Here is a 70,000-nt window from a genome sequence, read left to right as displayed (position 1 = left end):
CTTTACAGCAACCGTCATATAGGATGTTGTGTTCCATTCAAGGTAAAGGGAACCAGAAAAAGCTTTTTCACATGTATTCAGTTATGTTCCTTTTGGTTTTTACTTTTATTTTTCAAGGCATTTATGAGTCATCCATTTCCCAGTATAAATGCAAAGCAATTTACAGTTGAAGATGGGTGTAATATAATTGAACCACTTACTGTAAAAAATGACCTAATCATGGAGGGTAGGAAGTAAGTCTTCAAACAAAACAGCATTAACTACTGTCTCAGACGTCTGCACATACAATAAACAAATCCTCAAAAAACCTCTCTCTGAACAGAGCAGCACAAAAAAAATCTCCTTCTGTACAGAAGAGACCTTGACCAGCAGCCTGACCAATAGAAAACGTCTGTTGGCAGGATGAAAGATGGATGGATAAGAGAGGAGATGTGAAAGAAGTGAAAATAATGGATAGCATAGAGAAAGAGCAAGAGAAAAGCAGGAGGCATGGCACTGAGGCTGTGTATCAGATGAAAGGCACCACTGGTCTGTAAGGTCCTCTCTCTGAGGATCTTTGGTGTTGCCCTGACCCATCCGTCACCATCTGGGGCAGCTCCCGGCGGAGGAATCGGAGGAAGCATCAATATGTTAATTACGCATAAAGTGGCCATCATTAACCAGCACACTAGCTTAACCTTGGGAGTTACAGAAAACACCTTAGAATGGCACTGATTGATTACAGAAGGTTACTATAGAAGCTAGTCAGAAATACTTTAAATGTATCAAAATAAACTAGAAAATATTGTACCCATATTATGTATCAAAATAAAATACTGTATTTTTGTATTTTGAAAATGCTCAAAATACTTTTTTTCAAGGGGACATGGAATCACTTTGTATATATTTAGGCTTTTAAAACTCGATTAAGGCTTCATATGGAATATCACACACCAGAAATTCCAAAATGGTTCAAAAGTTCTAAATAGGCAAACTTATGAGCAGGGATGGATTACTGAGTGGGCCTAACGGTTTATTGCCTTAGAGCACAACCAACTTTTTGAAAAGTACATCGTCCATGAAGCCTGTTGATCCTCAAACTACACAACAAATCGGACAGACCTTATTCAAAACTTTGTCGGATCCAACTGATTTTGGGTACCCTGGAAAATCCAGAGTTCTCGCAAGAGCACAATTTGAATTGTCTCTGCGAGACTCTCTGGCAATGAGTACCGTAATGATGCACATTACTTTTGCCACTTGTATCACGGGGAGCCAATCACATTCGGTGTATCTAATATAGGCGGGCCAAAGGCGAGCTAAACAGATGAGAGTCGTTGTGTTATCCAATTGCGTCAAAGTCCAGAATCAACATTGGTTGTATAGTCTTATCCAATTTGCGTGCAGTGAGATTTTCAAATGCACGCTTGGTGCCGCCCCTCGAGTTGGGCCATTATGTTATTCGTCGCCAGACTCTTAATCTTTCTAGATTACCAGGGTCTGGAATCTCCAGGCTAGATTTTGGGCTAAAATCAGGTCAAAATCACAGTGTCTGCCATCAAGGCCATATTGCACCCCAACACACAATCGCAAACAGGGACGTGCACAGACATTTTGAGGGGTCATTGCTCTTACCTGAAAAAGGCACCCCTCTCCCATTTTTTTATGGGGGGGGGGGGATTAATACTAGAAATTAAAAAATATAAAATAATATTCTATAAATTACATATGGCTAGTTTCTTTACAGTAAGATCATTTGGGTGTTTACAATCTATTTTATTTTATTTTTTTCTTTTGACATTTTGTTTTGGACATTGTTCAGAGCTTAAAGCAAAGAAAAAATCTCTACCTTAAGGTTATCAAACCTTTTTGAAGATGGCTGGCCTATACCCAGCCCATTTTCAGAACTTAAACAGTCCGGGCCCATGCCTGAGCCCTACTACATTACTCATTTTGTGTGGATTGATAGCTTACTCTTAATAGCTGAAAACAAATGTAGGCTATCTTCTATCATAATAGCCTACTCATACAATGGTTTTCATATTCATATCCACTGCTAGTAATAGCAGCCTAATGGACATTTTTAGCACAGCCCAACCCAGGAGCCTTTTAGCTATGAGCTATGTTACAATTATCTTTGTTGGACCAAACCATAAATAAACTTGTTTTAGCAGTGGAAGCCGGGAATTAAACCCCCAAGGCTACTGCATGCTAACCCAGCTCTTTATCCACTACACTACCTCCACCTGGATAAAAACACCTAAAACCATGCAAAGGTTTCTGTATTATTCAACTACATCACTGTTAAGCATTTATTAAGCATTTGTAAACTGTTATTAAATGTTTGTAACATTACATTTTTTGTAAAGCATTATTACTAAATTAATTCTCATCTTTAAAGCATGTGTACACACAGTTATACATGGTTTGTTTGTAGTAAATACGCCTATCTACATTATATTTATGAAATTATCATACTGGGCAGAAGTAGTGTAGCGGATAAGGAGCTGGGCTAGCATGCAGTAGCCTGAAAAGTCGAGGGTTGAACTCCTGGCTTTCACCATTGCGCCCTTGCAGCCTTTAATTTAATTGACATGACTTGTGTAAGTCGCTTTGGATAAAAGTGTCTGCTAAATGCAAATGTGCAAGGCATAAAAAGTCCACTTTGGATAAACTCTCAAAATATCATTAACTATCATGAATTATAGAATTGGAAAGTGGTTTATAAAAAATGCATCCACACCGTAACTAATCATTTGTGCATGTGAATGTTACAACTGTAATATAAATATTACTTAATCAACAAATTATTATTGAATTTATTAAGTATTACAAATAATGTATAAACATATTTTAGATAAAGGCTGATTTACTATGAACAAACCATTTATAACTGTGTGCACACTTGCTTTACTGATGATAATTAATGTAGGAACAATACTTTACACATGATGAACAAACCATTTACTAATTTTTTACAAATGCTTAAAAAATGATTGGTTGTGTGTAGTTATTATAAAGTGTTACCAAATATAGGTTTGCATGTGCAAAGTTAATTTCAAATATTTTAATCTGCACCCTAGGCAATGCAGATTGTGCTGTTTAGTTTGTCTAAACCAACAGGCTAATGTTGTGGAAAGAGACTATGCGTGATTCGCACTCTGAAAAAGAGCAAGAGCAGACGTTTCAGCCATCCGCCTATTCTCAATGCTCGAGAGAGAGAGAGAGAGAGAGAGAGAAAGAGAGAGAGAGAGAGAGCGAGAGAGAGAGAGAGAGAGAGAGAGAGTGTGTTCAGTCATAGTGACATGAGTGCATCTTGGGACATGGTGATGGTGGCTGGGAGGACTTGATAAAAGAGCCCAAAGAGAATAGAATAGTGTGTGTGTTGGAGGAGGAGGGGGGGTTGTGCTGTTGTGCTTGTAGTGTGTGTGTAGTGTATGGTTTGGTCTTTCTTTGAGTGTGTTGTACACCTGTGTGTGTGTGTGTGTGTGTGTGTGTGTGTGTGTGTGTGTGTGTGTGTGTGTATGTGTGTGTTTGTGTGTGTATGTCTGTGTGTTTGTCTGTGTGTGTGTGTGTGTGTGTGAGAGAGAAATAGGGGGGGGGGGGGTCTGTTGGATTAGTGCTCCCTCAGGGTACCACCTTCATGACACACTGTCAATGTAATGGATGGGCCTACTTGGGAAACTACATGCTGGAAGAGGAGCTTCTCTCTCTCTCTCTCTCTCTCTCTCTATCTCTCTCTCTGTGCATGTGTGTGTGCTTGTGCACTTTTGTAGGTGATTGTGTTTGTTTGTGCATGCCTGTGCACGAGTAAAGTATGTGTGTGTGGCTTAGATCTATATCATGTGTGTAAATGTTTGTTACCTGGGGATGAATGGGCACTGGGGTGATTCCACTTTGATGTGGGTTCTCTCTTTCTTTCTCTCTCTCTCTCTCTCTCTCTCTCTCTCTCTGTGTGTGTGTTTGCACCTCCAAATGAGTCATTGTATAGAGGCGAATGCAGAGGTCACGGGCAGAGACACATAAATCCTCTCTGTCTTATAATCTTATTGCAGGGGTGGGGAGTGAGGAGCTGTGTGTATGTGTGTGTGTGGTGGGTGGGGGACTAAGTGGGCAGTCCATCACGAAGGTGAGGCTGTGGGGGACACAGAAATGGCTACACATGTTTTAGCGACATTCACAATTACCTCACAGTCCCTACATCTCACCTGTTTCAGATATCACAGAACAGCTCCATCTGACACACCACACACTTCAAAATACACCCTTTTCATAAGTATAAATCTATACATTGTAGTCCTCACAATCTAAAAGTAATTTGCACGCAAAAATATTTGCACGTCTTATGTGGACTCCTGGTCCAAACACCCTGCCCCAGGAATCCAATTTCCATCTATTAGAGCCGCCCCTATCCAACAGGAAGTGGGTCTGCCTAAGATCCACAGGACCTGCCCGAGAGACAGAGCCTCTTTCTCTGAAGTGTTCCGCAGATGGGACGGCCAAATGTTTGTCATAATAGACCCTTTCATGGAATTTTCATTATCAGCATCATAGTTGGCCCCACAAGACTTCCTTTTTAACATTCCATATGTTATCTTAATGCAGAGGAAGTAGATTGGGGCCCAAATAGAATGTTCAAGCATTGTTTTTGTTTACCTTGTTGAAAGGGTCCATATGACCATCCGTCACCGCTGTGACTGGCCCTTGGCAGAGGCTGACACTTCATCTGTAAGTCTGGCAGACCTCGGCGAACGGAGAGCGGCAGCGACAAGGGTGTCGGCGTCGAGCCCCACATCAATGCGTCTCCGTAATGTGTACAGCGTACAGCAGCTCCATTTGTGGCTGTCTGTGAAACAGAGACAGCGGCCGGTATGCCACCTTGCTTGATTCATTCACTCGTGGCTACTGCGGCCACTGCTGATGCTGCTGCTGTCACTGTGCCACTTTGCTATGTCTGGAGTTGCTGACAGTGGTAGAAGGACGCTCAAAGAAATATTAGTCTACAAACATACTACCCAACATTGCCCTTCAAAATGGCCTCTAAGATAGAAACGCTTGAGATCACACTTAATTAATTATCCCTTAATTTAAATACTGTGTGTGTGTGTGTGTGTGTTTGTGTGTGTTTGTGTGTGTGTCTCAATGTGTGCTTACATAGTTTCTTGTTAACAATAGCACTTAACATTAAATCTTAATAATGCTAAGTCAATGTATTTTTCATTGCAACTGTTTCCTGTAGCTCAACAACAACAGGGTGATAAAATGAATACAGTCACTGCAATATGTCACTCTGAATAGAGATTTTATTATGATCACTAATTGTAAAGTAAACACATTGATAAGTGAGCTGGTTGTCTGGTAGCCTGGAAATATCCAAACTAATTCACAAAGTAAATAGACTCTGGTGACTCATGATTGGAATCGCTTTCCAACACTTGCATCGCGACGGGCACTAACTCTGTTTATCACAGTACCACAGACCACAGACCCTCCCACCCATTCACTCACCCACCCAGTATTTTTAACAAGTGGCTGTAAAGAATGCAATGTGCACTTAATCAATAGTGAAGCCATCAGAAGTAAACTGTAATGTGTTACTGTAAAATGACCAAACATGGTCAAACCTGGGTGGGCTGATTTTCTGTTTCACGCTCTGGCTCAAAGCATGTTTTCTGAACAAACTCTCCTTATTGGCATTCTGAGCAGACGTGATGCCATGCTTTTGCATTTTTTATTGGAGACCCCATCTATAGTCTTTTTTTATTTCATTTAATGGCTTAGATAAAAACAGGAATAAGTTCAGGTCCAGATTGAGTCTTTAAAGGCACACTATGCAATATTGTCACCTTAATGAAGCCAGTTTGATGGTAAACGAACTTGTAATAGGCGAATTGTTCACCTAGCATAGCTATACAGCATAGCGAGTCCCTACCGAGAAAACATGCCATGCAACTTCGAAGAGTGGCGCCCCGCCAAATCTCGTGAGAATCGTGAAACATTAACTTGTAACAGTAGATGTAGCTCTTTGGAGATAGTTTTTGCCTGTTGTTAATCCTTCACCTCCACAACAAAAGCATTTGCATTGTGTACAGGGGGGCTAAGTCGCTAGAAGTTTGCTATTTAAAATAGCAGAGTAGGCTAACATATAAATACATCGCGATCTAGAGGGAGCTCTACACTCGCCAAAAATACCTAAACCTACATAGTATACCTTGAATAATTGTTTATCCAGAGAACTCCATGTGAGAAGATGTACAGCTGATCTCACATGAACTGTGCAAAATCTGAGCTTGTGCCAAGAGTTAGCTGCTATATGCGACCCACATCAATTCACTTGATGACTACAAAAAATATCTAAACTGAAGTATGTGGCTCCTTAGAGTTATGCCCCAGATATATCTGAATTTGGTGCTCAGCTCCAGAGTATACAGTAGCGAGCCTCGTTGACACCAGACCTTTCTCGATTGAGAGTGTGTCTGGAAAGGGTTCATTGACTCGCGACTTCCAGCAAGGGCGTAACTAACAGTGAAATTAAACTGAAATTGGTCCATTAATTCAATTCCAAAGAAATACACGTCCATGCCGGATTAGTGATTGTATTTGTGTACCCATGTTCAAGGGACATTGGAAATGGGCTTCAGTGGCCTCTTGGCCAGACAGACCTGCGGAGCAAATTCCAAATTTGCCAAAGGTTCGTATGGGTATTCCTATGGGTATAGCCAGATACTCCAAAGAGAAGTCAGAATGATATGTAAGGGATAATGTATTGTCCGCCAGTAATTATCAGAGTCCCGACAGGGAGAACAGAACCCCGACGCGCAGCGGATAATTTCCGGCAGACAATACATTATCCCGCTTATTACACGGTTACTTGCCAAAACGAGAAAAGAAACCTAACACAATGGGTCTTTAAATTTATTTTGCTACCGTTTCGTGTCTTCTGCTGACAAAATAAATAGTTCGCCACACAGATAGAACTTGACAGTTTCAGGTGTTGCGTGGCAACGTCTTACTAGCTTACTTTCCCTTTCAATGAAATTCCATTGCAATAAGCGAACAGACGTCTTGCGGAGGGATATAAAAGACGTTAATCAACCCGTTGCCATTGACAGCGGTGATTATATACTTTGCCGGTGATTGATGTAGATTTAACATAGGCCCGAACGTTGGGAAGGCCCATTCATGTGAATGGAACTTTCTGCAGCACTCTGAAGAGCCATGTAATAAGTAGTTATAAAGCCAGTGGATCAGGAGACACAAAACAGCAGACAGCCATGTGGTCTTGTGTGCCTCTATGTTCGCTGGCGGAAGCAGAGACTGACACAGATGGAGTCCTCTGAGAAAGACATGTGGACTCCTTTACATGCAAGCCCTGCAGCCCAGGCAGCACATGTGAGGTGCCTTTCTCCATATCAGGGACCCTGGCAGCAGATTTCATTAACACTGGATGGGGACTGCTAGTGTGTGTGTTTGTGTGTGTGTGAGAGTGTGTGTGTGTGTGTATGTGTGTGTGGCTGGGTGGGGACCTGTGTGTGATGCGAAGGCAGTTATGGTGTATAATTCAATCACAGTCCTGGGAAGAAGAACATATGGCCAGGAAAGACACACTCTCTTCTCCTGTCCTGTTCATGCCTGGCTGTAACTATCCCAAACGCCTACGCATACACACACACACACACACACACACACACACATACACACACACACACACACACACACACACACACACACACACACACACACACACACTCACATGCACAAATAAATGCACACACAGAGACAACATTCACACAGGCTCACATAGACATGTACACACATTCACACACACCCAAAACACACACACATGCAGGAGGGATGTCCTCAGGTGATGGATTAAGAAAAAGAGGGGGAGAAAGGAGAGGGGAGGAGAGGAGAGAGAAGGTGCATGGGTAATATGAGGGTAGGGACTGGGAATAGAAATGAAGGAGTGGTGTGTGTGTGTGTGTGTGTGTGTGTGTGTGTGTGTTTGTGTGTGTGTATATATGTGTGTGAGTGTGTGTGTGCACGCAGTAAAGCACAGAGGGGCAGTTAAGCAGATATACTGTCTCCCTCCCTCCCTCTCCCCCGTTCAGGGGAATCCTTGTGCATGCGTGGGTGATGGGCTCTTCCCTCTCTCCTCTCCTCTTCTCCTCCCCCTCTCCTTCCTCTCTCCTCCTCCCTCTCTCCTCTCCTGTCCAATCCAAATAGATTCCTCTCTCTCCTCTTCTCCTCCCCCTCTCCTTCCTCTCTCCTCTCCTGTCCTCCCTCTCTCCTCTCCCATCCAAATAGATTCCTTTCTCCTGTCCTCATTCACTCATTCATTATGCATCCCAGCATGCTCCACTGCTCCTCATTTGGCCACCACCCAGTGTTTCCCCATCTCTACCAAACCAGCCATCTGAACAGGAGCAAATATACAGAACAATGTAGCCTTATTTTGTCTGCTGAGATCGCATAAATGTTACAGTAAAATGGATATTTTTTCAAATGATTTCAACATGCGTGATGTATATAATATAGTTTTGTATTGTATAATGAATTGCCACTTGAAGAGGAATTGGTGAATACTGTTACTCTATTCACACTCTCTTAGTCATGATGTTGTTCATGATGATTATAGCTGATCATAATAAATGTTGTCTCTCAGTGCTGAAGATTACTGTTTTCCTTAAAAGCTCATTGTACAGTAAAAGGCTGCACCCCCCTGCCTCGTCGCTGAAAAGATAAATTACATCATCCCACCTGAGTGTAATTGGACACGATGAGACCATGTTGGATGGGCACCAAACGGGTCAGTCTGAGGCATGAAACTCATTAAGACAGGCATAGAGATTCCTGCGGTGGTCTGAATTAGAGGTGGCAGTTTAAATCGTCCAATGCCATCTGTGGTCACACATCCGTTGAGCAGGTGGAGACACACACACACACACACACACACACACACACACACGTCACCGGGTAAACAAACGGGGAACATCTGGTTATGCATCACGCTTGGTAAACACTCTGCTATTTAACGATTACGATCACGCCGCATCATCCTGAACACACACACACACACACACATACAAATACACGCGGACATGTTATTTGGTGATACAATATACAACATGCTAAGCTCTTTAAATACAATCTTAATTGATGATAAACAAGACTTATATAAGATTTGGATTTTGGATAGTTTACCAACCAACCAGTAAGGTGCTAAATACATGTCAAAGGCATTAGACAATCTCAAGTCAGTTACACATGTATATAAATGCTTAGACAAAATAAATGTAAAAGGTGTTTACTGCACATAAATTAAAGGATACAAGATTGCTGTCTAAATCTGTACTAATAATAAAAATATATGGTATAAAAATAACACCTCACATTTAGGAAATGTATGTAACAACAGTTAAAGAAAATACAATTTCTGTTGTGATAATTGTGCTAAAGGTTACCCAGTGACATTTTTTAGACCTCTTGAAATAACTTTGCTTAGGGGTTCCCTAGAGATATTTTGAGTTCAGATGCTGGGTAACTGGCTCTCCCCACAGACCCTTCAACGTCCAGGGTCAGATTGGCTCCAGCCAGCTCTATCATCACAGTGGTCCTCTTTGATGGCTGCACCGAAGCTGAGGGAGACCCAGTACATAGCCCTCCCCAGTGACACACACACACACACACACACACACACACACACACACACACACACACACACATCAGGAGCATGTAAAGCATCGAGCGTAAGCCAAATGGGAGCAATTAGAGGGAAAGCCTATCAGCTGATTGTGTTAGCTGCCACTTATGGGGCTTCCCTGCCTGGTACTGTAAGTGGTTCTGCATGAGAAGTCACTGTTTCCTCAGCCCCCCACAGGACGGCCACCCTCAGGCAACCCCTCCATGGCTGATTTTCATGCGTGGCTCTGCATGAGGGCTGCCTGTGATTCTTGTGTCGTTGTCATGGAATTTTCATGGACTATCCTTCATGTACCCTGATCTCTGAGTGGCCCCAGTGAGGTCACATGAATATTTAAACTATTAAATATTTCAGCCTACACACACACACACACACACACACACACACACCAAATGATCTCTTTTCTCCACTCGTCCCCAGCAGCTCCTGCCTATTTTTGCTCGGCAGGTGGTCCAACGCTAGAAGTTAAACGTGAAGGTCGTCTCTCTCTCTCTCTTCCCCTCTCCCTCTCCTTCTCTCTCTCACACTCTGTCTCTATTTCAAAGAACTACTCCTTGTATTCTCTCTCACTCATTCTCTTCCTCTCTATACACATCCTATACATCTCTTTCACTGTGTTTCCTAATGGAAGATTATCCATTCGCTACCATAATCACAGTTTGTGTGACGTGTTTACATTTGGGTTCAGATAGAAAATCCTCTAAATCCGTCTGACCACTTTTCTTTTTTAATGAGCATTCTTGACCAGGCTCCTATAGGTTTTTTACTACAAATCAACATTCCAGACCAGGAAGAGAGTGGTATTTGGTGAGTTTTGAAGCTAAATTATTTGATTAACGTATACTATGTGTGAGTATTCACTCACAATCGTTATCTCATTTTTTATGGAGGTGGCGTCTAGAGGCTTTTGCATCTGAACTCTTCATTTGTGCTTTTCACATCATGGGTTTTGAGGAGTCACAGCACACACATGCCAAGTTGCCATAAATCCCTCTGCCTTGCTGAATTCATCTCCTCTGTTTGATCAGTCTCTCAGTCAACAGCGCACAGCTTCCATGTGCCTGGGAGGAAAACATGGCTGTGTGGGAAACCACTCTAGCCACATGACAGTGTGCCTCTGATTTACAGCCTCTCAGTCTACAGGACTGATGGAAGTCCTATTGCGAGAGAGTCGAGAGAATCCAATATAGAGAAGAAAACCTAGACTGTGGTCAAACACACAGAGCCAGGAAATATGACAGAGGGGCACCATGCACCACTATGGTATAGGTTGTGTGTCTATAGAATAAGATGATCAGTCTGAAACCTAATAGGAATTACCTATGCCTGTGTTATGCGCTTTCTTCGCCGTAAGGGAAAGACTGACACCTCTGTGCTGTATAGCTTTCGTATAGGCTGTGAATCTGAAGCAAAGACGGATGCTTCTCTTGTGTAGATTTTGCATCTGCTGCAGTGAGTGATATATATGTTGTTCAGAACCCTAATCTACAGGGATGACATATGTCTCTGTTGTGTAGGTTGTTCATCTAAAGGAAAGACTAAGACCTTTGTGGTGGAGGCTCTGGCTGTATTGATTGAACTGAAATATGGGTCAATGCTGTGACGCAGATTTCAGCAAGGCAGTGGCAGGAATCCCCTTTTCCTGCCCTCTCCTCTCCTCTTATCTCCTCTCCTTTCCTTCCCTCCCCTCTACTCTCCTCTCCTCCTCTCTCCTCCCCTCTACACTCCTCTCCTCCTGCTGACCAGCTGAGGCCTTAAAAACGTGCCACCTCCAGGGATTGATGACTGCAGCCTCACTGAGGCTATAGAATCCATCCGCTCAGCTGTGACGGAATTGCGTGCTTGTGTTCTGAAAGACCCATTGCCCTATGAGCAGGGATGTAGTAGGAGTAAAATAAGAGGTGAGTAAACTATGAATTTTGTGATCATGGTGAAGTGTACTGCGCCATGCAGTATCGGATTTTTTTAAATGGCTTTTAGAACATGTTTGATGATGGTGGAGGTTGTTGTTCAATGTTTATAACAATACCAATGGTATCAAATGGTTCCTAGAGTGTTGGTGAGTGTACATATTGTGAATGTGGATAATACAGTATAATTTCTGAATGTAAAAAGTTGCAATTGGTGAATAAACTATTTTGACTGGTGGACAAACTCTAATAAGAGGTGGATCAACTCCACTACATCCCTGCCTACAGTATGAGTGAATCACACACTGGTTTTCTGATTCATCTTTCTCAAGCTGCCCTCCGAAACTCCACAGAGGGAAAGGAAAGCCCTGTTGTATTAGCTTACCTGTATTTCCCAATACCTCACAGTGCTCATTCAACAGAAGCTGCTTCTGTGCTCCTAATAATAGAGGGGGCGGCAATATTGAATTTGTTTTCTCCAATGTCTCACAATGCTAGCTAACCAGGGGCAGAGGGCCAATCCGCTGTCACTGAATCCTTTCCTTGTTTGTTTGTTTTTTTTCCATTTATAATTCTAGAGCTGCATACCTAGGAGAAGGAAAAGGCACAATTAGATTAGATTATTCCCTAATTCTTCATAACAGTAGGCCTACTTTACTAGACATCGAGGCCCTGTGCTCTGTGACAGGTATTTCCTTGTTTTCTCAAATATAATTTTAAAGACAGAAAGAGAACGTCAGATAATCTTACCCGTGTTCCTTAATGCCTCACAGAGCCCCTTTACTAGAGATACTAGGGTCCTCTTTGATTTAAGCATTCAGAAGATTTCTGATTTATTCTTCTAAGCTAAGGGTAATGCTCCTACAAGCAGGAGGAAAGGCACAATCCGATTAGTTCACCTGTATCCCCCAGTGCCTCATAGCCGGTCGGTACGCTACAGTTCTTTCTCGCTGCGCACTCGAGACCAAAGTGAATTTGGGTTTGAAAGTGAGTCATTCATCTTCTATCCAGACATTAGAGAGAGAGAGAAAGTACCTCTCTCTGCACGCGGCTGTCCATCAGGGACTCATTACATGGCCCCTGTGGGGCAGAGGCAGACTGGAGATGGCCACGACTCCTTCCTCCTGGACAGAGGACAGGACCTGGAGCAGTGAGAAGATGAGAGACAGCATTAACATGGGAGTACCCATGACAGGGAGAGAGCCTGATATTACATTAACTCATTTAGCAGATGCTATTACCCAAAGCAATTGACTGCACTTCATAAAGTAGATGTACATTTGGAATGATATGTACGTTGCTGGGGGACTGAACCCATGGTCTTGGTATTGTTGTATTTCATTCTAGCACTTGGATGCTCTTCTCATCAAGCTGCAGACGATGCATTCAATCCCAAAACAAATGCATACCTCATTACACAAAATCAGTACGCAGGTAAATAGGGAACATATTGTGCAGAGATGAAAAATGTACAAGTAGTAGCATTAAAGGGGAGAAAAACTGAGATGGGTGGACCCCGTCATGTGCTCTGTTTGTGTTCTTTGATCTTCAGATAGGGGCCCAAGGGCTGGATTGATCGCCGTGCCCAGCAGATGCAGTCCTCCGGGATAATACAGTATTGATCCTTTGCTCTCTCCCTCTGCATCACAGATGGCAACCTATTTGGGTGAAAAGGAAGTCTGTAAATCAGTCTCTTATTATCAATGCTTTTAATGTTGCTGTCAGAGCCGAAACGTTGTGTCATTGTTTGGGTATTTATCTCTGTAGGTCTGTTGTGTGTGTCTGACTTAAAAGGAAGAGTTTAGAATGGTGAAATAGGCATCCTGAAATGCATGCAAATGCCTTTTAAACGGTAAGAATGTGGCATGCAATTATAACTGATGAAGATAAAATGCACTTGCACCAAAATAAAGGACAGTTTTTTATTCTAAACTATAGACTGCCCTTTTTAAACATGCAGGCTTCAGAAACTAAAGAACTAGGCTTTCTGGAGTTGTTGAGAGGTGGTTGCTGCAGGAACTCTGAGAAAGGCCAGTTCTGCCTGAAATGTCACAATGATTTAAATTCAGTAAATGAATAAAGATCACGTTTCCACAAGAGCAAAGTTCTCATGAAATTGAAAAGCTGAACATGACTCAAGGTTTTTTTTTTTTACACACACACACACACACACACACGCACACACACACAGACACACACACACACACACAGACACACATACACACACACACACCAATGTCCCCAAAACACACACACACACATACACATACACACACACACACACACACACACACACACACACACATGTGTGTGTGGCACTTGACCTGGGTATCCCTCCTGTGATAATCCCCCCCCACACACACACAAACATACACACTCTCACACACACACAGGCATGCGCGCACACACACACACACACACTTCTTCGTTGTGCGAGTGTAGGGGGTGGAAATGGAGCATTGATCAATAATTCAGTGATGACATTAAGGCGTGCTCTGATATCCAGGCTGCCTAAATGCTACTTATGGTCTGACTTCTGCATGCTAAAATGACCACCGCTGGTCGTATAGTGCTAGTTCCATCTTCTAATGATTATTCAATTATATCTGAAGTTTATAATTGTGGTTATTAAAAATGAGAAATGTTGTGACTGGTGCTGATCATCATTATGTGACTTATTAGACATCCTTGTAATAAACTGTGCATGCCAAACTACAGTAACTCCTTGCTGATTTGTCACCCATGAGCTCATGCACCCAGGACTAAAGAAAAATATTTTGGAACAAAACTGATGGCAACCTTAGTTATGCATCTTACAGTAACTTTAAGCATCCTAACTATGTAATTCTCAATTGGTCTGGACCCTCTCAGTTCCCCTACGATATCCAAAGGCATCAAGTGGTGAATTTAAACTTAAACTGGTAAATTAGACTCATAAATTAGACCTTTCGAAAGCACAGCAAACACATCTTTCTTGTAAACATAGACATAAAACACAAATCCATAACTGGACACTAATCTCACAAAACTTCACACTCTCACCAGGTAAACTTGCTGAAAAATCACACACATATCACACACGTCCTCAAACACACACATACCACAGACTCTTACAGACTTACACTCCAGTGAGATCAATTACCATTATTGCAATGAGTACATGGACAGTTTTCGCAAACAACAACCTCGTTTACAAATGTCATAATTCATGTTCAACAAATTTAAATGATGTGTTAAAACAGGAGAAAAGTGTTAAATGGGTCTGTCTTTTTGTTAGTTGGCATTGTGGGTTGGAAATATCTAGCTCATAAGCCTGGTAGTAGTGTTTAAGCAATTGAGAAAAACGGTAAATGTTGGGCCTCAGATTCAGGTCAAATCTAATTCTTTCTGAGGAACAGTTCTTACTAGGACCTCATCATCTCAACACTTGAAACAGTTAACACATGTTGTTTTTGTTGTCGTGTTGCTGTTTCGGGGTGGTGGGAGTCAGACGGGAAGGGGTCTCTGTTTGAAGCTTTGCCGGCAGGGCGCCTCTTCCTGCCGCGAGCGAAAGAACAGACAAAGCTGGGAGATAATTATCACAATCAGCTCTCTCTCTTTCTCTCTCTCTCTCTCTCTCTCTTCCAGACACTGCTGAGGGTTGATCCCTCCTGCCCAGTGATCTCACAGAGCAGGCTGCCCAAAGGGTGCACACAAGCAGGAAATATAATAATACTCCGACAAGGATTATTATATTATTATTTGGTTTATTTTAATGTTAATCTCTTGCTGATGGCAGTAAGATATCACTATCATCTGTTTGTGATAATTGTCAAACACAATTAGCTTGGATACTGAAAAACAATAAAATATTCCCTCAGAGGATCCATCCTGTGTTCCTGTAGTTTGGCTTGTAGTACAACTCTGAATGGCACCATGGCCATTGGTACTGTATATCCCCCAGGGACCACACAGGGGCCACAATATTGTTTATCAAAATGGGTGTATGTGTAAATGTAAATATATCCCAACTGTACTGTATAGATTAAGAAAAGGAGGACAGTTACTGTAGAATATGCTAACAATTTCACTAAATTCTACAATAATGCAATGTAATACGTGCACAAAAGGTTTTTCCTGTACACTCATGTATTTCCGGTGGTGCATTAACTGTGTTGTAACTACATCTTCTGTTATATTTTGCTCCTTACATCTTCACTCCGACACTGAATATCCTGTTTGCCCAATAATAAAAAATTTAACACATGCAGAAATTCTTTATCGTGTAACGTGCTGATTCTCTAGTGCAACACCCAACTGACTCTGTGAGACACTAATTACATTAACAATAGCGACAGGTTCAAACACACCTGGCTCCATCAGAAACAAACCAGAGCACAGAGAGCCTTTCGTGCACGCACGGACGGTTCCTTTGAAGAACAAAGTCCAAGGCACCACTGCAGCCTGTTGAGAGGGGCCTGGATGAGATGGGTTTTGTTTGCTTGAATTCCCAGTGACCTCCTCCTCCAGGATCTGCATAGCCTGCAAAGACCTGTCCTTGTTAATGATAAATGTCAGACTGCAGCAGCCCAACGCTCTCCAGCAGCCATCATGCATGAAAATGTCTTTTCCTTCCTGGCTAAATGTCATGTAAATGCCAATCATAGCATAATGAGCTTCCTTTGAGTGCACGTGTGAATTGATGATTCCCAATGACAGCACTCCATCCTCTTCTCCTCCAGTAGGATCAGAGGCAAGCCATATTGATTTGTGTATCAGAAGAGAGACACAATATGTGAAACGGTGTATTTTATCATAAGTAAAGGTTCATGACACACAGAAGGTGGGTGTTTGTGTGCTCCCTACATGCCGCATCTTGAATATTCTTGGAGCCTCTCTTACAAAAACACGCACACACACCCCACACACTGACACACACACACACACACACACACCACACTTTCTCTCTCCCCTCAATCTCTTCTCGTCCACTCTGCAAATAGGACACGCTGACCAGGGTCGCCGCTCCAGTGACCAGGACATAAGCTCGTCCGCAGCCCTGACCTGGTTCTTTTGGCAGCCAAGGGACCGCTGCCAAGCAGCGAGGCAGATGTTTGTGGCGGTCTGGACGGCTTGCAGTGTTGTCAAACTAAGATGCTTAACGCGGTGGCGATTTGGAGCTAGGATAAGCAGCCCGGAGCTGGGCACGGACAAGCCCTGGTCAGCTGGAGGCTGGGGTCAGGTGGAAGGGAAGGAGATTGGGGTGGGGTGGGGTGGGGTGGAAGGACACTGGGGCGTACGAATATCACCGCACACTGGTCTAATATCACTATCTCAAGTAAATTTGAGGAAGCCAACGGCGAAACGCGTTGGTCGCTCCTAAGAAACATTTAATATTAGACCAGTGTGCAATGACATCCTCTACTTTTTAATGTCTATTATTACTGCACGTCACCACCACCTGGGATCTACAAGTGGCTAGTGTACAGGGATTTTTCACAAGGATAAAAAAAGTATTTTGATGCTTTTGATGAATGTCTTGGGTAGATCATGGTCCAGCAACGCTTCACCTGAACCTCTCAGGGTTCCTCTCTTCACTATGCTACAACCTTGAGAGGAGTTGGGTTAGGGCAGTGGTTCTCAAACTTTTTTTGTCATTCCCCACTTGGGAGGTGGGTAATTTTCAAGCCCCACTTGACCCCATCAACCCGGCAAAATTGTAACGTTTTGCATTTTGATTCCAAGTTCCCGTCTCGGTACGCTGGATTGGATGTTATGACCGCCGTGCAGCGAAGCGCATGTCCAAATTTCCGTCAAGGATTCCCGGGACACTGTAAGACCGGGGTACACGAAACTTGGTGGGCATGTAACCCCACATGGATAGCATGGAACCTCCTGTTTTCGTTTTGATCTGTAGCCCCCCCGCTGGACTGGACCCCCCAAAAAGAGGGTAGGGCAGACACAGTTTTCTGTGAATATCTCGAGAACCGTAGGGTTTAGGAGGACCTTTTTTTTTTGTATGTTGATCTCAAAGGGCCATGTCAACCCATTCCATAACCACTCATTTCATGTATAGCGCCACCTAGTTAAACACAAAAAAGTAAAAATGAGGTGTTGTAATTGCAGGTATCTGTGACCTAACATAGTCAAAACTGCACGAAATTGGAAGTGTAGGATCATTATGACACCCTCTGAATGCACGCCAAGTTTCGTGGAATTCCGTTCATGGGGGGCCACACAATAAATTAATTTATGTTACTATACACCAACTGGCCTGTAGGTGGCCGGAGACAGTTTTCTGTGAATATCTCGAGAACCGTAGGGCCTAGGAGGTCCACCTTTTTTTTGTATGTTGGTCTTAAGGGGGCATGTCAACCTATCCCATTACCACTTATTTCATGTATAGCGCCACCTAGTTAAAAATTAAAAAGCAAAACATTAGGTGTTTTCATCACAATATCTCTGGCTGACATGGTCAAAACTGCATGAAATTGAAAGTGTAGGATCATTATGACACCCTCCGAATGCATGCCAAGTTTCGTGGACTTTCGTTCATGGGGGGCCTTACAATAAAAGAATTTATGTGTACATTTAGTGACCGTACACCAACAAGGATTCCCGGGACACTGAAAGACCGAGGTACACGAAACTTGGTGGGCATGTAACCCCACATGGATAGCATGGAACCATCACTTTTCGTTTTGATCTGTAGCCCCCCCGCTGGACTGGACCCCCCGAAAGGAGGGTAGGGCAGACACAGTTTTCTGTGAATATCTTGAGAACCGTAGGGCCTAGGATGACCAATTTTTTGCGTATGTTTGCCTCCAGGGGTCATGTAAACCCATTCCATATGCACACATGTGCATAAACAGATACACACGCACACACATACATTCACAGTAATCCTACGTATGACACATACTCACACAGTAGACATATATATGCATGCATGCACATGCACACACACATGCACATAAACAGGCAAACACACACATGCACGCACACATACCCACCTACACACACATAAACATGTACACGCACACATGCACACAATTCAAGAATTTCTCAGAATTATGAACAGGCAAGATGGGGGTGGGGTTGTATAAAATGTATATTACATGTGAAATCTATGAACTAATCATGTTTTGGTACTTGTTGTCTAGCAGATACCAGTGAGAATTGAGTGTGCATAATGCAATTCAGTGAGACAGTTAGAATCATATATGCCTTTCAGCGTAACTTATTTTTGTGGAAAACATGTGCTGGGCTGGGCGGCGGTCATATTTTGTACCGCTCTGCGGTACATCTAGTTTTACTTCATATCTTGGTCTGTTTATGACTCTTATGTTTGTGGGTGGCTGTTTTGTTTTGAATCCATGATCTTCCTTGTCAAAAAAGAAAGGCATAATTAAAGATAGACACAATTTGTTTTTAATGATTATTTCCTCCTGTTCCTCGCGCCCCACCTGTCATGTCTCTATTCCCTACTAGTGGGGCCCGCCCAACACTTTGAGAACCACTGGGTTAGAGGGGTGTGGGTGGGGTCAGGATATGTCTGAAGCACAGTCAGAGTCAGTGTGGTGGCATTAGCAGACCCAGTAATGCATTAATAGGGGGGGGGGGGGGCTAAGACGTGTGATGACACCCTCCCCTCCCCACTCCACCCATCTCCTTTCCCCATAGATGCTTGGTGGTTTAGCAGACCCCTCTCAAGCCTGTGCTGCTGGAGATGGGAACATTTGACAGATATGCAGATTCACAGATTAGTGGATGCCTTGTCCTGATTTGTTGAGATGTCAAGGATAATCTGGATCCAGACCGAACTGTAAAGCATGGAGACTAACCTCCCTCATATGGTAGCTGGTAATCATGTGAGGGACATTAGTGTATCTTGTACAGTTGGTTTTGTGTCTGTAGCACCCCTGTAAATGGTTTTGCTCTTTTATTTACAGTGTTAATAATTAGACAAATGTGTATCGTCGGGAAGAGAAACTACTGAAATATCTTCGCAAGCTTCAAATAGTGAATAAGTAGGCCTAGGGAATGAATTTGTCTATTTGTGTGTATGAATCGTGCGTGCCTAACTAGTTTGAGTTTGAGTGAGAAACAGGCTGCAGTACAAGGCTACACTATAGTGTATCATTCAATTATAATCCTAAAAAATCTCACGACTGTCTGCTACCCTAATGTAGCCTACTGTAGCCAACACCTCATGTAATCTGTTATTCTTAATATCTGTCAACAACACTACTGCACAGTGTCGGTTAGGTCTACATTTGCAATGTTCTTACTGTATTAGGCTATAATCATGCAGTTAGGCTATCCTTCTCTTTCTTTTGACCTTAACAAATTAGCACTTGTTCATTCTTATCCACATTGGCGTATTTCTTTCAGTCAATTATTGGAGAGAAACAGCTGAGAGTTCAAATTTAGTTCATAAACTCCTATTGCACTTGCAGCTTATTATGAACCCGTTTTTGATCTCTCCCATTTACACAGCAGGTCCACATTGTGGATGCCATTAAGGGCTCCGTTCCCTGCCTGAGCACCTGAGCTGAGCCCCCAGCCAGGTCCCAGGACATGGGGAACACAGAGAGAGTTGTTGTTGCCGTGCAAATCCTCGGGACCGCCATGAGGGACAGTGGTTACGAAATGAGGACATTCAGAGCCAGCAGACCTCTAATAAAATAGCGGAGGGTGGTTCAGTGACTCCAGGCACAACTAGTGCAGATAGGTAAGATAGAGAACAATTCTATGCTTATGCTTTTCTAGATGTATGGTCATCTGCGAGCACAGTGTACTATTTAAAAGACTTGGATGAGGAAAAAATCAAGGATCACCTGTTATACCTGCATTTGCATCCTAATCCTGATTCTCTTTATTCATCACACTATATCCTACTTTGCAGCTCTGACTCACCATCGTTCACTAATGACGAGGGCACTGGCCAGTCAAAACCAGGCCTGCCACTGGAGATCTCACAACAGGTGAAGCCTACTGCATCCGCAGTTATCACCAACGTCCATGTGAATGCAGCTTCTGATGTGGACAAGAGTATACTCCTATATCAACAGGAGGTAGCGGCTGCAGGACTGGTCAGAAGTATTGGCAAATGCCACTGAGATTGTGAGACAGGCGATACACACTGATGAGAGAGTGTACTGACACTGTCACTGATAGCAAGGTGGCAGACACTGTGCTTGAGAGCCAGTCTGCACCCTCCCCTCGGCAGTGGTGGGTAGAGTACTGAAAATCTATACTCAAGTACAAGTACATTTACTTCCTTCAAAATCTACTTGAGTAAAAGTAAATTTTCCAATTGGACAAACCTACTCGAGTAAAAGTAAAAAAGTACTTTGTTATGAAACTACTCAAATTACAAGTTACTTTTCATTTTTGTATTGATGTGCTTGGATCAGTGAAAAAGACATAACAGGCCCTATTTTGGTGATCTAAAACACATGGTCACTTGCGGATAGCTTAAATACATTTAGGGGTTTGTCCAGTCCACACTCAGGGGGGTTTTGTTATCAAACGTCAGGCGCCTGGTGCTTAAACCAATCAGAATGACACCTGTCATTCCCTTTAGAAGCAAGCACTGCAACTTCAAACAGCGCATCTGTATTTTGATAGTCAGTGGCGCATTTCAAGGAATCAAATTGAAACACAACTACCAAAGGAGGGACAGAGAGAGAGAGAGAGAGAGAATGGTAGAGGGAGATGATAGCTGGAACAAGTTACCAACTATTACATTTTGGTTAAGCAATCTACAAAATCCCATACAATAATTGCTGCATATAATCAGCAAGTTACATTGTGTTGTCAACCCTTCCTGAAGCATACATTCTACTAGTTATACCAGGGTCTCCAACCTTTTTGGGATTGAGGGCTACCTGAAGAATCCAAAATCATAGGGCTACTCATTTGAAACAAACAGACCCTCACTCCTTTTTTGCGAGGGTGATCCTCCTAAATAATAGACCTATGTGATTTTTACATTTAAGTTATCAATATTATGTAGGCCTATGAGCCTTTATATATTAAGCAACTGTATTTTCATCTGATTCTTCAATACATCAATATCAATATGCAACACTGACCGTTTTTGTTCAGTTAGTTCAATTCAAAGTTTCCATGAGGAATCTGATCTAATTTTTTAAACGAAAAAAGCAATCTTTAATGCAATTTAACTTATGAAGACGCCTATTGCACATCTGAAATCTCTCCATGATCTGACAGTCCTACTGGTATGCATGCCACAAGATTTTCAACGCTATTGCTACACTAGTAGGCTACGGAGGAGAAAGGGCCCGTGACCTAAAGCACGGGTTTTTCAGTCCTTGAACAATCATGCACGAACCGTACGGACACGGAATAGCAACAGAACTTTTTGCAGAAATAGGCTATGCTTGCATTGGCTACACCAGATGAGCAAGCTAATATAGCCAATATTACAGATGTATGGTCTACAATTAAATATCTTAAAAATCCACAATGGAGGATGTTTTAGAGCGTGATCTGCAGGCGACTTGTTGGCTATTTTTAGAAAGTGCGCTGCGGGCACCGTTTTTGGAGACCCCTGAGTTATGTCAAGAAATAGCCTTTGTTTCAGTCGAATAGCTGCTACAGCTAGGACTAGCTCGCTAAGTAGCACTAGGTACGATAGAAAACTAGATGTACCGCAGAGCGGTACAAAATATGACCGCCGCCCAGTCCAGCACATTTTTTCCACAAAAAGAAATCACGCTGAAAGGCCTATATGATTCTAACTGTCTCACTAAATTGCATTATCCACACTCAATTCTTACTGGTATCTGCTAGACAACAAGTACCAAAACATGATTAGTTCATAGATTTCACATGTAAAATTCATTTTATACAACCCCACCATCTTGCCTGTTCATAATTATGAGAAATTCTTGATTGTTTGTGTTATGTTTATGTTATGTGTGTGGGTGTGTGTGTGTGTGTGTGTGTGTGTGTGTGTGTGTGTGTGTGTGTGTGTGTGTGTGTGTGTGTGTGCGTGCCTGCGTATGTGCCTGTGCATGGAAGCGTACATATGTCTACTGTGTGAGTATGTGTCATACGCAGTGCCGGCCCAAGCCTTTTGGGGGCCCTAAGCAGAATTTGATTTGGGGGCCCCCTCCCACAACGCAGTCACCTGTGCTTGGCGATAATTGACAACTTCACACTATAATGTCATATTATAAATTAATTCAGTGAGGTTATGTGTTAATACAGCGACTGATTATGAACTACTGTCCCCCTGGACACAGATGCATAAGGACCCTCTCCCCCTACCCTGTTTGTGCAAATGTGGGTACAAACGTGTGTGTGTGTGTGTGTGTGTGGGGGGGGGGGGTTAGATGTGATTTCCTGTATTCTGGTGCATTTTTGGGATGGTCAGCTGGAGAAGGGCAGTACCTAAATTTGTTCAGATTCATAGCCTTTTGCTTTTTGACTTATTGGTAGTGAATTCACACAACTACTTGGGGTTCAGGGTCCCTTGACCTCTTGGGCTCGGTAGGCTCATTCAGTAATCCATCCTTGCTCACATGCCAAAAATGTTTTGGGGCTCCAATCTAGACTTCTGGCCCCATGTGCTTGGTAAACCAATGTATTAATATAGTTGTTATTTACACCAACCCTGTCACCTTTTAATCTTAGAGGGTACTAAAATCACAGATTTATTTGAAACATTCATATTCAAAGTGAAGCACTAAGGGTGGTTTACTGAAGTTGAATTGACAAATAACAAAATACAACAGCATTTGTATTTGTTGTAAACAAGTACATCAGTTTAATGACTTGTTTTTCAACAGATTTGCTGAACAAATCCGCAAATGTGCATTAAATGAGCAATTTTCAACTATAAAAATAAAAACAAAATAGACAAACATTAATAATCAAAAATAAAATGTCCCAAAAAATAGATAATTATTCCTACTTCGTTCCTGGTTTTTAGGCATCTGCAACTCTGCAGTGGACGAACCTGCAATGATTAAATAAATACATAAATAAAAAATAAAAAAAACGATGTTAAATGTGTCGTGTCATATTAACAGGCTATGTAACCATTTGCCATCAAGAAAACCTCACCTTCTGGTAGGTAGAGTTAGGTAGAGGTAGAGATGTGCTCCAAAGGACTTCAACAGTGTCTCTGAAAAAAAAAAAATATTGCATAAGTGCATAGTTGATCGAGCAGAATGAGTTTATTTTGCTATCATTACTTACACTCAAATAACAAGCAATTCCACATGTAACAATTCATATTCTATTTGCAAATGAGGCATAATCAAAAGAGTATACTTAATTGCAGTATGGTGAACGCTTAACATGGTGATCTACTGCAGCCTAAATATTAGGGTAGCACCGCTACATCACTTGCCACTATCTTAATCAAATGTAAGTTTATTTTCATCACAGAAGTCTCCCCACCCAACATGGTATATTTTTCAAACACTACCATCTCTCTCCAAAGATCTTAGAGCAGAGCGCACTGCTGTTCCATCTTTGCCTATGAAGCTGGAACGTTACCGATGCCCAGAGTCGCGCTAGTCAGTGGGTTGGGTTGGGACTGGGAGCCTGGGCTTAGTCTGTTGTTGCTATCAGACTTACCACTATGTCACATATTATAGAGCAGTAATAAACTATCAACACTTTCAGGTACGAAATCAGAAACAATCCCTCTGTGGTAAATTTGCCTTCAGCTACGTTTTCATGTAGCTACTGTAGTGCTAATGTCCACTTCAGTCAGCTAGCTAACTTTAATTTACGACATAATAAGCCCACCTAGAGCAAGGGTACATGCATGATTGAACATCCAAAACAATCCCAATATCCTTGACATCTGAAATACATCTAGATAAATATATATTAATGGGAGACATTTCTCTGTTGATGGCGGAGATTTAGCTCTGGTGATGGCTTATATTAGATCATGACAGCTAGCTAGCTACCTCAAGCACAAAACATACTGTAAATAATCATGCAAAACATACCTGTATCTTGCTCGTTTTTCTCCTCCTCTGTCATTTTCTTCGTTCTGTTTTCGGCACCAGAGAGATACGTCCTTTTTTGTGACTTGTCTTAACATTACCGTCTCTTCCGATTGTTGAACTTGATGCAGTGTCTGCACGAATTGTATATGCACCCGAGGTGTCTACTTTATGCGCGTGACTCAAAGGCTGGCAGACACAGTAGCAGTAGGCAGGCATATTGATCATGAAATCATAATTTTCTTGATTTGAATGATAATTGTTTCATTTATTCATTCATTGATGTCACTTGTTTACGTTATTTATTATGTAAAAAAAAAAAAAAAAACTCGATTGGGGGCCCCCTGGTGGCCAGGAGGCCCCAAGCAGCCGCTTAGTTCGCTTATGCCTCGGGCCGGCCCTGGTCATACGTATGATTACTGTGAATGTGTGTGTGTGTGTGTATCTGTTTGTGCACATGTGTGCACATGAACTGGGTTAACATGACCCCTGGAGGCAAATATACGGAAAAAATGGTCATCCTAGGCCCTACAGTTCTCAAGATATTCACAGAGAACTGTGTCTGGCCTACCCTCCTTTCGGGGGGTCCAGTCCAGCGGGGGGGCTACAGATCAAAACGAAAAATGACAGTTCCATGCTATCCATGTGGGGGTACATGCCCACCAAGTTTTGTGTACCCCGGTCTTTCAGTGTCCCGGGAATCCTTGTTGGTGTACGTCACTAAATGTACACATAAATTGTTTTATTGTAAGGCCCCCCATGAACGAAAGTACACAAAACTTGGCATGCATTCGGAGGGTGTCATAATGATCCTACAATTTCAATTTCGTGCAGTTTTGACCATGTCAGCCAGAGATATTGTGATGAAAACACCTAATTTTTTGCTTTTTAATTTTTAACTAGGTGGCGCTATACATGAAATAAGTGGTAATGGGATGGGTTGACATGGCCCCTTGAGATCAACATACAAAAAAAAGGTGGACCTCCTAGGCCCTACGGTTCTCGAGATATTCACAGAAAACTGTCTCCGGCCACCTACAGGCCAGTTGGTGTATAGTAACATAAATTAATTTATTGTGTGGCCCCCCATGAACGGAATTCCACGAAACTTGGCGTGCATTCAGAGGGTGTCATAATGATCCTACACTTCCAATTTCGTGCAGTTTTGACTATGTTAGGTCACAGATACCTGCGATTACAACACCTCATTTTTACTTTTTTGTGTTTAACTAGGTGGCGCTATACATGAAATGAGTGGTTATGGAATGGGTTGACATGGCCCCTTGAGATCAACATACAAAAAAAAAATGGTCCTCCTAAACCTTACGGTTCTCGAGATATTCACAGAAAACTACCCTCCTTTCGGGGGGTGCAGTCCAGCGGGGGGGCTACAGATCAAAACGAAAAACGATGGTTCCATGCTATCCATATGGGGTTACATGCCCACCAAGTTTCGTCTACCCCGGTCTCTCAGTGTCCCGGGAATCATTGACAGAAATTTGGACATGCGAAAAAGAAAAAAAAAAAAAAAAAAAAAAAAAAAAAAATCTGACTAAACCTATATGACCGCCGCTTCGCTGCGCGGCGGTCATAATAATGATGATTTACCTCAACATTTTGAAGGCTGATATTGTTATGCTTAGGCTGACACATTCCTTTCATTATACGGTTGTCTCCCTTCCTTAGCATGGGACTGAACAGTGTTGCAGATGTGGCCAGACGTTGACCATGGGAGTGGGGGCTGCTTTTGGTAGTAGGCTACTAACTTTCATCTCTGCATCCATGGCATTTCTAGTCCTCAGTACCAACGTAACGGCTGACTCGTCTCCTCTGCTGTGTAATCGCAACAATGTTGCAACCTAGGGAGGGCGCGTCGCTAACGTGTGCTTGTATTCCAGTCAACGAAGATATGTGTAGCATGCTTGTATTCCAGTCAACGAAGATATGTGTAGCCTACTTCTATCGAAATACTCATTTTAATGAAGGCCCAATGGGAAATGTAATTGAGTAAAGAGTACAATTCTAGTTCAAATATTTACTCGAGTAAGAGTAAAATTACAGCCTTAAAAAAGGAACGTGGAAAGTATTCGTTACCCGAAAAAAGTACTTTTTTACTCATTTGCGTTACTTGTAACGCGTTACTACCCACCACTGCCCCTCGGTTACAACTGAAAAAGTTGTACGTAAGGGATAATGTATAGAACGCCGGTCATATTTGTTACCGTTCATCGTGGCATTTGCTGAGAAACATAGTTCGCAACACACGCTGCTGAACTTGAATCAAACATTCTTTAGAACACAGCTGATCAACCGTCTGCTTTCACGTTTGAATGAAGTTCCAGTCCTTGCGTAGTGATATGAAAGACGTATCAGAAGCACAAAACCCGTTGCCATTGACAGTGGTAATTATATGTTTGCAGTGGTAATTACATGATATATCTTACCGCTAGAACTTTGGGAAATCCCATTCAAGTCAATGGAGTGTTCTACTAGCATTGTGAAGAGCCGTATAATAAAGGCTGATATTAGGTAAGTGGCACCTGTTGACTGCTGAAGGCATCAAAACACTGGTGGAATTTTGTGATGTTTTTTAAAATTCCACATATTCTATTTATTCTCAAACATGCAGATTGTTAAAAGAGCATTCGTCTTTTTTCTCAGTGTCTTTTTTTTAATGAATTGACATTTTAACAAGTTCTATATGCCTTGACTCAATAAGGATGTTCATTATCTGACTTACGACTTGTTTCATCATTGCAGACAATATCAGTTTACTTTGGTAAGATAGAACACCCTATCACATTCAGAGCACTTATTGTCTCTCTGTTTGTGTACAGAGACTCTTCTGCAAACTCTGCCCCACATGTGGTTTATGGCCTGAACACTGCATCTTCCCTGGGTGACCTGTAAGAGACCTCAGAGAGATCCCAGATTCCCAAGCAGGATAAGTTAGACTTGGAGACAAAGAGTGTTCTGGCAGGTGGAGCCCGGTGTCAGTTGGGAGTGAGGCCTTTACTTGGTATGTCAGTTGCACAACCATTTACCATATAGCAGATGAATGAGATAGTTTTAGATCTAGTCAGTCTTTAAAACATTTAACCAAAAGCATTCAACATCTCCTTACAGTGAAGAAGATCTCTATTATAGTGAGGAGGAGATTGGGAATGTGTTGGAGAGGCAAGGTCTCATGGAAATGACCAGTAAATGATCTTGAATGATTGCTGTATTGATAATCTTTCTTTGCATTGACATTTCCAGTACAAGTCTCTTGTCGCTCTTCTCAATACAGTTCCAGAACAGGACCAATACAGCTTTGGGCCGCCCATTCAATGTACAGTTAGAGGGAATGGAAAGGGCAGACCTCCAAGAGCATCATCATTAGAAAGGTCTGTTTTACATGTAACGTTTGCATTTTCACTGTTCACAAGTTTAATGACAGAAGCTGTCCGGCCTGCCACTAATTACCACGGTCTCATACAGAACGGACTGCGGTGTCTCCCAAGAAATTCAACAACGCATTTTTTTTTTTAAAGCTGTTGGATCTATTCATTTGAAGGAAATTATGAGAAAATGTGATTCACTGTTAACCACAGTGATTTGTTTGTCAAAGTAGAAGGTTTAATCAGGACAACCAGTTGGTCAGTTGCTCAACCAGCTATTTTGCTGCTGCTTGATTGTTGACTCAAGTATCCAAGGAGCAACCATGGGCAACTCAGGATACTATTTCACACATTTTAAGCTTAGCCTACTTAAATATAATATTTTCTCAGCAACATATTTATGACTGTATTGTGAATCCTTTGTCAGGAAGATTTCCTTTGGAAGATATAGACAAGGTATAGATAGATAAATGGATAGATAGATAGATAGATAGATAGATAGATAGATGTTAAGGTGGCGGGTTCGAGGGCCGTGAGCGGCGGACAAATTACGACCTCTGTTACGTGTGTGTGTGTGTGTGTGTGTGTGTGTGTGTGTGTGTGTGTGTAATTGGGTCTGTGTGTGTGTGCGTGTGTATGTGTGTGTGTGTGTGTATGTGTGTTCATTCACATAACTAAGACCTGGTCCAATTTATATCAAATTATCATACATTGTCATATATGTCCCATATATACGTAACAGAGAATACTGGTTATTGGTGGCTTAAATTAAGTGAACAAGTACTGTAGACAGGTAGAAAGACACAGAAACAGTCACACACACACACATTCCTTTTTCGTCACTTGGTATAAAAGTATCTCCTGCAAATGTAATATGAGGATGTGAAATATAGTCTCTTTGTGCAGTGTGATTATATCTGGAGGCGATAGCTGACGTCACTGCATGACAGCTTGTGTCGTCGTTATTAACAAATTGCCTCATGTAGCCACCATGTGTCACACATTCAGACACTAAAAGCTGTTTCTGTCTAGTTACAGGAAATCTGCAGCATTGTCTTATCCACAGTACAGGAATTAGATAGATAAATCAATGGACAACAAACGTGTGTGTGTGTGTGTGAAGGGCTGGGGTAAATGGTGTGTGTATGTGTGTGTGTGTGTGTGTGTGTGTGTGTGTGTGTGTGTGTGTGTGTGTGTGTGTGTGTGTGTGTGTTTGAGTGTGTGTCCCACCCCTTTTTTTGCCTGTGTGTAATTGTCTCAGCTCAGTGATTTATGAAAAGCAGAACAATCTCGCTGCAGATGGGGCAGGGGGTATAAATACACAGGAAACTGTTCAACCGCTCCTAGGCCTCTGGTCCACCATTGTGATGTATAGCCCCCTCGGTGACATGGGCACACACACACACACACACACAACTCTGATATGAATTTGCACATACATCTGAAATGCACACTGACAAATAGGGAACCACAGAAATTCACACTCATACACACACACACACACACACACATTCACACACACACACATACAACAGACACACAACGCTGATTTGTATTTTCACATACCTCTGAAATGCACTGACAAATAGGGGACCACAGAAATTCACACACAGATACACACATGCGCATACACAAACACACACCCGCACGCACGCACACACACACACACACACACACACACACACACACACACACACACACACACACACACACACACACACACACACACACACACATACACAAACACATACACAAACACCTCAGATATGAATATGCACATACCTTTGAAATGCACACTGACACAGATACACTGATTGTTATAGTCATGCATATCTCAGTGGAAATTACACCCCTGCCACATAAGATCAAACACACACACATGAGTCGCACACATAGTTTTGTGATACAGACACCTCTACCACATGAATACATACAAACACATGCACATGTGCACGTTCACACACACACACACACACACACACAAGGGGTGAGGGTGGTAGAATTAAAGCGATCTGATTTTATTGAGTTAACCATGCTTGTCTATCTTCTCTAGAAGCTATTGTGTTGTGGAGAGACACCTGAGCTTTTAGTTTCCTCTCAGGATTCATTCATTCCCATCAAATACCTCAGATTTATGAATGGACAGTTCTCTCTATCTGTCAATCTATCTCTATCTTTCTCTCTCTCCGTCTCTCACTTTTTCCCCTCCTCTTGCCATTGCCATTCCCTCGCAGCATCCATCTCTGATCCCCTGTCCCTTCCTTCTCAATCTCTCTGCCTATCTTCCTTCCTCTCTCATTTCCTCTTGTTCTCTCGTTCCTCTTCCTTTTCATCACTTTCCCTCTCTATCATTCTCTCTCCCTCTGTCATCCTCTTCCTCCTCTGCCCCCTCTAATTTTCTCTCTCCTGTCATTTCTCATCCACCCCCGTCTCTCTCTCTGTTATGTGAACTCAGCTGATTGCTCATTTCCCTGCTTCACCTGAAGAGCTCTTGGATTATTTGTTATACTAGACACACATACACACACACACACACACATATGCACACACACACACACACACACACACACACATATGCACACACACACACACACACACACACACACACACAGTACTGTATATACTATATGTACACGCACACAAAGACTGTAGCTTACGTACATATGGTATATGTCCCTGCATTTACACCTTTCCAGATGCATATTTTCCCCCATCAAAAACAGCACCTGGAGCCTTGAGTCATTTGTGTGACATGACGTGACAAGACACTGATAAACACAGCTCAGCAGCACACATGAGACCGCCTTCACTCTCATGATGCAACACTCCGCTCCGCAACGTTTGTGTTGTGGAAGATTGCAAGGCAGGTGAGAGACGTTCATGTGTGACAAATATGCTTGTGTTGCAGCCGTTTGAACATTCACTGCTATGGCAGACAGCCGATTGACTAGACTATCACAGGAGTGACATGTTTAGGGTGAGTGAAGCCTCATCACACACAGGGAGTAGGGAGTGATACTATAACAGTGTGGACTAGCCACTGCCAGGGATGGATTACTGCACGGGCCTACCGGGCCCAGGCCCAGGGGCCCAAGGGGTCAGGGGGCCCTGAAGCCCAAGCCTTTGCATGGAATCATTGCCTCAATATCAACAAATCAGAATGTAGGCTATGAATCTGATTGAATTTAGTATTGGCCATCCCCAAAATGCACCAGAATACAGGAAATCACATCAAACAAATTAAAACATTTCTGGGGGAGGATCCCTAAACCCCCCCTCCCACATATACGACAATAAGTGGGGGGCCCTTAATACATCTGGGCCCAGGAGCCCGAAAGTTCATAATCTGCCCATGGCCACTGCAATCGCCATCATGCAATCGCCAAACATGATAATGCTAATGATATTACTTCTGTATAGCACCCTCTGTATGTATACATCTGTCTGTATAGCATCTTTCTCAAACCCAAGGAAGCGGAACATACAAATATGACACACAAGTTACAATGAATACAGAACACAATTGACAAGAGACAGAGATGACAGTATATATAGTGTATATATACTCTTTTGATCCTGTGAGGGAAATTTGGTCTCTGCATTTATCCCAATCCGTGAATTAGTGAAACACACTCAGCACACAGTGAGGTGAAGCACACACTAATCCCGGCGCAGTGAGCTGCCTGCAACAACAGCGGCGCTCGGGGAGCAGTGAGGGGTTAGGTGCCTTGCTCAAGGGCACTTCAGCCGTGCCTACTGGTCGGGGTTCGAACCGGCAACCCTCCAGTTACAAGTCTGAAGCGCTAACCAGTAGGCCACGGCTGCCCGACAGATTCAGCGACAGGAAATTCAGCGGCTGGAAATGGCTTTGGACAGGGATTGTGTGTGTGGGGAATCATACATCATGAACCATGAAAATGTATATGTAATGCTGACATCATTCATGTCAGTATCCTTTATGGAAACCTGAATGTAGGCTAACACAATTCCCACAGCTGCATGGGATGCTGTATGACATGCGATCATAAAATGGAAGAAGTCCCATCATGCACAGAGTTCATTCATTTTAAAACACCCCTGCTATTGTAGCATCTACCCATCATGCATTGCATTCACATATATTTGTAAGCATGGCTGCTTGTGTGGTTTAATCCCATCATTTATTGGGTTGATATTCATTTCTAACCATGGCTGCTTGTGCTGCTTCCTGTAGTCTGTATCACAACACGACACGACTCCTGCTGTCCCCCAATCTGCTTGGTGTGTGTACACGAGTGTGTTGGGGGGGGGGGGGGATCCTCAACCTCACACACAAACACGCACACTCACCACACGCACACACACACACACATATACACACACATACACACACATACAAACAGAGAGAACTGGGGCATCCTCAGCCTGGAAGATGGCCTTAATTAACTAATCGAGAGAAGTCTCCAGTGACAGCGGGCGGGGTGAGCGTCTGCATCTGGCTCCATCTGCAGAGGGGCTCTCCTGTGGAGATCCATTTACGCTCACTCTTAACAAGCATGGGCCAGGTCCAACGTGCCAATCCCAAACCCACAGGGAATTTACATCAGAAACAGTGTGTGTGTGTCTCCACTATGGGTGGAAATCCCCAGACGGTGGGAGTGTCAGCACGATCGCTTATGTTGAAACGAAGATGGGTGCAGTAAAGGTTTCCAAATAGCTCCATGCTGCCATGAAATGCAAGGAATCAACAAAGTTAAAAGGGAAATACTGACTGATGATTGAACATTGGATTAACACAGATAAATGTGTTGGTCTTATCAATCAGACAGTGGAAATTACTGGTCTTTTTGTCATGGATGAGCCAAGGGAATTCAGCATTCAGAAGGTTATGTCTGCCCTCTAGTGGACCAATAGGGTGTAGACAATCTAGAGACCATTACAGTAACATCATTGCAGTCATTTCAGATATAGGAGAGGTGGCAAATTCCTCCTGCTATAGCTAGGGCATTTCCCACAGCGGCCAATCAACAAGCAAGCCTTTTTATCATCAAAAACAAAATCACCGACAAAGCAAACTTTATGTCAAAGAACATCACCAACAAGAGCATTTGGGCTTATCCAGCAGGATTTCTTCGTCTGTGTTTCGACAAACTAAGTCCACGACACCTAGGCTGGCCACGCCCACCTAGATCTCCTTTCAGTGAATGGCTGTTTCTCAAAGTCAAGGAAAGATCCTTCAAAGCTGCTTTTTCAAGTGTGAATTTTGCCAAGCACTGTTCCAATGTCAAGGGTGCTTTAAGTAGAAGTACTGAGTCCTTTCTAAGAATTTTCGAGGATGCATATGCGTAGGCCTATCATCATTTGTATATCACGTTGCACTTTTCTGCTTTTTTGAATTTTTGGTTAGACACAAACTGCATTTTTTGTGTTTGTACTTGTACTCTGCACAATTACAATAAAGTTGAATCTAATCTAATTCTCTTCGTGCTTGGAACACCCACAATCCACAAAAAACAAGGCAGTTCACTATGTATTTTAATGTAAACATTACATTTAATGTAAACATTGTGTTATTGTCACTATGTAAAGTATTCTAAATGAAATATGGGCTCAGGTCATTTCCACAACTTAGAACTCTCACAAAGTAATCATGTAAAATAGGCATTTAGGAAGGGTATTTACAATAGCTTTAATGAAAGCTAAACATACACCTTTCTCTTTATGATTTTGCTTAATAGTTGCTGCTCTGTGGTTTATTTTGCCAAATGAATCAAACATATACAGTACCCTCCTGAGTTATTGGAGCCTTTGGTAAAGTTGACTAAAAACGGGTATAGAAAATAATCTTTTGGCAATTTATTGTCATCTCACAATGAAAAGAAAGAGGAAAAACCCATCCTTGAAAAGAAGCACATTTATTTTGAGAAAAGGGAAAATCTCATAAAGAAATAATTATTTTTAACAAAAACAAGTTGCTCACAATTATTGACACCCCAAGAAAAATCATATACAAAATGTTACAGAAGCATTTTCCTATCTAATTTCAACTTCTTTAAGCTGTCAACTTCAGAGTGTCTGTGAACTTTCAGAAGTAGTTCATGACTTTCTTTTTCACAAAGGTATGAAAATAAAGTGACACAGAGGCTAAATCCCGTAGTCATTTTTCAACAATGGAAAGACTAGAGAGAATACACTAAATTTAAATAAAAAGAAAGTGTGTTGACATTTGTAAGTCAGGAAATGGCTATACAAACTAGGTACTTTGTTGAAAATGAAAACATTTGTTGAAAATGTTTATATTTACAGTAAAACAATTAAAATGTTCAATCAACTGGAAATGTGACAAACATTTTTGTATTGGGATGGTAAGATAGCCAAAAAAGTTCCATAAGAACCACAGTTGGAGAGTTAAAGAAAAAGATATCTTCTTGGGGTTCACCAAGTCCCCCAAAAAATCTTGACCTCACTGCTAATAGATTATTTAGAGGGCATTCCAGGTAAAAGCCTGCCCAGTCATTTAATTACAAATGTAAACGGCAGGAGTTACTGAATGGTACAGCAACTTTGTCTGGAAGTCTGGTCTATTGTCAGATGAAATTAAAATTGTGTTTATTGATCAACATGTTTTTGTTATAAATATTGATTTCTTTATGAGATTTTCCTTTTTCTCAAAATAAATTTGCTTCCCTTCAAGGTTGGATTTTTCCTCATTGCTTTCATTGTGAGATTACAATGGATTATATTTTATACATGTTTTTAGTCAACTTTAGCAGAGGTGCCAATAATTCTGGAGGGTACTGTATAATTTAATTTATAGACATGGGAGAATGACATGGGAGAAGGCTCAACAGTGTTGCCCTATTCTGAAGGCCTAATGAAAATTAAACTTAAGGTTATTATTTTGTTTTATGGCTTTGTGAAAACTCATTCAGTGTGCAATCAAGTATTAGAATCAATAGTCATTTAATGTAAATAATGTAATGTAATGGAATAAATGTACATATACAAACATACAAACCAAATGTATTCATTTTTGTTGTATTTCCCACATGAAAACACCATGAGGGGTTGCTATTGTAAAGCCAAAACACACACACACACACACACACACACACACACACACACACACACACACACACACACACACTCACACACACACACACACACACACACACACACACACACACACACACACACATACATTTTGCTTCTATGACCAGTGCAAGTCTTGAATTACACTGAGTTGTTTATATTCAGTTGTTTATTTGCTTGTCACTTGTTGCTGTTGTTTTATTTGTGTTTTTAAAGTCAGCAACGACACACAGAACAAAGTAAATATTTTCTTCTATGAATGTTTAATTGATCAGTCATAGGAAATACCCTCTGCTGCAAGTACACAATTACACCACAAGATGTCAGTGTAGAACAAAATATTACATAACATCATTGGTTCCAAACATAGCCCACTGATCAATAAAAAGCATATGCTAAGGGATAACAGCCCCTTAGGTGTCCTGTTATACAGAATTAATGGACAAGGGGGAAGGCATGGAACTCCCCTTCCCCTCCCCTCTCTTTTTTTTTACAAGATCTACTTCATAGGTGTCACGTTATTCAGAATTAATAGCCACCCCACCAGCTAATCAGAAAATAGTATTTATTCTCTCTGGGTGATAAATGGTGATATATATGCATTAAATGTTAGCCATCCCTTCTTAATGAATGCACCAAAGGTGTGTATTTCCTCGTTCTCAGTTACTGCCAGACTTTCAGCCTTGAAGTGACAGTTTGATGTATAGGGATATGTTTGGCTGTCGTCCACTATAGTGGGATAATAAATCATGTATTTATATCATTGTTAACCGAGAACAACCTTTACATGTAAAATTTACATTAAAAAATAGGGAACTTATTACCATGAGTCCAATCATTTATGTACATTTTGTGTACCCAGAGAATGTAATGTTTAGTACACCATACATGGGCAGTGTTTCACTAAGCTCATAGATTTGCAATACATCTCTGCCCTTGAGGTATACTGATTAAGTCATGGTAATGAATCTGTGCTTAATAGTATCCCCCGAGGATGGCCCTGTATATTGACTGGTATTGATGTTTAGCTGTTTTCCTCTTGATGCATTCAAGTATAGATTCAGACACCGCACAGAACAAGAGGTGAGATCCCGTGCAGCGGAATGCCGTTCTGGCTGTACCTCCGCTACCTTTTCTCTGTAGCCCTGTGCAAACATCATACACACACACACACACACACACACACACACACACACACACACACACACACACACACACACACACATACACACACATACACACACACACACACACACCGCAATATCCTTCCAAACTATCTTACCTGCACTCTTAAAACAAATGTGTTGTCCCTATCTGGACACAGAGATGTGTTAAAAAACAACACAAGTTGTCTTATTTTCAACACATTTGTTGCAAGAGTGTACACAGTAAAACAAAATCAATGTGTGTTGTCCTGGACATAGTTGTGTTATTAAGAGGGTGGAAACAAAATTGCAAACAACTATACTGTGCACACGCAGCCTCACAGTGAGAGTTATCAGGCGTCTGCGTGTGTGCGTGTGTGTGTGTGTGTGTGTGTGTGTGTGTGTGTGTGTGTGTGTGTACAGAGTACCTACTCCAGCCCCATGTCCTCTTTCACATAACTACCATGATGGGATATGGAGTCATTATTGTAGCTCTCTCTCTCTCTCTCTCTCTCTCTCATTCTCCCCTGATGGAGCAGAGATTGTTAGAGGCACAGGTTATTTGATACAGTAGCAATTTACCCTGGATATAAAAATCTATCCAGGGTCCAACTGCCTGTGACTGTGGAACTGAACTGTGCCACATTTACGGCAGCCTCGCCAGGTGTGCTTTCCTTTGCTCTTGAGGGTTTGTGGTTTGGTTGTGTGTGTGTGTGTGTGTGTGTGTGTGTGTGTGTGTGTGTGTGTGTGTGTGTGCTGTGGGGTATTTCCCCTGTTCTACTTGACTAATTACCACCATTTGCTGCCCCGCAGCCCTTGCTCCCCCTCTCCGTCTCCACCTCAGCAGCAGGGGGGAAACCTGCAGGCAGCAGCCCTGTCCCCCACCCCATCCCACCCCACTCAGATTCCCCCAGAGCAGAGACTAGCTAGCTGACTGGCTGAGCCTTTTCCCCTTCACTCTGTATTGGTTTGGCAAATGAACTCAAACCTTCAAATGGCCTGATAATAATCATACTAAAGTCCAGCACTGGTTAGAGAATGATGGGTGGAAATACTTCTTCTGGTGTCCCAGAGTGGAGTCCTGGGTGAGACCCAGTAGGACAGGTCAGGGTTACTGTCCTGCCCTTGATTACATAGCAGAGGTCATAAAGGACTGACTGGAACCCTTATCTTGACCTTTCACCTGTGTACCTGAAATGCTGATGACTAAATCTTCAGACCTCCTCCCCAGCATCCTGTTTATTTTCTCACAGTTTTGAAATGGCACATAAACACACAATAACAAATCAAAATACATATATGTGAATGATTGCCTATTGAGGGCCAGACGTACGTACATTTGCGAACGTAGCGTTATCAGCGTCATGGACACACCGCAGATTGCGAACACTGTCAGACCCAAGTTTCCGTCTTATTTATCAATCGTTTAATCCTTAGTGTAAACTGCGCCTTTCTCTGCCTTTCTCCGCCCATAAACGCAATTTACGAACGTCCACAACTGAATGGCAGCGCCTACATACAGTACAAGCGCAGTTGAATTAAGTTAACTGATGACAACATTAAAAAGAATCAAATGTTTAGCGATCATGAAATAATACCATACATACATGGAAAGATGTAAACAAGCAGGGAGATAATGAAGATCAGTAGTTCTACTCAAACTACTTGTGCACGTAGGCTATGGAAGATTGGTCAAATCTAGCAAGTAGGAAAGTTTAAGTGAATGATGTGAAAGTTAAAGTAAGACATTCGAAAGGCCAACGAAAGTTAAGGTTGCTTTTGGTAGTAGCCTACAAATACTTTCACCACAAAAACTGGCGCTCATCTTTTTACGCTAAACTCCAACTTTCGCCTGGATCCTCCTGTAATGACGTCACTCGTCAGGACCAATGAGGGAACTGGGAGTGGTCGAAGGAAATCGTGAAGCTTCCACGCGCTGTTGGAAATAACAATTGATTATAGAACCCCTGTAAACCTAATGATTCTGACCCCGCTAGATGTGGAGAAGTTTCCGTCAAAGTAATATTACTATCCATAGTAGGCCGATGTAGGCCTACCCACGATACTGTTACAAGAATGCCTTCTAGCTATTTAATTAGACTCAAACTTCCCCAAGAATCGCGTGCGAGGCCCTCCTCGGCCGATTAATTCGGGAGGCGCCTTCAGTTGAGTAATGATCCTAGTGTGAAAGTCGGTCAGAGGCTATAGTGCTGGCCTGGACCACTATGCTCATCTGGACAGAACACCTTACCGAAGCTAGGGTTCAGGGTGTGCTAAGGTTAGCTGTCTAATTCCAGACTACTAATAAAATCAGTGACCCACCACAGTAAAATACGATGGCCAGTTCTCCTGGTAGCATGCCTACACTTTCACTGATTTAGCCCCCACGGCCCTGGAGACTAATCCTAGCCGTTCCTCCTGGCCCATCTTAAACTTGAGGGATATCTAAAGAAACTCTAGAAAGCTATGCGGGTCAAAGCATAACAATTTATTTGTCAGGTACAAGCTATTCATCCAATACATTATAGAAGGTACATCTAAATGAATAATGTGAAAGTTACGAAAACAGGTTAAAGGAACATTTAGGAAACCATATGAAGCAATCAGAGAATGAACATACCAGCTCAGAGGATGATGACTACACACCTTAGTGGTGTGGGAGATTCTGACTACAGAATGGCTCCCAGAATGTTCTGTGAACCTCACTTAAATACTACCTAGTTTGTGGTTAGTTACATTGATATGGATCACATGATTGGAGGTCAGCTGATTTGGGATCACATGGTTGGAGGTCATCTGATTTGAGAGTACTTTGATGAGACTTGAGACCATTGTTGTAGTGAGAGTGCATTAATCAAGACATGACAAGGTACACATTAATTACATTTCCTGCTTCCTAGTTAGTTTCTCCTGTGAAAAAGGCAAAGGTTAGAGATATAATCAAAAGTTGTTGTAGCAGCAACATGTGACAGTAGGCCCACAATAGGCCCACACTTAGTAGTTGATCAAGAGTCAATACTGAAAAGATTATCATCAGCCTGGTAATTAGGATCCTTACACTCCCATGAATGCATATGCATGACATGACAAACGCAATCTGCCACTTTCAGCTCCCACGAAAGGCAGTTTGCGCTTTTACATCATTGCGGCCTGTTTGTACATACCTCGCAATGATTTTACACGCACATTGCGAAACAAATACGCCTGAAGTGGGCGCAAAAGCGTTAGTACATCTGGCACTGAGTGTCTAAATCTAAAGAACTGATTGTGTAGGAACATCCCCATACCTGAGTATTAAGGCCTGTGTGAGCCCCAGTGAGAGCTCTCAGTGGGTCCACAGTCTTGGCCGTCTACTCAGAGTCCACTGGGGCCCCCATGCCCACACACCCCTGGGGTGCTGGGGAAAGGTGATGGATGGGGGACAGTTGTCATGGCAGGTTGCCATGGCATGTGCCCAGAGTTGTGTGGTCTGTAGACGCTGGTCCAGTAGTCGTGGTGACAGCTGGAGTTAGGAGGGGAAGTGGATGGGCAGCTGCAGGATCTGAATGGGATTGCAGCCACTCTGATACTTCCTGCTCTCTCTCTCTCTCTCTCACTCACTCACTCACTCACACACACAGACAGCCACACACACACACACACACACACACACACACACACACACACACACACACACACACACAAAAAAATATACACACTCTTTTGCTAAAACAAACAGTCTAATTCTGTCAAAACTACTGTGCTCAACCACCAATGACGATGTAACTGGTCCAAGCCAGCAGTGTGGAATTCTTCATCGCTTAGGATAGATTCCAATAATGCAACATACATTAGTCACATGGGATCTGACACTGAAAAAGAGTCTTTCAGCAATATGTAAAACACACTTATTAAATTTTAAACCAACTTCGTTTCCCTCTCCCAGCCTCAGTGGTCCATAAAGTCTCCCTCTAAAGTGTAAACACTGCTGCTGAAATCAGCAGAAACCTTTAACACCACTCCAGGAATACTCAAACATCAGAAACAGCAATGGGATGAAAACGCAGCGAGTAGCAGGCAACTTCCCAACTTCCCTCTACACCTCTGTCCCACTCCACTCCTCTCTTCCCCCAATCCTCTCCCCTCTATCCCCCACTTCTTTCTTCTCCTCTTTTCCCCATCCTCTCCTCTCTTTCCCCACTCCTCTCTTCCCTTCTCCCTCTCTCCACCCCTTCTCTTCCCCCGTTCCTCTCCCCCAAAAGCGCAGTGCGCTACTCTGAGCTGTGCTGCGCTACGCTGCCTCTCAGATGATTTATTCATGTCTCCATGCCTCTCCTCCAGCGCTTGGCGTCTGAAACAGTGCCACATCCCCGGCCCGCCCCCCCCTGCCCGCCCGCCTGATGCCGTTTGGGACGGCCCAGCATGTGGCGCGGGCAGACGCTCGAAGATGATAATAGCGCTCATTTACATGGAAGCAGGTCAGCGCGCCAGCGGAGCTCGGGGACTTCCTGTCCGTCCCATCCTGGATCTTGGAGCGCATCACTCACTCCACTGTGTCCCAATGTTGTGCTGTGCTGTGCTGTGCTGTGCTGTGCTGTGCTGTGCTGTGCTGTGCTGTGGTGCGCTGTGCTGCCCTGTGCTATGGTCTGCTGTGCTGTGCTGCTTAACTCACAGACTTCCCCAACAATGCTTAGCAACAAAACTTTAGAGACCCAAAATTCAGACACAGTCCAGACTGACTATGTGATGTCGTCGTGTTTTTACATTTTTTAGTTTGTCAGTCTCTCTGTATAGATTCAAAGATGTATAGGCACCGAGACTTCTTGGTCCACTATGTAAAGTGAGTCATGGAGCGAGACTGAAAGGCAAAGGTGAGATACAAGAAATCTGTGGTTTAACACTGAAACACAGTGATTGCTTTGTGTTTTGTGGTGGCACATGTTGGAGAGCAGCGCTCTGTCCCTCACACACAAGGAATGCAGATGTCTGTCTCCTCAAGATCTCTGTGCTGAGAGCTGACTCCTCTCATTAAATCCCTCTGCCTCAAGATCACAAACTTATCCAGGCAGAAGTGAGAGACAGGTTTAAAGGCAAAGTTCTTCATTCTGTGGCTGGAATAATGCAAGCCACATTGTTTGCCATTTAGAACCAGGCCAATGGACAAACATAAGAGTTTGATAAGCACACATTCTGGATGGAAAGTTAGAATGTTGCATAGTTATGCTATAAACCCGAATTAATCCATAGACTATTTTGCAGATGCAGTTATGTAGCCTGTAGTGCAACTGCTGCATTAAAACTTATTTGTGACTAGACTGATGCAGTTTTACTTGCGGAGCTTTACAGAGTATTTCTGCTGCCATTTTTCTCACACTCACTGATGTTTGGAACTTCCAGTCAGTGTGTGTTTCTCAAACTTCAGTGTTTTTCAAAGCTCCCCTCTCAGTACTCTGACTGAAGTACTGTAATTTCTATGAAATGATCGCTAGCCAACATGATAGTCAAAACTGACTGACTTTCGAAACTCACTGGCTACATACATTTTAGCTTCCTACAATAGGTTGTAGGAATACTGTAGGTTTGCTTAAAAAACGTGTCATATATCTAGCACTGCTGGAAGACTATCTGTTTGCCTGCATTGGGGTGACATTTTTGCCATCTCGATTTAGGTGACTAGTGCAGCAAATGCCATCTCTTCTTACCATGATTACTGCGGGATCTCTGTATAAACATAAGAATACTCATCTCTCTGTGTTATGGTTTGGCCTATGCTTTAACAGTAAAACTGATTTGGTGAGCCCTAGCTTTGTAAGAGCAGATTCTTCAGGTCAGAATCGACATGTTAGCTGAATAGTATGAATAGTTTTTAGTAGCTTGGCATAAACACAGACTGAAATAGTATAGAGAGCAGATCTCTTTCAAAATCAGTGTGTGACCTCTAAGAGACTATTCACACACATCTATTGATGTGTGTTTCACTGTGGGCAGGGGGCTGCGATGAGAATGGGAGGTATGCAGCGGCAAGCTTGCAGGCCATTGGGCTCCAGCGCAGAGGCCTGTGATTATGGTGACCGCAGGCTTCTGGGTCTGTGGGTCTTTCTCCTGACTCAGCGCAGGGTTCTGTGGCTTCCTGTCCGACCCCCCCTGGGCCTCCCCCAGTCCAAATGTTCCAGCGCGGGCCAACAATCCAAACTGGGTCGGCTGCTTATGCGAAGTTCTGAGAGACCGCGTCCAATCTGACTGTGGAGCGAAAGCCTCAGCCAGCCCTCTGATCCCTGTGCTATTCCCTGTTGCCACTCTCTGCAGGAAAAACAGACAAACAAGCAACTCCGGCCACAGCAGCACGTTGAATCTGAGCTTATATGAGGAAGGGGGCCCGGAACAACACTCTGGTCTTGTAGGCTAAGTGCAGCTCTGGTAACAAAGCTCTGGTTCTCAGGTGCTTCCTTCTATTGCGGACCAGTCAGCTCCCCCGAGAGAGGGCCTTTCTGACAGATAGCATCATTTCCACCCTCACTTCCTTTGCAGAGCGCCGCAGACACAAAACACACAGGCTACTTCCCCCAAACCTCACAAACCTGCTGGATTCTTAACTTGTCGTGATACTGCATGTCATCCAGTTCAAATGACTCTAATAAACAACAGCTACATTAATGTGTGTGTATCAGCCTGTGTGACTGAAAACTGACCCGATATACCTGTTTTTAGTTCAAAGTTTAATATACCATCAATGGTATTAATGGTACCCTGTTCCACCAGTTGAGCAGCAGGAACACATAGCATGTGGCTTTTGGATAAACACACACACACACACACACACACACACACACACACACAGTCCCAGTGTGTGTGTGTTTATTCCCAGTGTGTTCCCAAGATTTTTTTGGTTCAATAAAGCATTACAAATTTGGGATACCTGAATCGATATCTGTTACAGTAAAAGCAGCATGCACCTAGATCGGAAATGGTTCTGCTAGTAACCAAACGGAAACACTAGAGACAGCCCACTAACGCGAGTTATTTGCTGAACGTGTGCTCTTTGCTCAATGAAAACCAGCGCAGCTGACGCGCAGCGCAGAGAGCGAGCAACGAGACAAAGATCCGCTCTGTCAGTCGCTCTAGTATCACAAGTGCTCATAAACCTAGTCCAGCAAAGGGATTTCTGCTCCGAACGCATGAACGACTAGATTCGTACCACACGCCAAAGATCCTGACGAAATACCCACATTCGTCCAACTCTTTTTAGATCATTAGTCAAAACACAAGAGAGAGTTTTATTATTTAGTGGAGAACGTTTCACCAGCCCTTGAGGAACCAAGACATGGAAAAGTAATCATCCGGACTGGTTTGAAAGCATCTTATTCTAAGAAATGGATCGGCATCTTTCCAAAAATGAGCGAAAAAATATGGATGCTTGCTTGAGGCGATTGAAGCAAGAACTGGTATGTTCAATCTATTATACCACAATTACATTATGTTTTTGTCAAGTATTTCATGTCAACGTGTTGTTGTTTTCTTAGGGTTAATCCCCTTTTCTCAATTGCATTGCTTATTGATGAACATTGTAGGTGCACTGCTTTCCTACTTATCCACAGCAGTGTACAAAAGCCTACTATAAACTTGAGTCAGCACGTGGCTTCATAATGTTCCAATATAGCAGCTTTTTTATCCGACATTTCATGATTCAAGCACCATAATAATTAGCCTACCCAAGATCCTATTCATTGATCAGTGTTTTGCATTAGTAGCCTAATGTTTGATATGTTTTTATTACATATTTAAGTCGTGCAAAGTTTAAAGTGTTGCATAGTTGCTGATAGTGTTCTTGTTAATAATTTAAATGGAAACACCGTAAAACATCATGGTTATGCACATTCCAGCAAACGGACGGAGGCATGGACAAGCACGTCTCTCTCCACTCAACACGCGCAGCTGTCACAGATGTTGGTGGGGGTTTATTGACGTAAATCCCGAGCGTTGAATCCGAGCTGCGAGCGCGGGGCATGTTCACACAATGGCCTCTCTCCTCGCGTCACCCTCTCGATCCATGCAATCCAGTGAAATTACGGGGAAACAGAGTTCAATGCTGTAAATCGCTACGTCGTTGTATTTAAGATTTCTACTATTGAGGCAATATCGATTTTACCTCGAAAAACATTCCTTGTAGGTTGTGGAATTAGACACGCTTAATTGAAAACAACATCGTAACCATATCAGGTTATGACATAGGCTAATTTATTTGTGTGAAATAAATAATGATCTGTTATCGTATTTGGCGCTATGTAGTGGGAATCTATCGGGCGCTGAAGCAGAGTAGACTCTGTTTTGAAAAATACATGTGAGCTCTCTCCCCTGTCAGTGGACGCCAGAGCTGTTGTTTGGTACCAGCTCAGATTCCCTCTCTTTCTTTCTAGTTCTCTCTCTGTCATTCTTTCACCATCTCCTTACTTCTTTTCGCTCTATCTACCCATCTCTCTCCCATCTCTTTGCCTTACTCCTCTGTTTTCTCCTCTCTTCTGTTTCACTCTTGAACTGGTCCCCTCTCTCTCTCTCTCTTTCTCCCTCTCCCTCCTTCTCTTTCTAAAGGTATTTTCCCCAGTGTGAAACTGGGTCGTTCTCAGCTCTGGTCTGACTCAGGCACATTCCTCTGGAAGCCTTTGAAGGCAGAAATGAACCCAGATGACCTCTGTAGAGGTCTACAGTATGGTGAGGTTGAGCACAGTACAGTATGCTTGCTGCATAGCCACAGCTTCAGCCAACCTGGGACCATCACACACCGTACAGTTTTCACCTGGCCATTATGTGTCATAGTTGGTGTGTTTTGTGTGTTTTCTTTCTGTGATGTTTGTTTGATGTTACTGTAATGTTCTGGCGAGTGTGCGTGTGCTGGTGTAGCACTTCAAACAGACACATCATCTGTTCTCTGCTAATTCCATCTCACTGTAACACATCTTCCTGTCAGCGCACATTGAGGTGATAAAATGAGGGAGAGATTCTGTTTCTCCACACTGGCGTGCGGCGTGTGTGTGTGTATGTGTGTGTTTGCATTTGTGTGTGTCTGTGTGTGTTTGTGTGTGTCTCATGCACCTCTGTGGGGAGGGCATGAAGAAGAGTGAAGCCTGCGCTGCGCTTTTTGCGTATGCGTGTGTGTGTGTTTGTGTATGTGTGTGCTGTGTGCGTCTGTCTGGTTTGATAAGGTGAAGCTGAGAAAGACCAGCGCTCCCCGGGCGCCTGGCACGCTGAAAGCCAGAAGTGGGCAGCTATAGCGCTAGCATGCCCCACAGATCCTCTTGGCAGCAGCATAAAGGGTTTTCCTTCAGCGGAGCATTAACCAGCGCAGACACTCTCTGGGACCTTCTTCAAAAGGAGGAGATATCAAAGCCACGAGCCCACAGCAGTGCTCAACTCACTCAGAGAACGAGGGAGGAAAGGAAGAGAGAGAGCGAGGGACTGGAGAGTGGTGGGGGTGTCAAAAAAAAATACAGAGAAAGAGAGAAAAAGTGAAAGACAAAGTATATGTATAAAGAGAGGAAGAGAAAAATAAAAGAAGAGAAGAGAAGATGCTCCACTGGGCTCCACTGAGAGACGGCAGCTCTTTGCCCGCCCAGATGTGGACACAGATGTGGAGGGAGAGGGGCACGTTGTGTTCTTCCGGCCCCTGCTGCTGCTCACTAACAACACAGAGCGGAGCGGAGCAGAGCTCCCCAGCGTTGACACAAGCACTCGGTCGGGTGGATCACTGCTGCCAGTTTGGCTCTGTTTCCCCCAGAACAATCATCTTCACCTCTGGAGTGTAAATCCCACGTCCATGGGTCTCTGTGCCTGGGTCCCCAGGATCTTCAAGGCTTCCCCTACCCCTACTCTCCTCTGCCTCCTCTCCTCAACCCCACGCGCCCATCACAGAGGATGCAGACTATGGTTAGAAAGGCTAGAAAAGCTCACTCTCTCTCTCTCCCTCCCTCTCTCTCTCTCTTTCCTTCTCTCTCTCTCTCTCTCCCTCTCTCTCTCTCCCTCCCTCTCTCTCTATCTCTTTCTCTCCTCCCCACAACCCCATGGAGCACAAGCTGTTGGCGTGTGGCATCTGTAGGTGATCCCCTTTGCCAAAGGTGCCACATGTCTGTCTGACACTCTACAACGGTGCCAACCTCTCCACGCCAGGGGGGCGTCTCAGGAACACAGAGCTGGACACTGCTGCCAGGACTGGACCAGGCCACACATGACTGACCATGCAGCTAAAGCTGGGCACAGGCAGGACTGCAGAAATAGAACAGTGCTGAACATATATTTTAATTCCTAACAGAGGATTTTGGGTGTAAATACACATAACCTACTTTCTAAACCTCAGAGAGCTGCTGGATTCTCAGTTATTCTTATTCATTTAACAGCCATTTTTAAAGTAATTTAAAGAGCAGAATAGGTATTCGTTTATTAACTCTCTCATTCTACCCTACTCTGTCAGGATGCCAAGCTCTATGCCAGGGTAGCGTCCCAAGAACACAGAGCTGTGCCCTGCTGCCAGAGACGGGCCAAGGCACAAATGACTGGCTGCATGGCTGTGTGGATGAGCTCAGGTCACTGAAATAGAATAGTGCAGACCAGACATTTTACTTCCCAACCGTACTGGTGATTATATGCTTTAAAAAAGAGGAGGAAATGAATCAGACTGTCTTCATTGATATTCAATCATTCCATGACAATTCAATCCACTCTGGGCATGAGATCCATCCATGCATGGATGTGGAGCACTGAGCCATGTAGGCCCCCAGCAAAAAGTAAAGTAGTAAACAGTAAGTTTAAATTCATGGGTTTTAAAGAGAGCAAATATATTTAGAATACAAAAAAATAGAAAGATAACAGACAACAGAGTGGTTTTAACCCTTAAAGGAGTACCGTCACACTGGTGTGACGGGAATGTTGGGAAATTAACATTCTAAAGAATATCTGGGTTCATTGAATTCAACATAGAATTTTAGAACCTTCAATTGTTGCGGAACTTAGAATGTTCAAAAACCTACACCTTTAAGGGTTAATATTTAATTGGTGTCTTGCACACCAGACACAACAGGTATAACAGGTTCCTTTTTTATAGTGCCTTCTGGCCCAGCACTGATTTAGCCCCAAACTGTTCCTGATCTGGTAAGAGTCCATGCAAACTCTTGGCCTTTTTCTGTTTAAGACCAGGGGGAAATATTTTCCATTTCCATTTAGGAGTTGTAATATCAGGGATGTTCGTAAACAGTGCGCATCAGTTAAAAGGAGCCAAAGTCAGTGTCAGGTCTGTTCCATAGTCAGTCTGTCTTTGGACTGTCCTAACACCTCGCTCTAGTCTGGCCCTAATCGGGTCCAAAATCTATCTCAAAGCCCATTTGAGCTGTTCTCAGGGGTGTCTTCAGTTCCCAGACTCCAGTCTGGAGTGTCCAGTTAGGTGCTTACGATAGACCCTTTCAAGAGAGTTCCATTATCAGCATCATAGTTGGCCCCACAAGGCTTCCGTTTTAACATTCCATATGTTATCTTAATGCAGAGGAAGTAGATTGGGAACCAAATAGAATGTTCAAGCATTGTTTTTGTTTTTATTGTTGAAAGGGTCTATAGGCTCTCATTCACCTCCTGTGGCCTGGCCCTCCACTGTGGTCCACACACCCCATGCTCCCGTGGCTCTAATTGAAAAATGTGTCACGTTAGAGCACAAACACTTGTCGGGTCAGAGAGGTCAGCATGTGTGTGGCGGAAAGAGAGGTCAACCCGACACATGACCCTTGACCTTACAGCCATTTTTATCCCTGCTGTCCACAGCTGAAGCCACAAGATCGACAAATGAGCACAGGCCTCAAGCCGAAACACAGAATGTCTGTCAGGATTCACATTTTCAAATTTACAGCTAAATGCAATCAGTCTGGTGTGAGACTTTCTCAAGTTTTGTTTTTACTGTACTCAGCAGGTGGTAGCATAGATGGTGTAACTGCAGGTATTTTACTGTAAAGGATAAAGACGGACTCCACAGGTACTGGTTATGCACCCTTATGACAGGCTGATGAACTGACACCTAAATTGGCAGACCTGGGCTGTGATTGGTTGAAACGTAGATCCAAAGCAGAATTCTTTGTACATGATTATGTCTTGTAAAACATAACAGACATCATAAAGGCTTGTTAGCAAGGTTAAAAGCTAGATTTTCACTGGGCTATGTCATGTTATCATTCCAGAGGGATTTAGTAGACACATTTATTTGGTTTGGGTTAATGACATAATTGAGAAATCAAAGAGTTCTGTGAAAGGCCTCTCATACAGTGAACAGTCATTTGAGTGATATATTTTTGTATTTTGGGTTTTTGGTTAAAGAGTAATGAAAATGTTCTTCAGTGTCACCAGAGATATTTACAGGTGTGATACCCCAGGGCTCTGTGACTGAGACACACCTGTGAGATGACATCACTTTGAACAAACCGCCACTTTGATATGCATGCCATGCCACCCAGGATATCACTTTTATTCCATATCCTGTGTCCTTATGTGCCTACAGGCAGGGCAGGCAGTGGTTAAAGAGTGTGTGTGTGTGTGTGTGTGTGTGTGTGTGTGTGTGTGTGTGTGTGTGTGTGTGTGTGTGTGTGATGTGATGAAATGTACTACATGTGAGGATGACAAACATGGCGAGATGTGTGCAGCATGAGTCAGTGGTTATGTGTTATGTGTTTGTAGTGTGTGTGTGTGTGTGTGTGTGTGTGTTCTGTGGCTGTGTGTGATGTGCTCCAGAGCTGTTTCAGTGTTGTTTTTGAGTAGACTGGAGCAGTGTTGAGAAATGTCATTCCCTCACTCCATCCAGCTGCTCTCGCCTTGATTCTATTCTGATTCCATTCTTCACAGTCCTTCCTTCCCTTCTGCTGAAATAAGCCCAGAAGTTGCTGCCAGCTGAGAGTGTGAGTGAGTGAATGTGTGTGAGTGTGAGGGTGTGTATGTGTATGTGTATGTATATGTGTGTGTGCGTGTGCGTCTGGTGTGCGTGTGCGTGTACGTGCATGCATACGTTTGTGCGTGTGTACGTGTGAGTGTGTGTGTGTGTGCATGCGTGTGTGTGTGTGTGTGTGTGTGTGTGTGTGTGTGTGATACAGTAGGTTGGGTGGTGTGGTTATATGTTAGCCGTGTGTCGTGTGTTGAATGTGTAAGGATGCTATACTGAGTTGTTTGTAGAGCACAGACGGTCCATGTCAATGCCTTCCTTGTGTGCATGTTTGCATAAAGACCCATACACATAGGACTTGGCCTGAGCTCTCTGAATCAGCTCTCTTCAAAAGCAAGGAATGCAAACCACCATCATTTGGTGGAGCCTCAAGGGAGTTTAATTCGACTTCTGTGTGTGTATGTGTGTTTGTGTTTTTTTGTGTTGTTTTTTTTATTTATTTTTTTTGGGGGGGGGGGGGGGTTGTGGGGGTGATGCATCAGTATATATGTTATAATTGTGTGGGTTGTATGTACAGTGTGTGAGCAGTGTTGGGAGTAATGCATTAAAAAAAGTAATGTAATTACAGTAATGCTTTGCTTTTTGCTGTAATGCAGTGATGTAAGGCATTACCAATACAATTTCAGTAATATTTTACTCGGTACAATTCTCAGTAACTGAAGTTACTTTGCTTTTTAATCCAAAATTGAGAAATGCTCAATTGGCACCAGAGAAGATTATCCAAGAATTAAAAAAAGTAATCTCTGCTGGTCCTGGAATTTGATTGCCTTGTTTAGATGACTGTAGAAAGGGAATTTGAGTTATCTCTGCCATTCATGCAACAGATCTAACATGGTTAGGCTATACTTCTCATTTCAAGCAGTGAGAATAACTAAAATGTTGCTTTTACAGACAAAGATCGTAGCCATTACTCTCAAACTATTTGCTTTACTGTAAGTGGAAGGAAAGGCAACCAGCAATGATGAGAACCATTTAAAGTCAACATACAATTTCACTATGGCTATATTTTACTATATTAAGTTGTGAGTGACCTTTGGCCTTTGGGGCCTACATTGTCCCATTAGCTATAACTGCAACCATTTTATTGTTCTTTTGTTAGCCTTAAGCCTAGCTCAGTCATTATGCCATACCACATCACCTCCTGCCGTGTAATGAGCTGCATTGAACACATAAAGATCTATTGAGAACACCAAATCCATGTTTCCTGTTATTTTGGTGAAAGTAATGTAAACATAGTGTAATGCCTTACAATTCAAAGACAGTAATATTGTAATGTAACAAATTACTTTCAGATGACAGTAACAAGTAATAAATAATGCATTACGCTTTTGAAGTAACTTGCCCAACACTGTGTGTGAGTGGGTATGATGTCCTCATTAACGCTGTGCTGTGTTTATATAAAAACAAATTGATATATATTGTAGATGAGAGTTGTTGCCATATTTTGATTATTTTGATTTTAAACCTGCCCTTGCCTATGGTAGGGCAGTCAAATCACCAAATCATTGACTGCAACCTGATGGAGTAGCCCAGGGCTGTTTGTCTGCTGTCTGCCCTGTCCAGTGTTGGCTATCTGATGCCACTAATGACCTCCTGTATCTCAGAGGAGGCAAGAGAGGGAAATGACGGTCATAAACCCAGACTGCTGCGATAAGGCCAGCCGGTCGGCCGCTGTGCTGCTTTCCCTTGTTTCCATTCCAGTTTGCCATCGCTGGAACTTTATCTTCATGCATAATTCATGAGTACACAGAGGTCGAGGCTTTTAGTCAAAGCCTTTTCTCCAGGAATAGATCTTTTTTTGTGTTCCATGTTTTTTTGGTTTTTTTTTCTTCTCCAAAATAGAAAAAAACACTGTACTGAACCAGTCAGCTTTGTATTAGAATTCAACATGGGGTCTGTTCCTTGTTAGAAGCAGTCACACGTATACAGCTCCAGGAGATGATAACAGATTGGGCACAGCGTCGCCTGAACGTGGAGGTATAAGATCTTTCAGTGGAAGCCTCCTCGCATGTAATCCCCTGGCCATTTATCACTGTGGTGCACCATCCATCAACATGACTGAAAACAGTTAGTTGCCCGCTCTGGTCATCCATGTTGGGAGCCAGGAGAATAAGGACATTAGTGTAAGACTTTCTACACACACATACACACACACACACAAAGCCCTTCATACACAGTAACTGGAAAAAAGGTGCAGACTGCAAATCCAAGGAGCTCTTTCAAGAGCTGAAAAGATGTTGGTATGGAAGCTAATTCATATCCTCATACTGATGCTCACACATGCTGTTTTTCCAGGATTCCTCTGAAATAATAAGCCTCTGTTAAGCTAATGGCTAACAGGACTCTGCTGAGACATTCCTATTTGATGAATGAAAGGTAGAGGTAGAGCCATGCAACCATCTCTTTTCTGTAAGTGTGTTAAGCCACTGACTGCCTGAAGCCGGTTTTGTGCTATCAACAGCCTATTGGGACCTGGCAGGAAACAGCCCATTAGAACACCACCCTGTTCTCTCTGTTATCTCCCTCATGCCCAGTGCCTACAGTGCTCCCCAATATCCAGCACTGGTGCCCAATGCCTGATGTATGGTGTCCAGCACCGGTGCCCAATGTCCAATCTCTAGCGCCAGTGTCCGGTGCCGAGTTACCAGTGTCCAGTATCTAATTCTCAGTACAAAGCGGCAATGTCCAGTTCATGTTGCCAAGGGCTGAAATTGGAGCCTCGGACATATTATAACACCCAACACACAAGCACACACAAAAGCACACAGACACACACACACACACATTTTGCCCTTTTCCGGAGGTATTGACCTGTAGTCTTTATTCCTCTCACACACAGAGCTAGTGTATACCTAACATATACACAATCACACACACACACACACACACACACACACACACACACACACACATATACACAGTACAGTGCAACATTCACATCTTCCTAGCGGTTGCATGAAATAACCACGCTGGTTCTGTGGTCTGATAAGGTCGACCCCGCTCATATCCTGGTTCCTTGTGCACTAACCCATTAAACTGCCTGCAACTCAAAGCTCCTACTTTCCAAGGCTGTGAGACACAGTCTTGTTTGATGTGTTTATGTTTTTATTTGTGTGTGTGTGTGTGTGTGTGTGTTTGTGTTTTGCCTCCTTCACTCTTCTGTTTGGCACAGTGGTTACACTGGCCTTTTAGTAAATATGTTTTTTATGTGTGTGTGTGTGTGTATGTGTGTGTGTGTAACAGGGAAAGGAAGTTAAAGGCATCCAAGGATGTGTGTGTGCTCTGTACCTCATTCTAAAGCACTCTTGTTTGGCTCAGATCTCTCAGATCAACTCATGTTTTTATTTGTGTGTGTGTGTGTGTGTGTGTGTGTGTGTGTGTGTGTGTTTGCATGCGCGTGCTTGAGCAATTAATTAATTTCTCGTCCTCATCACCCATGCACAAACATACACTCATACTGCCTTGTTTGGGAAGTGAAGGGTGCTGGTGTTTGTTTTTGTTTTTGTTTTTTTCTTTAATTAATTCACTCAGTTGCCTGTTATTTGTTTCTCAGTCAACAAACAGACATTTATATAAAATATATGCAGGTGTGGTCACACATACCATGCACATGCACACACACATTCATACACACATTTTAGATACTTTATTCAATTCCACATTACAAGTAAATTTTCATTAGGAATCAAATGTTTTGAATGATCAAACAGACACACACACACACACACACACACACACGCACACTTACGTAAACATCTCTTATTAAGTAAATGTGTTTTTCCTTTCATACCCACTAGAATAATGTACACCATTCATGCAGACTATTAACCTATGTTTATGCAGCCAGAGACGAGTTGAATGCCTTACTTCATCTTGTGTGTGACCACTAACATATGCTTAAATCATCACAGCTCACAGCTTACGTAAATCTGAGCAGTCCTGTAGCACAGCTGGACTTAACTCCTCAAGAGTCCGTTAGAGCTGACTCAGTCCAGCTTATAAACTCTGCTATTGATTTGTCTGAGGCATTGTTTTAGTAGTGCCATTGTTCTTAATGGTGGTATCGCTTACACATTGACATTGTTTTAATGGTGACATCATTTAAGTTAGGCATTTTTTAATAGGGACATTGCTCAAAGTGTTCTCAGTTGGCTATTGTTTCAATGGTGATGGAAGTGCTTAATGTCTTAACATTTAGCTGCTGTCTTCGCTGTCTGTGGCCTTGTTCTGTCTGATATTATTGTTGCTGTGCCAGTGTGTGTGTGTGTGTGTGTGTGTGTGTGTGTGTGTGTGTGTGTGTGTGTGTGTGTGTGTGAGTGTGTGTGTGTGTGTGTGTGTGTGTTTCTCAGTGAGCCAATCCTCTCTGCGCTCTGCTTCGGTGCGTTTGCTGTCATTTCCTCGCCATGCTCTGTTTCAACTCCCTGGTCCAGTCATGGTTCACCATCACCCTCCATGTTCCTCTTTCCATCCTCTCTCTGCTCCCCACATGCCCCTCTCTCCACTCTCTCTCCATCTCTCTACCCCCCTCTTCATCCCTTCATTCCCTCCCTCCTCTCTCTGTCCCCCTGCCTGTGCTCTTTCTCCATCTCTCTGACCCTCCCCCTTTCCCTTGTACTCTCTCTCTCTTCTCTGAATTCTCTTTCCCTCCCTCAACACCCCTAGATCTGTTCTCCAGGTTATCACTCATTCAATCCTTATCCCCTTTCCTCTCCTCTTCTCCTCACCTCTCTCCCCCTCTCCTCTCCTCCTCTCCTCACCTCTCTCCCCCTCTCCTCTGCTCCTCTGCCCTCCTCTCCTCACCTCTCCCCCCCTCTCCCTTCCTCCTCTCCTCTCCTCCTCTCCATTCTCTTTCCAACCTCCCTCCCCCTGTCTGTCCTTCACGTTATCAGTCCTCCTCACTCCTCGTCTGCACAGATTCCATCTCCCTGTGGGTTTATATGAGCACTGCTGGGGGATTAGACCTCTGCTGTTTAGCAGCCGCCTCAGATACACACGTGGCCCAGATCGGGCACGCGTCTGTTCCTAACACAGCCGTTCACGGTGGTGTTCGAGTCGTGACTGAAGCTTTGGAATCACAGAGCCATATCTAGTCATCGCTGACTGCCTCTGTGTTGAAGTGATATGTGGAGCGGTGATAGAACCCATACAGTATAGCCGACGCAGATCCACAGGAGAAGCAGCTGCTCTTATCTCTTCTGTGATGGGATTTCAGAAGCACCGCTATGACTAAAGCTCTGGAATTACAGGTGCAAATTTAGCTCTCTCTTTGTCTCTGTCATGAAATCATATGCGAGGCACTAAACGGATTATGCCATTCTGGGGTGTCATCGTCTTTTTTCCCTTTCCTTGAGTAGTGACTGGTGGTGGGTGGCTTTGATTAAAGCTCTGAAATTACTGGAGTGATGTCAGCCCTGTATGTGTCTTCGAACGGGCATGACGCAAAGCTCGGAATAGATCATGTCTCTGACCCGGCCCTGACCTGATTGGCAGGGATCTGATCTATGGTCAGGGCCTTTCTTCAGTGGTTCAGTATTTGTATTGTGACTTATGGAGGACTGTCATTACTGTAATGGGGCACAGGAATGCTGGAATTACAGGACCGTCTCTGGTCTGGACTCAGCATTGAAATGCTGTCTGGGGCTCTGTATGAGTATGGTCACCTGGGCCTGATTGAGTCTTGATCTGGCCTAGATCTCCTCCAGGATCACCCTCTCATATGGAGCCCCACAGGGGAATCAGGAGGGAGATTGTAGTTTGTTGAAATAATCTCTTGGGTCGTGAATGAATCTGGTCCTGATGCGGCTCTGGTCTGGCCCATGTCCAGCCCAGGATCAGTGTCTCCCTGTGGGATTTGACTCTTGAGCCATGACTGCTGTGACTGAAGCACTGGAACCACACGCCTGGGTCTGCTCTCCCCTCTGCTCTGTGTTTTTGTGATATCTGGAGGCTGTCTGCTCTCTCCTCTGCTCTCTTTTCTTCTTCTCTGCTCTCCTTTCCTTTCCTCTCCTCTCCTTTCTCTGATCTTTGTGTTTAAATGATACATATCTCCTTTCCTCTGCTCTCCTCTTCTCTTTCTCCTCTCTGCTCCTCTGTTCTCTCCTATTTTCTCTGTTCCTCTCTTTTCCTCCTCTCTCCTCTCCTGTCCTCTCCTCTCCCTGGCCTTTGTGTTTTAGTGATAGTGGGGCTCCGAAGGCTCTAAAGGCTGTTCCTACCCAGTGGGCAGAACTGAGTCTGACAGGCCACGGAGAGCCACTGGGAGAGGGCTTAATTAGGGAAGGGGGAGGACAGTAGCACACACACACACACACACACACACACACACACACACACACACACAAACATGCAAACACATACACACATTCAGATGCAAGCAAGGATGAGATGACTTATTTGGGACAGGGGAACCATCTTGCCGATGGCTGTTTTTTGGTATCTGTGTGTATGACTGTCTATGGTTTGACTGTGTGTATGTGTGTTGACTCACCAGGTCAAAAAGCCATTGCAATTGCTTGGTTGGAACCTCTGACTCTTTGACCTGGGAGCCGGTGACGGAGAAAGATTTTCTCTTTGAACCGGCCTAGTTGTTTATTTGTGTGTTTTGAAAACAAGCAGAAAAACAGGATCTTAGGCAGGACATCTGAAGGTCAGAAAATGAGCCTCCTGCCCAGGGCTTGACTTCCTGTGTGTTTTTTTTTTACTGCATGTGCATTCTGCATTCATTTCTCTCTCTCTCTCTCTATCTCTCTGTCTCTCTCTATCTCTCTCTTTCTCTCTCTCCTCTGTGTGTGTGTGTGTGTGCACGCACACATACGTCACGGTCTGTGTGTATGTGTGATTCTCTCTGTGAAGGGTTGTCATGAATAATTTAGCTGCAATCATCGCGATTGTGAGAGAATCACACACCAGTCATTTGTGCAGGCGCAGAGCAGAGCAGATCAAGAGAGAGCACTTCTGAGCCTAACATGTGCCTGTGCCTGTGGGACGCCTGAACCTCGGAGGTAAACAGTAATTACCCCCTGGTCGCCAGGCTCCTAAAGATGTCTAATGAAGCTTAATGAAGGCAAGCATATGTGTGATGAGGAGCAGAGCAGTGGAGCCGGGGCCCAAGACCTGATGGCTGTAATTATTCCACCTAGAGGAGAGACGGCGGAGACGCAGACACAAAGCACTTTTGTTCCCAGCATATGCTTAGATAGGCCCATGGAATGATAATGAGATGACTGGTGGTGACTCCCCTTTTGTGTGTGTGTGTGTGTGTGTCTGTGTGCGCGTGTGTGTGTGTGTGTGTGTGTGTGTGTGTGTGTGTATGTGTGTGTGTGTGTGTGTGTGTGTGATACCATACTGTATTTAACTCACATCCAGAGGCCCCTGCCCCCATAGTTCAGTGTCTGTGGGGGGGGGGGGGGGGGGGCAGTTGTCAGGCAGGCTAAAAGTTCAGATCAGATATTTTTCCTTCCTGTGAGAGCAGACAGCAAGAATGATTTAAAGAATTATTTCTTTATGTTGATGGAATATCCTGACCGGAAGATGATGCACTGCAGCAAATGACTAATGATGACTACCATGATGAGTATGTTCCATGCCTGAGCCAGTTATTATATATATTATGGTTTATTATGTAAACCATACTGTATGTCCTGTCAACCATTTTGGAGTAGACTTGATGCAGCCGGTCCCATCTGTGATGTCCCCATGGTGTCTGATGGTCAGGTCTCTGTCATGTGAGAGTCCTCATCTGACACAAATCCTCGCTACTCTCCGCCAGTAAACCAGTGCTCTCCAAACACACGCATACCCCCCACCAAAACCCCCACACTGTCATGTACACATATACCCCCCCCCCCAAAAAAAAAAAACCACAGTGTCATGTACACACATAACCCCTTCCCCCATACTATTCTGAACATTGAATCCAGAATCAGCCGTCCAAACATATGGCCTCCCCTCACACACACACACACACACACACACACACACACACACACACACACACACACACACACACCCCAGCCCATCCATCCCTCCTGCTGTTATTACTCTCACCCGCTCTTTGTTAATCAGTCATGCTCCACTGGTCCCGCCCCCTGTTAGGGATTAGTGTCTAGACGTCGACCTATCAGGTGCCAGGCTGCGCTGAGCAGCGAGCTGCTGGCCAATCAGCTGAGAAGTGTTCAAGTACAGGACTGGCCCAGTGAACTTTTGAAAGGTGAGAGGACTGACACTGAGCAGACAGGAGAAAAGAGTGAAAGAGAGAGAGAGGGAAAGAAGGAGAGAGAGGAGGACCCCCTCTGTGAGTGTTGTAATAAGGTAAGATGATAGTCTTCTAGGTCTGGGTTGTTGAATGGTCTCTGTTGAATGGTGTTTTCTTATACTTAATTAATTTTATAGTTGCAGAGATCAGGCTACTGCTGAATTCTAATACAAAGACAAAACCTATCCAGAGTTCTGACAAACTGACAGTCTTTGTCTGTACATGTTGTAAATTAAGTGTGTCATGGGATATTTACTGTGTTTTGAGAGTTGTACTGTATTTTACACTGATGGGATTACTACTTGCCTCTCTTTTACCTATTTTTACAGATGTGTATGGGTGTCACAATGTGACACATTTGTTGTGACAGAGTTGTTTGTTATAAGTGCTGGGCAAGGTTGGTTTGGCTGTCACACTATACACATTGAGGTTTTTGGCTGTTGGTCATGGCCAACCAGTTTTGTGGAACAGTTGTATATGTTACTGTTTGAGTGTGTGTGTGTGTGTGTGTGTGTGTGTGTGTGTGTGTGTGTGTGTGTGTGTGTGTGTGTGTGTGTGTGTGTGTGTGTGTGTGTGTGTGTGCGTGATGTGTGTGTGTGTGTGTGTGTGTGCTGTAGTTCATGTCTGGGCATGATCCTGATTGTTACTCCACTGCTGTAGGCTATTGAGGCCCTGCAGGCTAAACTGCCACATCAGGACACTCCATCTGTCCATACCATCTTTCTCACTCTCCCTCTCCTCCTTTTTTCATTATCTCTGTCTCACTCTTTCCCTTTCTCTCTCATTCTCTCTCTCTCAACTCAATCTTTCCCCCAGTGTTTCTCCTCTCCATTCTCTATGCCTTTCTTCTCTAATACCCTCTTTACCCTCTTTCTCTATTCTACTCCTTCCTTCTTACCCCCCCCCCATCCCACCCACTATCTTTCTCTCTCTCTCTGTGGGACTCGGCCCATATGGAAGTGCTGTCACTCATAACCAGGTCACGTGATGCAAACAGAGAAATCGACCAGAGGGCAACAATACAGACACACCCCGGGGTCCCCAGAGGAGCTTAGTGCTGTGTGTGTGTGTGTGTGTGTGTGTGTGTGTGTGTGTGTGTGTGTGTGTGTGTGTGTGTGTGTGTGTGTTGGGTGACAGCGTCTGTCGCTTGTTAAAGTGTGACAACTAACGGCCACATGCTCGTTTTCCTCATGCCCGCCAGGCAGATCCACCTCATAACTGTCACTCAGGTCAGCCACGGGGGAGGGCAGGGAGGAAACACTCATAAATCTCTGGCCTGATACAGACACACAAACAGGAAGATGGAGAGTTAGGAAAAAAAGTCAGAAGGAGTCGTGTGCAAATGTATATCGCAGGAAGTATTTGTCATGAAAACTAACCTGATTTTTTTATTTTCCTTCCCTCTTTTTTGTCTCTGTCCACTTGTCTGTCTCTTTCAACCTGTTTATTTCCTCTCTCTTTCTTTCTGTTCATACTACTCTATCATGATTCTCTATTGGTCTTTCTCTCTTTCCTCCAATCCTTTCCTTCTCTCTCTGTCTCTCTCTCTTACTCTCTCTCTTTCTCTATCTCTCTCACTCCTTCCCCCCCTCTCTCTCTCTCCCTCCCTCTGTTTTCTCCCTTTCTCCCTCCCTCTCTCTCTATCTCTCTCTGTCCCTCTCTCTCCATGTAGTTGTCCATGCGTGAGGCTGGAGATGGCCTCCATGCTCAGATGAACTCCATGATGGGGGCGTTACAGGAGCTCAAACTCCTCCAGGTGCAGACCGCCCTTGAGCGCCTGGAGATCTCCGGCAGACCCCCGGTCAGACCGACCCCTGCTGCCGCTGTCGCTGCCGAAACATCTGCCCCACCACTCGCACCCAAATCTCAGGCCCAGCCCTGCCATCCGGACCCCCAGGAGGACCCCAGCCCTCCCGCACTGCGCCCCCCGCCACAGGAGCATCCGTGGCGGGCTGGCCATCGCAGCAGCCTGGGGACCTCGCCATCCTCCTCCAGCCTGGAGAGCGAGGGGCTCCCTGCGTGGAGGGTATCTGGCTACACTGCCCCCCAGGTGGATTACTGCGGCCCGCGCTTGGGCTACCTGCCCTCCGAGTGCCCACTGCCACAGTCCCAACACCACCACCACCAGCAGCAGTACGCCCCCCGGCACTCACGACCCTCGCTGGACCTGCCAGGCATCCTCTACAGCCTGTCCCGCGAAGGCCCGTCCCTGGACAGCGAGTACTCGCAGGACAGCATGGACGAGTCCAGCGACTGGACGTCGTCTCTGATGAGCCGCTCGCGCAACCGCCAGCCGCTGGTGCTCGGCGATAACGTCTTCGCCGACCTCGTGGGCAACTGGCTGGACCTGCCCGAGCTGGAGAGGGAGGAGGCCCGGGAGGAGGACTTGTTCGAGGAGGAGCGGAGAGGAGGAGGAGGAGGAGGAGGGGAGAGGCCAGACTCGCCGGCGCACCCTCTGCGCCTGAGCCGTTCGCAGGAGATCTGCCGGCGCTTCTCGCTCACCACCAACATCTTCAAGAAGTTCCTGCGCAGCGTGCGGCCCGACCGCGACAAGCTGCTCAAGGAGAAGCCCGGCTGGATGCTGCCCACCGCCGACGCGCCCGACGCCGAGCTCCTCAAGCGGCCCCGCAAGGCGGCCAAGCCCAAGGCCAGCTTCTACCTGCCCTTCTGGGCCTCCTCGCCGCAGGGCAAGGGCCGACCGGCCGCCCCCACCGCAGAAGACCAGGGCCTCCGGGAGCCCCCGCACTCAGGCATCTTCATAGACAGAAGACAGGCCGAGTGCCTGGACAAGCCCCTCCAGTCTCAAGCTCCTTACCCCCTCTACCTGGACCGCAGGCAGCCTGAGGCTGTGGAGAGGCTCCAGCCTCTGTTTGACCACAACACAGCCGTGTGGGTGTAGCATAGTGGAGCATGGCCATACAGACTTCTGGAACCTTCCTAATGAATGAGAGCAGGAGGTTTTTTTTTGGTTTTTTTAACTCTGGACTCCACAGTTCATGGGTGATTATTGGACCTGACTCAAATCTGCTGTTAGCGATAATTGTTTGGAATACCACAGCTAAACTGTCTCTGCGAATGAACAGCTACCATGAAACATCTAGATGCTATCTGAGGCCCTGTAATCTGAGCCTAAAGATACACATGGTGAATTAACCAATCCGGAAACTTCCAAAGAGACAGGCATCCCTGCAGCTGGCCATCTGTTTTGAGTGCTCATAGCACACTGGCAACAGGGGCTAGACTCCTAATGTGGCTAAGTCTTCCAAAAATTAGCCAGTCTAGGCTAATGTCGCTTACAGCACCTTTGGTAAATGCATTGCTGACAATCTGCCTCCAGTAGGTCTTCTTATAGATGAATCCCAGTGGTTGCACTATACTCAATGTACTCTCAGTGAAAGTGTCAATGCTCCGGACCTTTTTTATATGTGAATGGTGCTCTTAGTACAGTAATCTTGTCATCCACATTCAAATGTCTGATAAACCCCAGTGTCAGGCGTGTTCTTTGTATTTCATGGAAACACATTTCGTTTTGGTCTTACGTAATGCAGCTCTATAAGCTTTTCAAATTGTTTCTGTATTAGTCCAGCCACCTGCTCACCAAAAAGAACAGTTACATTAGTAACAGGCAGACAGACTCTGTGTGTGTGAGAGAGAGAGAGAGAGAGACAGAGTGAGAGAGAAAACTCTTATTTGTGCCCACATGCTGAGATGACCTCAGTCATCTGTGTCCCGTCCTGAAAGGGGGGGGGGGGGGTTATGCCCACTCTGGTACACTGTGCCATCCCTCATTGTTAGGACAGAGCAGCGCCAGGCAGAGCAGGCTGCAGAGAGTTCCTTTCAGTTGGCCTGTCTCTTCCTGTGCGCAGTGTCTGCTGCTTTGTGTATGACACAGAGGAGGAGAGCGAGAGAGAGGGATGGTGCCATCTGGATGGCTACACTTATGTAAGTGTTAGACTGGAACACAGAGGAGATGATCAGAGAGCAGCCGAGGCTGATTTAATCATCTTAAAGCTCTCTGACTGACGCCTGTTTGAAAGGGTGTGTGTGTTTGTGGAACATGGTACATTATGTGTATAGGGCAGAGCACACAGGCATGTTTTTGCATGTGTGTGTGTGCGTGTCTGTGTGTGTGTGCGTGTTTGTATGTGTATCAGGGTTTAGAAGCGTAAACCGCTGGCTTTAGGGATTAAAACACAAATGCATGACACTCGCCTTTTCATATGTGCAGAGTGGCAACAGTATGCAAGCCCATAGAGCAGCATCCCACTTACAGCACATCTACAGCCTGTAGCTGGACAACAGCACTTAGACCAATCACGTTCAGAAACCATGGCCATGGTAATGTGTCAGCCAATCCATACTCCTTTTCCACTGCTTATGAGGTAATGATTGGCCAATCCATCTTGACGGCAGCGAAGATCAGTGGGAGTGTCTCAAGTGTCAATTAAAAGGTGTGTCAGCGTCATCATTGCGTCCATTCTATCTGATGGCTTCACCTTGAGAATATTTTGTGAAAGAGCAGTCCTGTATGTGTGTGTGTGTGTGTGTGTGTGTGTGTGTGTGTGTCTTTTTCATCAGCCAGACAGCATGCGGTAGAGCAGACCCTGCTCAATGTTGCAACACAAAATCAGCTCCATACTTGAGTTTAGTTGGCCTGTAATCATGTGTTCAGAGTATGATATGGCTTTTTGTTTGCACCAAAAGTAAAATGTTTGTTGAAGTCAGCCTCCTACAAACCAATAATCCCTGTTGTGATCCTCTGTCCTTCCATGCGGATTTGATGTCAACTGAAGCATACTGATTTATTACACAGGAAAGAGCATTTGGGCTACGATGTTGAGGAACATATGGTGGCTTTCCATTCTCAAGTTATAATTATATCTGTCACATGAATAACTATCAATCAGGGAGACTTGTATCCAAGACCACATTATCAAAATATAATACAGCTCCATGTCAGCTAAACTTTCTTTCCGGTACGCCAAGATGGTTTAGATTTGGGTCACATCAGCTATTTTTCAACCGCATGGTTTCAATCTTTTCTTCCTACTTAACCCATTGTCTATTTTAGAGGGGAGATAGACCAGCTAAACCTACAGAGACTGTTATTCTGAGAGAGCTCTCTGAGAGGGCATCATTACAACTGTAAATAATGAAGGGGGAGAAAAAGTGATATTTTATTTTGCTGTGTCTGTTGTTTTTGTCTTGTTGCCATGACTTTTAGCACTGGCGTCCACGACACGCCTACTGTGGGTGTAAAAGTGTCTACTACAAGTATATATTTACACTTTTAAATGAACATGTTTCAAACAAATCAACTGCTTTTGGGTGTCTGTTTTTCAATTTGTGTCTGTTTGCGGTTGCATTTTCTTCTTCCACCATATTCACACCAATTACTAGTCCACAAAAAACATAAAACAAATCTGCCCTTCAATCCAAACACCCCTATGCACCACCACATTCTCATCTCGTCTCAGATAAGAGCACAGCTTCATCAGCCGATCTGTTTTCACACGCCTGGACGCCATCCGCGCCTCTGGCAGCGTGTTTGTTGGCCCTTTCGCTTGTTTTCGAGCTGCGTGGGGCATTAAAAGCGCTTGGCACTCGACTCGTCTTGCCTAATCTGAGGAGGCGATATGGGTGCAGTGTGTCATGCCCGACTTCACCTCCCTCCCTCTCATCGTCCTCGCCCTGTGGCCTCTCCCTGGACCGGGCCGGTCACCGAGGGCAGATTTCACAAGAGACCTGGAAAATGCTTTAGGTCAGCCGCATCACCGGACGAAGAGGAGGAGGAGGAGGAATCAGATGCCTACATAAATAAATAAACACATACACACAACACGGATGGGCTGAGTGATTTACAAATACCCCAAAACACACTCTCAAGGAGAGAGGGAGGGAGAGAGGGAAAGAAAACTTGAGAGAAAGAAAGAGCTGGTCTTTCTGCAGGAAGCTTTCACATATAACTGTAAGGGAGTCTGTAATTCATGAGCGCCCAAAACGGCACTCACATGGCGCAAAGGAGGATACGAGAAAGGGGGGAGAGAGAACAACAGGAGATGAAAGAGAACGCATAAAAGTATGTGTTATGGTTTGTTGACAGGGAGCTCTCACACAGTGAAACTTGCTGGTGGGCTGAAAGATTTCCAAAGATGAGGTGGCATTACAGAGCCTGCAGTTAACATAACTATTATTTACACACACACACACACACACACACAAACACACACACACACACACACACACACACACACACACACACACACACACACACACACACACACACACACACTCTCTCTCATTTCTGTCCCTACCTCTCCAGCAACACTGAATGCACACACTCACATATATACACACACCCGTCTACTGCTGTCCAGTCAGTTACAGGGTTTTGGAGGGGGATTGCAGAAGGAAGGATTTGGGTCAACTGATGACAGTTATGGTCATCTGTCCCCCTCTCATATCACCAGACAGTGTGTTTACAGTAAACCCTTCATTCATCTGTCACACATATCATAGTACTGGTCAGTGTGTTTACTTCAAACCTTAAGACTAAATGCAGGATCGGATTTCCATTTATCTCTGTCCATCTCAAATCCCCTCAATGTAATTGGACATACATAAAACAAAATCTAACATAAATATATGCATTAACAGCAGTAAGACCCACAATAATCACTGCATTTATGGTCATCTTAAATCCATAATACAGTAATTATGAGTGGCAAAATGAAGCATAAAGTGCATAAACAGATAATAATGGTATTATTTATGGAGCTAGGGACAGTGTGTTGAAAGATTACACAATCCCTCTGGATGTGTGTGTTCTCTTGCCCAAACGGCCACCACCTGCTCACAGCTCAATGACAGCAGACAGGGAGTACACACTGCTCTGGGTTAGAACTGACTACACCCAGGTGCAATACAGGTGGGAATCAGTGTGTGTGTGTGTGTGTGTGTGTGTGTGTGTGTGAGAGAGAGAGAGAGAGAGAGAGAGAGAGAGACAAAGAGAGAGAGAATTGGGGTGAGCTGCAGCTGTTGTCTACCTCACAGAACCCCTCTGTACAGAGATTCCCCCGGGAATAAAACCACACACAGACACACACACACACACACACACACACACACAGTGAGTTCTCATTCGGGCAGCTGTCACTCTCTCAGGCCAGATCTAGGACACTCAGCCCAGTCCTCGCTCCAACCTACAAACTTCCAACTCGTCTGTTCAGCCTCTCAGGCTAGGAAAACCTTACAACTTTACAACCTTACAACTCTAGCATTATACTCTATATGTGTGTGTGTGTGTGTGTGTGTGTGTGTGTGTGTGTGTGTGTGTGTGCTGGTACTGTATGTTGTGCGAAAACCTTACAATTATACACTCTATGGCTCAGTCGGAGTGTGTGTGTGTGTGTGTGTGTGTTTGCATGTATGTGTGTGTGTGTGTGTGTGTGTGTGTGTGTGTGTGTGTATGTGTGTGTATGTGTGTGTGTGTGTGTGTGTGTGTGTGTGTGTGTGTGTGTGTGTGTGTGTTTGTGTGTGTGTGTGTGTGTGTGTGTGTGTGTGTGTGTGTGAGTACCTGCTTGAGCCTGTATGAGAGAGTGTGTACAGTATGTGTGTGTGTGCGCTCAGGCGCGCCTGCAGGTGTACGTCCGTACGCACTGTGCGTACCATCACTCAACAACGAGAGAAAATGTACCTTGTGTGTGTGTATATTCACACCATATTGGCCTACCATACCTTTCCAACTATGCGCAGTATCCCATTAGTTGCATGCCATCAGGCTATTTACAATTTTCTATTAAGTAAAGTTAGTGAACACTTATTAAAATTAACACGCACACATGTTTGAGCAGGAGAGAATATGCACGCAGGCACGCATAGGCTACTTGTTTTCTTTTACTCGGCTTTCTATATGGTTATCAGCACACAATGTTGAGCTAATTCACTAACTCTATACTCATCATGGATATCTGAAGTTTAAACAACGAAAACAGAAAGGATGGAGGCAACAAAGCTAGAGGAGCTATTCAAGATGGGCAAGAACAAGGTTGGCTAAGCAATTGGTGTGCTTGTCAGAACGACTGCTTTACAGCTGTTTAAAGCCAGATGTTACAGTAGCTATAACGCAACTAAAGGTAGCTTTAGCCTGTATAGGGATGTATAAAGTTGCCCAAATGAATAGGTAATTGTAGACGTTGTTGTTGCATTATTGCATGTGGATGTTGTTATGCTATGTATGCACGAACCTAAATGAAAAATACTGTCCACGTGTGAACGTTTTTTTTTTTCGGGGGGGGGGGTGGGGGGGGGGGGTGGGTGTGCGTACCATAGCATTAATTCCTGCAGGCGCCCCTGTGCGCGCTGGTACTGTATGTTGTGCGAGCGTGTGTTTTGTGTGAGTGAACAGGAGTGCTCTGGTTTGGTTCTTGATCCCACAATCTCACTTCATCAGAGAAGCTTCAGCTGTTGCGACATGAACCCAGAACCCACTCCGCGAATGTGCTCACGTTTCACATTTTATATTTATCAGCACTCAGTGATGGAGAGAGAAAGCCTGAGAACAGAGAAATAAAGAATGTGAGAGGGAGTTAAGAGAAGAGAAGAGAGAGAGAATGAGAGGGAGAGAAGGAAAAAAAGAGAGAGGGTTAGAATGGTTCAGTGGCTGTGGCTTAAAGTGAAAGTTTCCTAAATGAAACGTGACACAGACTTGCTGGCACAGGGAGCACATACTTCATTTGATATGGCACGTACAGCAAAACAAAACTCTCATGGAGCAGTGGGGCAGATTAGCACTGGCGCTAGCAACCTCACTCGCACTCCTGGGGATGGGTGTTCACTGGTTTGCGGGGGATATTCAGGCAGGATTTGGCAGCTGGCAGCTGCTATTGTAAAATGCTTCTTGTGGGATAATTCCTCTTGCACAGCAGAGAAAGATGGGCTTAGCGAACACAGACAGCTCTCATGAACCTCTGCACCACAGAGTCTGCCAGCCAAGAGGTACAGATACACACACACACACACACACACACACACACACACACACACATGCAAACACGCACACACACACACACACAAACACACACACACACACACTCCGACTGAGCCATAGAGTGTATAATTGTAAGGTTTTCGCACAACATACAATACCAGCACACACGCACACACACACACACACACACACACACACACACACACACACACGGTGAAAAGGCAGAGCATATAGCTCAACACAAACCTTACACAGAAGGAGCAGAAAAGTACTGTCATGCTCATACACCTTACACCATTTTTAAACGTAACAACTTCATTTCTATAAATGCAACTCTGATGGTATCCTCTAAGTGTAAATCAGTGCTTTATTTCTTTTATAGTTTGCTACAGTACAGACACACACGCACGCACGCACGCACACACACACACACACACACACACACACACACACACACACACACACACACACACACACACACACACACACACACAGAACTCAGTTCAATTCCAGTCTGAAACTCTATGTTTGATTTAACTTTTTTTACTATAAATTTAATCTGTCTGTCTGTCTGTCCATCTCCCTCTCTGTATCTCTCTGTCTGAGTGTGAGTGTTTGTTAGGCAACAGGATTGTTGAGTCAGGGGAGGAACAGGTGTTGGAGAAAAAAAAATCTGGGAATGTGCAGACGAAGTGTCTTACTGTGATGACTAGTATCTGGCTCAACATTTCTATTTGTGCAAATGGTTGGTTCTGAACAGCTGGAAAAACTAGGCGTTTTTTTTATGAAAACCAGTTATATTATCAATCCATGACAGAAAAAAGACCCTGTCAGTTCAATGTCAGTTGTCACTTCAAAACTTAATTAAAGATAATAATAAACATGTAGATTTCATTGTTCACCATGATTTCCCAATGGAGCCCATGGAGTATATCGGGAGAATGTGTGTTGTGTGCTTGGTTTAATTGTTTCGTTCCCACATTTTGCTCATTGAAGCTATGAGAGACTGACCATTCTGTAAAGTTGGAAAGTTTGGAGAAACTTAGATGAAAATTAGTAGCACGTCCGCATAAGCTTGTGTGCATAGACCACTCTGACTAGTGAGTCTGATGACTGTAAGGCCATTTGGACCTCAGAAAATCAGTTCAGAAAATGAGCTGATCACACTGTGTCTACATGTATGGGTGTATGTGAGTTTTCTGTATGTGTGTGTGTGTGCATGCTTGCAGCCTTCCTTTTCATATAGCTGGTTTGGTGACGCTGCGTTGCCAGGTCTGTCTGGTCAGGTCAGGTCTGTCCATAGAAGCGATGAGAGAGGCTTCAGGTCATAAATGACAAAAGGGAAAAACAGGGAGCTTCATACAAAATCATACAGAAGAAAAAGGCAATAATTATAAATAAGGCAGAAGGAAAGTCATTGTCTTTATAGTGACCTCTATTCCCTGGTAATGACCCCATGTCAGCGGTGGTTGTTATGGTAACAAAGGATACCTTCTGCCCCGCCAGACCCCCCACCCCCCCCCCCACCCCTTATTGTGGGATAATTGAGCCCCACATTAAGAGTATTATCTCAGCAGGGAGTCTCTGTGCTCTAAACCTGCACTTCTCACCCAAAATCACCCCTTATCCTCATCCTCCTCCCCCTTTCCCTCTATATTTCGCTCTCTCTCTCTCTCTCTCTCTTTTTCTCTCTGTCTTGCTCTCTCTTTAAAATTCAAATTAAATTTAAGCTTATCATAACATTGCGCAATAACGCCAAAGTATATGAATAGAGGCACAAATGTACAAGATATTTCAGAGAGAACTATAAAGTTTTCTCCCTTTTCTTCTGTCTATTTCTTTCAGTGCCCACCACCCCCCACACACACACACACACACACACACTAGAGCTGTTTATTTATTTAATCAGAAGTGGCCAAACTCTGCCACTCTCATTAATCCAGATTAACATACGCTGCTATCGCAGATGAGCTCGCACCCCATGATTACTCAACAGCCAGAGCTGTTCTTTAACACATGGCTAGACTCCCATCTCTGGGAAGCCAAGACAGTAGGTTTTTACAACCCCTCTGGTTTACACAGCATACACACACACTCTCTCTCTCTCTCTCTCTCACACACACACACACACACACACACACAAACACACACACACACACATACACAAAGAAAACACACATACAGTACATACACACATAATATAATATATATATACAATGTGTCATTTTTTTTCTTGTGCTTATGTCTTTTTGAGGCAGATGAATACTGTTCATTTCAAAAGTCACTATAAATCAACATTTGGCATGGGTATGAATAATTTTGGGCTTAACAGTACATACATACATACATACATACATACATGCAACCAGGGGTGAAAATAGGCTGGTACGTCCAGTACTGCATAACACTAAAATGATCAGTGATGGTACACAGCATTGGAAAGAGGGGAGAGCAGCTGCCAACCAAAACCCACATTTCAGCAAAGAAAACATGTCTTCATTACCAACTGCTTACGTTGTTCTGAATTGCTTTTGAACATCCATTCTGGATGGAGCCATGCTACCTTTCATTACTGCTAGTTAACGATAGAGTGAGCTTCTGCCAGTGTGCTGTAGTTGACTGATATCCAGTTGTGAGGATTTTGAAAGTTTTGAGGCCTGTTAAAGGTCGCCCCCTTAACCATTAAAACGAACGTTTTGCTATACAATGTATAATGTTTTGTTTTTAATTTCTTTCTTCTCCATACAGGTATTATTATGATGAAATTTTTTGTTTTTCCAAGGATGCATGAAGCTGAGGTGAGGTGAACAACATAGGAGTAGTACAGGCAAGAATTTAAAACTGCTTTCATCCCTGCAGCCCTTCAGAAGGGAGGAAAGAAAAAAGACAGAAAGAAAGAGAGAGAAAAAGAAAGAGCAGAGAGATAGTGTCAGTTAGACTAAGCTCCCAGCCGTGTGTATGTGTTGGGGGGGGAGGGGGGGTTAAACTGGATGTCTTCATCCAAATCCAAGCCTTCAGGCCACAGAGAAGGGAGGGGAGGAGAGAGAGAGAGAGAGAGAGAGAGAGAGAGGGGAGAGGCAGACACTCAGATAGAGACAGACAGAGAGGAACGAGCACACGGAGGGGGAGACACAAACAGAAATGTCAAGAGAGACAGTGAATCAGAAAGAGAGAGAGTTACAGAGAAAGAGAGACAGAGGAGTGAAAGAAACATGGATTAAAAACAGGCTGATAGAGAGAGGAGATGGCAGAAGGAGAAACAGAGAGACAGAGGAAAAGAGACATAAAAAAGAGAGGGAGTAATGAAGACTTGCTTGTCATCACGACTCCTTATCAGCAAAGCAGGAAGCCTGACAAGCAGCCCAAATACAGCACTAAGTGTTTTATAAGTCAGTGTTTAATTTAAGCCTCCGCTGTCACACTCACAGCCCACAGGAAATCAGTGTGCGTTTAACGTGCAGTGAAACATTCATTAACCATCCTCTCCAACAGCAGCAACGTCTACCACACACACACACACACACACACACACACACACACACACACCAGTGGCGTAACTATAGTAGGTGCAGCAAGTGCAGTCGCACCAGGGCCCCTGACCTCCCGGGGCCCGTCGCTACCCCCGCCCTGCCTCCTTTTTTTTATTTTTTTTATAACT

At 43.9% G+C, this 70,000-nt stretch overlaps 1 protein-coding gene across 1 annotated transcript; it reads left to right on the top strand.

Annotated features, from left to right (window-relative positions):
* The first annotated feature begins 43,239 nt into the window (after positions 1-43,239).
* LOC143103795 (PAK4-inhibitor INKA2-like) lies at positions 43,240-62,611 on the top strand. The gene is made up of 2 exons (XM_076267616.1): positions 43,240-43,586; positions 59,026-62,611. The coding sequence occupies exons 1-2, from the start codon at positions 43,515-43,517 to the stop codon at positions 60,250-60,252; spliced, it is 1,299 nt and encodes a 432-aa protein (XP_076123731.1). The 5' UTR covers positions 43,240-43,514; the 3' UTR covers positions 60,253-62,611.
* The last annotated feature ends 7,389 nt before the right edge of the window (positions 62,612-70,000 follow it).

Source organism: Alosa pseudoharengus, unplaced genomic scaffold (assembly GCF_046254945.1).
Source record: "Alosa pseudoharengus isolate Yale_2024_CS ecotype anadromous, Long Island Sound unplaced genomic scaffold, YU_APseudo_1.1 YU_APseudo_1.1_scf_5, whole genome shotgun sequence".
NCBI classification, from domain to species: Eukaryota; Metazoa; Chordata; class Actinopteri; order Clupeiformes; family Clupeidae; genus Alosa; species Alosa pseudoharengus.
The sequence above is the reverse complement of the archived record's forward strand: the minus strand, read 5'-3'. Positions and strand labels throughout refer to the sequence as shown.

Coding starts and splice junctions, on each gene's coding strand:
- LOC143103795 (XM_076267616.1), top strand. CDS start 43,515: ATGGATCGGCATCTTTCCAAAAATGAGCGAAAAAATATGGATGCTTGC. Junction 43,587..59,025: donor GGCGATTGAAGCAAGAACTG/GTATGTTCAATC, acceptor CTCTCCATGTAG/TTGTCCATGCGTGAGGCTGG.